This window comes from Epinephelus fuscoguttatus, linkage group LG13 (assembly GCF_011397635.1).
Source record: "Epinephelus fuscoguttatus linkage group LG13, E.fuscoguttatus.final_Chr_v1".
Taxonomy (NCBI): domain Eukaryota; kingdom Metazoa; phylum Chordata; class Actinopteri; order Perciformes; family Serranidae; genus Epinephelus; species Epinephelus fuscoguttatus.
The window spans coordinates 4998341-5070429 of NC_064764.1; the positions used below are offsets into that span (position 1 = coordinate 4998341).

The 72089-nt window shown below is 40.8% G+C and overlaps 3 protein-coding genes across 4 annotated transcripts; all 3 read left to right on the top strand.

Annotated features, from left to right (window-relative positions):
- The first annotated feature begins 11070 nt into the window (after positions 1-11070).
- On the top strand, positions 11071-17686 carry slc10a2 (solute carrier family 10 member 2). The gene is made up of 6 exons (XM_049594866.1): positions 11071-11771; positions 11896-12014; positions 12237-12325; positions 12475-12650; positions 14356-14513; positions 15571-17686. The coding sequence occupies exons 1-6, from the start codon at positions 11206-11208 to the stop codon at positions 15762-15764; spliced, it is 1302 nt and encodes a 433-aa protein (XP_049450823.1). The 5' UTR covers positions 11071-11205; the 3' UTR covers positions 15765-17686.
- A 2230-nt stretch (positions 17687-19916) lies between these two features.
- si:dkey-3d4.3 (host cell factor 2) lies at positions 19917-36657 on the top strand. Of its 2 annotated transcripts, none has more exons than XM_049594864.1 (8): positions 19917-19980; positions 28693-28884; positions 29160-29242; positions 29385-29463; positions 31423-31469; positions 32404-32524; positions 32895-33084; positions 35874-36657. In XM_049594864.1, the coding sequence occupies exons 2-8, from the start codon at positions 28716-28718 to the stop codon at positions 36511-36513; spliced, it is 1329 nt and encodes a 442-aa protein (XP_049450821.1). In that variant the 5' UTR covers positions 19917-19980; positions 28693-28715; the 3' UTR covers positions 36514-36657. The 2 variants fall into 2 exon arrangements, with proteins under 2 accessions (XP_049450821.1, XP_049450822.1); XM_049594865.1 differs by having other exon boundaries at positions 19937-19980; positions 28696-28884.
- A 5700-nt stretch (positions 36658-42357) lies between these two features.
- Positions 42358-54936, top strand: inhbb (inhibin subunit beta B). The gene is made up of 2 exons (XM_049594868.1): positions 42358-43416; positions 52513-54936. Exons 1-2 carry the CDS (start codon positions 43026-43028, stop codon positions 53331-53333), a joined length of 1212 nt encoding a protein of 403 aa, XP_049450825.1. The 5' UTR covers positions 42358-43025; the 3' UTR covers positions 53334-54936.
- The last annotated feature ends 17153 nt before the right edge of the window (positions 54937-72089 follow it).

The window sequence follows — 72089 nt, forward strand, 5'->3', positions numbered from 1 at the left end:
TTAGAGACAGGGTACTGCTGCAAAACATACAAACAAAAATACATAAAAGACAAACATTCAGCATTAAAAAAAACATACTGGTAACCAGATGGGGACCAATGTGCAAAAAGATATTAGCTCATCTGAGCTGTGCAATTTGCCATGCCTACTCGTTGAAATTAAAGTGCTGGTACATATTTAAAGTGCTGTTGACTCAAACACAATGTTGACTTACCTTCGAACAGATGTAGACATCATTGTTAATCTTATTCACACTGAGTTGATGTTGTGGTCTAACGTTACCGCACAACTTTATCCAAAGGAGACACTTTTCTCGGTTGAGATGTGGTTTAAATTCACCCTGTCGCCCAGCCTCTCAGGATACCTTGTGTCGGAGTTGCATGTATCCCATGCACACAGTGTGACCATTTTTAAACTGCAAATCTCCGAAAAAGCTCATTAAACTGAACAAAATTGACTTTCTGTAATGCATTTCAATGGACGTCCAGGCAGGGAATGTCCGAGTGTATGGGAACGGCTATACGCACTGTGACTGGCTCATCTCATTTGAGGGCGGGGCTTAGCCATAGGTCAATTGCTCTCTCCTTCTCCTTCCTGACTGATTCTTCTCTAGTTTTGTGTTCTGCTAGTGTCCTTGTCACTACTGGTAGCATGAGGTGGTACCTGCAGTCCAATCAGGTTGCACAGATAGTCCAGCTCCGTCAGGATGGCACATCCATAAGTGCAGTTGCAAGAAGGTTTGATGTGTCTCCCGGCACAGTATTAAAGAGCATGGAGGAGATACACGCCAGGAGAGCTGGACAGGGCCATAGACGGGCATCAACTCAGCAGCAGGGCCGGTATCTGCTCCTTTGTGAGGAGGAACAGGAGGAGCGCTGCCAGAGCCTCACAAAATGACCTTCAGCAGGCTACTGGTGTGCATTTTTCTGACCAAACTGTCAGAAACAGACTCCATGAGGGTGGCATTAGGGCCCGACATCCTCCAGTGGGATCTGTGCTCATAGCCCAGCACCGTGCAACTCGACTGGCATTCGCCAGAGAACAAACCGGGGGTGTCCACCATCAGCACCCTGTTCTCTTCATAGATGAAAACATTATCTGTGACATCATCTAGCATGACTAGTTTGGAAGTGGGTCAGTGATGGTCTGGGGATATCCTTGGAGGGTCACACAGACCTCCATGTCATAGCCGATAGTACCCTGACTGCTGTTAGGTACCAGGATGAAATCCTCAGAGTGATTGTCAGACCTTACGCTGGTCCAGCTGGCCCTGGGTTCCTCCTTGTGCAGGACAATGCCCGATCATGTAGCCAGAGTGTTGAGGCAGCTCCTGGATGATGAAGACATTGATGCCATTGACTGCCTCTTTTGTTCCCCTCCCCTAACCTAAATCCAATCAAGCACCCATGGGGCATTATGTATTGATCCATTTGACACCGCCAAGTACCTCCACACACTGTCCAGGAGTTCACTGGTGCTCTGATCCAGGTCTGGGAGGGGATTCCCCAGGACATCATCCACTGACTCATCAGGAGCATGCCCAGATGTTGGTAAGAGTGCATACAGGGATGTTGGGACCATACACACTTCTGAGTCACATTATGAGTTGCTGTGATAAAATTCAAACAAGTTGGAACAGCCTGTGATTTCAGTTTTTTACTGTGATTTTCTGTGTGATTTCAAATCCAGCCCTCAGTAGGTTAATAATTTTGGTTTCCACTGGCCATTGTTATGTCACTTTGTGCTCAACAAATTATACAATGTACATCAGGAAAGACTTTCATAATAATTAATAATTTGTTCATCCACATCTGATGTGTGATTAATGTTCCCTTAATTCTTTTGAGCAGTGTATTTACAGAAGGGAAAAAAGGCTCAAACTTTTAGTTGCTCTATTGCTTGTACTTCAAATGTGATGCACAGAGGCAACTTAAAGGCTTCCTTCACTAAAAGTGAGTGTTGCTTATTGTTCCTTCAGTTGGATGTTTGACCTTCACTGTGCAGAGTCTGACAGTTAGGAAGTAAAATATACATGAAATGTGAAACCATACATTAAATGTAATACTTCACCCACAAAATTAGTATGTGTGTATCAGTTACTCAGCACGTGTCACCTTGAATTTGTAGATAAAATTTCTTAAAAGCATTTCTTTCCCGTGCCTCCACAGTGAATGGAGAATCCAAAAAGTCAGTATCCTTTATTGACTGAAGTAAACATGTGACTGCCGTTAACACTGGAATTTCTCAATTGTGGGATCAATAAAGGTGTATCTTATCATATCTTATCTTAAACACAGTCTGCATTTAACAACAGCAAAACTATATTGAAACATTCGTTTGCAAACTCTTACACAGCTCATGGAGTATAATCTAAGTCCATTCAGTACGGCTGGATGCTAATTGCTAGCAGTTCTATGTCCCTGGTGCAGCGCTGCTCTTTAAGACTTCAACAGATTGGTGCGATTTCTTTCAAAAACATGGGGGGGAAAGCAATAAGCAACTTGGTAAGAAATGTCCCACAAATTGCAAAAAATGTAATAGATTTATAATTTATTTTTAAAAAAATAATAATTATTATAATAATTTCTAAGCATTTTTCCCAGGTCAGGATTAACTTTATTTTCTTTTTTCCATTTAAAAAAAATAATTTTCTTGTTTTTAATTTAATTCTTAGTTTTTTTTTAATTATTTTTTTTTTTAAAGTTAGTTTTTAATTTTTTATTTTTTATTTCGATTTCTTGCAAATTTTTTGGGTCATTTCTTTTTCATTGCTTATTGCCTTCTTATGTTTTTGAAAGAAACCAAATCAGTTTGCTGAGGTTTCAAAGGGTTAAACAATACAGCAAATTACAAGTTTCAATATCCACACTGAAGCAAACCTTGTCTGGCACAGTCTGAACAAAAACATTTAAGCCTCATAAAGGCTGTGTATTTTGCAGGGTCTCATGTATGTAACTCTGAAAATGTATTCATAAAATGTAACTGATTGGTGAAATGCTCTTCATTGTTGACTGATTGTCCTTTAACTTTAGAGTTGAGCATTACCCCTTCTAGATGGAGGCAGGCACAAACTCTTCAGTAGGGCCTGGGGAAGGAAATAATTACCCAGTTTTGTATTTTTTTTTTTTTTTTTTTCAGACAGCGGAAAAAGAAAAACCCGGCCCAAAAATGAACTTAATGCAAACACGTGGGGCCTTCCTGCAGCTGGGCCCCTTTCTTGCAGCACAGAGCAGGTACATTTCAATATCTTTCAAAGTGAAGACACTTATCATTTCAAACACACAACAAAATTGTACAGACAGCTTTAGAGCACTGGGCAAAGAGAAACTGCATAGTTTTGTTTTGTTTTTTGTTTTTTTATGTCAGACCCAGTCAGAAAGATTTAGAAGGGAACAGCAGGGTGGATGAGAATGAAACAGGCCTACCTGATTGTAAAGACAGTGATCGACAGAAAAGATACGAACAGATGAGTGAATCCAAGACACACACTGAGCTGATGGGCTCTCCCTCACCTGTTGCTGAAGCTGCAGGACACATGGCGGTCTCTATTTCATCTGATGCTAACACTACTGCAGTGTCTGCCTCATCTGTTCGTTGAGCATTACCCTGGTAAGCCGGTTTTATTTGATGCTAATATTGGTGCTGAAAATGCAAATAATATTTCAATCAGGAGGGACTCATTCTGAAAGAAAAGAATATGTATTTGGATGTGCACTGTATGAGAAATGTGAAAAGTCTTTGGCGATTAGACCCCACTGTGATGTCATCTATTCCAGGAAGGTGGTAAAGACGTAGTAGATTAGGGAAGCCCCCCTATGGAGTCTAGACGCTGGTTGTAATGGTGGTTATGGGCTGAGATGGAGACGGAGCTGAGGATTTAGATTTGAAGATTTGATAAGCTGGTCCTGGGCTCTGATAAGGTGACTTCCTAGGAGAAGGAACGCCCATAGTCAGTTGACTGGAGGAAGTAGTGGGATACAGAAAGAATTGTGTTGGATATAGCATAAAGAAAGTCTTTCTGATTGAACTAATGCTGAGCGTCATGATGTCACCCTATGTAATCTTATTTTAAATTTTTATTTTAAATAATAATAATTGTTTTTTCTTTTTTAATTCTTATCATAATTGTTGTTAACACATGGGGTGGGGCCAGTTTGGGCTGCAAGCCCCCACCTCACGGGGGCTGTTGGGCTATTCTTTCATCTACATTTATGTCACACTCTACCCATAATTCACTGTGGAATGATGCGCCATTGTGTTGAAGGTGCAAACAAACAGGCCAGCAAAGTTGAGATCGCCAAGATCAATTGCTTATCACTCTGGAATATTGCTGTTTTCTTCACTTAATAGTTATGGTGAAGTGGTGACCTACTGAATCCTTGTTTCATGAAAAATGAAGACAGGAGCTCCACATTTGTTCATGAAATCCCTGAGCCATGAAAAAAAAACCTGAACGAAGGACACTGGGGTTATGCAAGAAACAGTGGGGAAAATGAAACCTATTCATTTAGTAGCCATTCATCACCATTTGATTTTATTGTATGTGAGGCGACAATTTTCTATCCATGAGTTATTGTAAATCAACATTGTGATTTGGCCCATAACTTGGCATCAGGAGTGTCTATCAGGTAGGCCAGATATTTCCAAAGTCAACCAGTGAGCTTCACCAGACACTTTGTACTGACAATCTTTTAGTCCACAAAGCTTCAACTTCTGTTTACAGTGTGCCATAGCACCTGGCTCAAACATAGAAATGTAATCGGATAGCATTTACCAAAAAATAGTGATTAAAAAATGCCTATCATATCCGTATCAATCACTTAGTGTTTGCAGTTTATATCTCTGACCCGGGTGTTTGCATCTCCAACAGTATGGCAGCTTGATCGCCACCCTCAAATGTCCGTGTGTGTGTGTGTGTGTGTGTGTGTGTGTGAAAGAATACTTTAAGGGCCAGCATGACTGGTTAAGGCTTAAGCCTGATTTATGGTCCTGCGTTAAATCAATGATGTCGTAGGGTACATGGCTACGCAGAAGGCTCGACGTAGCCCCCGCCGTAGCCTGACGTGCACCTCCCCAAAAATGTAACTACACGTCGAGGCGACGCAGACCCAGCGCAGACCGAGAGGGCTTCTGATTGGTTTGCTTGGTAGCAACACATTTCCGGTTCCGTATTTCCAGATTGCGCCATCCCCGCCATCTTTAAACATCTTCTGTTGCGATGTAGATGTGGCAGTATTAAGGCCCATTTATGCCAGGGCCACACCGCCCGCAGAAGCGCCACGAATAGCCTCTAAGCACAGAGAAGTGAAGGCAGTTTCCTTTCGGCGCCCATGTTAACCAACTGTGTCATCCACACTGGCCGTGCTGTGCCGGGAAGCTCCGCGGCAGGCTCTCGATTTGCAGCGATCAGTCCAGCGTCTGGTCTATTTTCTGCGCGAGCCGCGAGCGAATGTGTCAAGCCAGGCAGTGAAAAACAACAGCTGGGAGCACAATCGCTTGTCGACGGTGTGGAGAAATGCGCGTCTGATGTGAATGGAGGTTCTCCGGCGCGCGCAAGAATTTCGGTGCGCTGCGCTTCGCAGGCAGTGTGGCCCTGGCGTTATGCTCAACGTTCAATACCGATACGGATATGGACAGAACCGTCTGTCCATGCTCCACGTTCATTAATCTGTGACCGGAAAAGCCGGAAGCTAAACAAAGAATCAACTAGAGACGACGATAACCATTCTAGAAAGGAACGCAGCCTCCTACCGCTCTGGCGGTGAATTGCACCACGACAAAATGGAGTGACGGAGAAGTTCGAAGGGTTCACGATGGCGTCACGGCAACGACGTACGTACGTCGTAGGTACGCTGCAGGACCATAAATCAGGCTTTAGAGCTTAGATCGGGCCCAAAAAATTCAGCCCGACCCGGCCCGAGCCCGTGCACGTTATGTCCGGGACTGGCCCGGCCCGTCCAATTAACTGTAATTATGGGCCCAAGCCCGATTTAAACCCGACATTTTTCAATAAGTTGGCTGTTATAATTAACGCTAAGGACACACCGAGCGTGTTAATGCCGCGGAAGTCCTGCGAGTGAAGGCGCTTGACTGTCCACACAGGCAGCACATTTCTCCTGCGCTCTCCGCGCTGGTTAAACATCGACTCCACTCGTCTGTTCCCGTCAGTACTCGTTTTTTCACTTTAACAGGTAATTTTAAACATGGGTAAGTCCATATTTTAATCTTTTTTTATAACATTTTTATAACGTAATAGGTTAATGACAATTTGAGCTAAAGGTTGCTGTTCGCCTTTTAGAAATATAGTCACTAAGAGGGTCTGAAAAGTCGTAATATTTAGAGAGAAAGTTGCGAGTTGGCAACACTGACAGAAAATGAATTATGCGTACAGGACTGTCGGGGCATATTTCTTTGGAAAGAATGTCAACATTTTCGTCATCACTCACCCTGCCCAATGGAGTAATTTCATCACTCACTCACTCACTCACTCACAGACAGACTTTCACATTTTATTTTCCTCATTCTGGCTGTCTGAATACATGTACCTTTATGTTAGCATGTAGCTACATGTATCAGTATAGGCTACGTAATGTAAGTCTATTGTGCCTGGACCAGATGAGATGACCATAAAAAAAATCTGTTGGGAGATGATGTCATCTTGTCTTTAAAGTAAAGACACAAATGGAAACTGATTCAGAATGGTCTGAGGCCTGAGGTTTTTGCTCACAGGGATTACTTTCAAATATGTTTCCCTCATTATGTGAAACTTTAGCCACATTTAATGTTCACATCCAACACTGTGACATTTTATATATGACAGAAAGTAAGGGAAAGCACAGGGAATGGGTGTGAGCTTTAGACCATAATGCACCTGAATTAGGGTGACCAGCCATCCTTAAAAAAATTGGGATAGCCCCAGATTATGAGCAGCTGTAATCTCCAGTCCTGTCTTGTTTGTCCCAAAAATAAACCTTTAAGGTCATAAATATTATGAACAAGTTCGAAATAAGGCTGTCTGTATGCTGTGAGACTCAACGTGAGACTTGAAATCAAAAATGCTGAGGAGACCTGACACAATAATACTGAAAAATGCTGCACTGAATGTATTATGTATTGGGGAATGCTGCCAAATTGTCATGAATCTATGATCTATGCAACAAGCTGCTGCTGTTACCAGACTAAAAGACTAAAGAACCCTCTAATTAAATTTCCAGTTAGCCTACATGAATTAGTAGATCAGTACTTTTTTTGATCCAAGAATTCCTATTATTCCTATTAGTAATGCACCGTCATTTTATTAATATAATATTATAAATATCATAATAATAGTGTTATGGCTGTGTTTTACTTTTCAATTGCACTGGCTAGGCTATCATAAATAATGGATGGTTGATTTCATTCTGTTTTAAACCAGATGACAAAGAGTGCAGCTGCCACTGTGAGGAATTTGTGATAAAAAAGAATATCTAAAAAAAAAAATGCGTTTGGAAGATCCTTCATCGTAATGACATTCTTAGCTGCTGAAAAGATGTTAAAAATAACTGTAACATGTCATCTGTGCATAATACTTAATATGTCTTGTAAACACAGCCAGGTCCTTCTGCTTCATATCATGCTGAATTTTATGTGGTGGAAAATGATTGACACACTGTAATACAACACAGTCATGGTGTTTCCTTTTCCTACTGACAGACAGTTGACCTTCTGAAGAAAAATAATTCATTTTAGTGCAGAGTTTTGACTTTTGTTGACACTTGACCACATATAGGCTACAATTGGTCAGACTTCTCTATTTACCCATAGTCACAAGGACCTGAGCAAAAACTTTTTTATTGTTTCCACACTCTGATGTGTTGTTGTAAAGTGCCTATAAAACATTTTCACTGCAACTTGGATCTTTTAATAATGTGTTAGAGTTTTATAATGTTGAATCAGGGTGGATATATAATTTAAAGATATGAGTTTTTGACACTAAAAAGACTTACAACACAACAACTGATATGAGTTGAGGGTAAAAATGTATAAAGTACAAAACAATAACTGACTGCATAAGTGATTATATTATATCAAAAAATATCATATTATAACAGAATCTATCAGTAATTACAGCTGTGAGGCCATGTGCAGGTCTAGCCCATTTCAGTTTTTGCACACTTGGACAATGTAGTTTTGAGCTTTTTTTTCCCACAACACTGATAACAGCAAATTTTACCACCCATTCTGAACGGAATTGAAGTCTGGACTCGGCCTTGCCCATTCCAGGACATTAGCATTGTTTTTCAGTAAGACTTGTGCAGACTGGTGAATCACCTGTGTGGCATTTGCTATATAGTGTCTTCAATGTTAGGGTTACCACTGAACCCTGTGAGTCAGTCAGGGTCTCTCACACACATGGTGTTTTTGTATATTTCAAACTGTTAAATGATTGACCTTTTTTTATGAGGGACATTTAGTATCTTGGGCATTGTTCTGTATCCTTCCCATAATCAAGGAAAAGATAAGAGGGAAATGTAGTGGTGCAATGACAGCGATCGAGGAGTCAGACTTTGGTGCCAGTTCTACTGGAGTCAATGGGGCGAGCCCAGCAAATCACACCATAGCTCATTCTATCCATGTTGTTTCAGCTTTACTGAAAAATACTTCCACCAGATAAAAAGAAATTATGTTTAAATGTTTAGATTTAGATTAATAATAACTGATGATTTCATTAACATGATTTCACTGACCAGGCTGAAATTATAACCAGGTCAATTCTTAACAGCTCTGATCCTTGTCCTTGCTGGACCCAATGATATGGCCTTTCAGTGTGGTAAATATCTGCAAAACTAGGATATGACTATGCTGATACCTTTCAGTTTGCTACAGTGATTTACATTCAGACTAACGTTAGTCATCTAACATTAATTAGCTAGCACACATATACTGTAAGTCATGACACCGCAGCACTCTGTAAGTTTCTTGTATACCTTCACCAGGATTATTGCATACTAACATTTATGGATCAGATTCACGTGTGGCTAAAGTTAGCTACGCAAAGTGCAAATGCAAACTTTGTTCATTGACAAAGTAGCTAGTACTCTTAAGTGACTGTAAAGGTAACAATTTGACAATCAGCACCACCTCCTGACAATGATAGGAAACATGACGTAATGTTAACCCTCCTGAATATTATTATATATCACTATCAGTTTAAAGTTTGATTAGTTATGGATAATCAATACATGTAGCCTACAATAGCTTTCTTGGACTCAATAGGGACTTGAGTTAATTTACTGTAAAACTTAAAAAAAAAAAAAAAAAAAAAAAAAAAAAAAAAAAGAACTTAATGTAAAAAAAAAAAAAAAAAAAAAAAAAAACCCAGTCCCTTTTATGCCTGGTGTGGCTACACATTTTAACAAATAAATGCCTGTCTTGATTAGAAGCCTGCTCTGGTTGCCAAGCAGATTTTTTAATAAGTTCTTCAGATGTATAAAAGCGAGTTGTTGGCTACCTCAGATTATGTGTCCATTCTTCGATTACCCTGTAAATTATTCATATTCCTTTAGCCCATAGGTGTCTTCAGATCAAAAGAATCAAAAGATATTTTAATAAAAATGAATCTAAATTGGGTGGCACGGTGGTGTGATGGTTAGGACTGTCGCCTCACAGCAAGAGGGTTCCTGGGTGTGGGAGCCCTTCAGTGTGGAGTTTGCATATTCTCCCTGTGTCAGCGTGGGTTTTCTCTGGGTACTCCGGCTTCCTCCCACAGTCCAAAGACATGCATGATTGGGGATAGGTTAATTGGTGACTCTAAATTGTCTGTAGGTGTGAATGTGAGTGTGAATGCCTGTCTGTCTCTACATGTCAGCCCTGCGATAGTCTGGCAACCTGTCCAGGGTGTACCCTGCCTCTCGGCCAATGTCAGCTGGGATAGGCTCCAGCCCCCCCGTGACCCTCAAGAGGATGAAGCGGTTAGAAAATGGATGGATGGATGAATCCAAATTTTGAGTATTGTTTTAACAGGATAAAGTGGTGTTGTGTTGGTATGCCGGGTGCCATAATCCTCGAGTACTGTAACTCCATCAGAGTCTGTCAGAGCTAGAGCAGATGAATGGTTCATAATTGATATATGACCTCAGCCTGATATGCAAATAATATTCATACTGGTGTAAATAAACATTTTGATTGTGTTTTGCATCTTTGCTGAGCAACAGTTTTATGTGAAAGGAATAAAAGGCCTGTCCCAAATATAGGCCTGTTGATTTCACTGATTTAAGCAAATAATGGCCTGGGCTATTAATTGAAGTTTTTTTTTGGTATATGCAGTTGCAGGACAGAGCCATGAATGGTTTGGAGGCCAATAACAAGGAAAATAAATGCACATGTTTATATAAAAAAACATCAGTCAACATCACATAATGTATGTTTTTTAATCAAAAGTTATAAATCAGATTTTTTTCAGTTAGAGCAGAAAAATTAAAGATATGATGAGATATAGTGTGATTTGCTGTGCTCGCTCCATTGACTCCAATCAAACTGACACCAAAGTCTGGCTCCATGAACACTGTCATTAACATCATGACCTTTCCCTTTTCTAGATTTTCCTTGCCCATAATTTCTATTTTTCTATAAACACATTAAAAAATGTTTTGTAATGGTCCTTAAACTTTCAAGAGAAAAATGACAAACCAGCTATTGTGTTTGGGTAAACTTTAACAATCGTTTATTTTGTGCTCCACATTTGACATTAAACATAGATCAATTCTAAAGACTTGGTTTTAGACTTTTTTTTTTTTATAAAACAATGTCAGTTAATCTTTATTACAACCCTGGTGTGATTAAAAGTTAATATATTCCTTATTAAAAAGAGAGGGCAAGGGGGCTCATTTTCATGGGCACTATGCAAAGAATGCCTTGTCGGTACAGGGTGTTCCCTGTTACTGAGAAGAACAAGCATCTTCCCTCTTTACTGGCACTGGCGGATGATGATACTGCATAGCGTAGCTGTCTAATAAAGTTTTAAAAGACCAAAGGGCATTAAAAGTTGGTGCATGATGCAATCACATTTTACATTTCAGGATAATTCTCTTTTTATATGCAGGTGCTTCTGAACACTGACCCCATAAAAACATTAAGTATTGGTTAATTTTTGATTTTTTCCCTACTGATTTCCCCTCCCCATTGTATTCGGCTGTAGCAGGGTAGGCATAAAGAGCAGTGAGCTGGATGGTTCTTGTCACTATCGCCATCATCTTCTTGGATATCGGAGGAGGGAGAAACTGGAGTAGTCTCGTGGAATCTAAGCATTGCAAGCTCTGGGGGAATTCTCATCTAGTCTTCTCTTTTCAGATTGAGAGCCTTTGCTTATCCTCTTCTTCTCCCGTTACATATTCTGCAATGTCTATATCTGAGACGACGACTGCAGTGCCTACTGCCTGCAACTCTCATTCCACAGTGTGTTCAGGCGCAAACTGCTTGTTTCACAGTAACTTCAATCAAACACTGAGCCTGATGATGAGCATAGTGCTTACTGTAATGCTTGCCATGGTCATGTTTGCAATGGGCTGCACTGTGGATGCCAAAAAGCTGTGGGGCCACATCAGGAGACCCTGGGGCATCTTCATCGGCTTCCTCTGCCAGTTTGGCATCATGCCTTTCACAGCCTTTGCCTTGTCACTGGCCTTCAATGTGCTGCCTGTGCAGGCGATTGTCGTCATCATTATGGGCTGCTGTCCTGGAGGCTCCAGCTCTAACATTATCTGCTACTGGCTGGATGGAGACATGGACCTAAGGTAAGAAACCAGCTGGGGTGGACCTGGTATACCCATATATATATATATATATATATGTGTGTGTGTGTGTGTGTGTGTGTGTGTGTGTTTGATAAACACACTGTCCATATTCTCCCTTCCTTAGCATCAGTATGACAACCTGCTCCTCTATCTTGGCCCTGGGGATGATGCCTCTCTGTCTGCTCATTTACACGTCCACCTGGACTTCCAGCGACACCATCAAGATCCCATATGACAGTATTGGTAAGTAGGCAACTCATGGTCGAATACTAACCTATAAAGCTAAAAACATATCCCTACGATTTGTAGACAGGCTTTCTAAGGCATATATGGTTTATTCTAAGGGGTTCCACGCCTACTGTTTTAATATGCTCATCAGTCAGTTTGTAGTTTTGTGCCAAAGCACTGCACAGGTTTATTATAATCCTATAATTAACTAATGAAATAAAATATGTGTATCCACAGGTATTACTCTAGTGTCCATTCTCATCCCAATTGCCCTGGGAATGTATGTTAAAAACAAACGGCCCCTGTGGGCAAAAAAGATCCTCAAGGTAGGAATCCATGTGAATGTTTCATGCAAAGAGTGACATCTAAGCCTTACTCCTATATTTTTTGATATTTGATCAAAGGATTGTTGTGACACTTACATTTTGCATGGCTTAATCTAATGAAAAAAATACTATGTGTCTGCTGTGCACAGGTAGGGTCCATTGCAGGCATTGCTCTCATTATCATCATAGCTGTAGTTGGAGGAGTTCTCTACCAGTCCTCCTGGACCATTTCTCCCGCCCTGTGGATTATTGGAACTGTCTACCCCTTCATTGGCTTCAGCCTCGGGTTCATCTTGGCCCGCATTGCAGGTCAACCCTGGTACAGGTAGGGTGACAGCACTGATGTCAGCATACATAAAGGCTATATCTTGATTGCTTGATCTAAATGTAAACTTGCTTGAGAAATTGTTTACTAGGGCCAGAGCATTTTCAAAAAGTGCCAAGGACCTTTTGTTTTTGCAGAGACTTTGTTTTTTTCTGCTGAGCAATGACATTTTCAAGGGAGATAGGAAGCTTGAAAACTCACAAAAATTGGCATGCATCAATACAAACAAAAATTGCAAACTTTTGTAGTAGTTGGGCTCTGTTGCGCCTCCAAACACAGGTCTTGGATAAAGTTTCTTTGGTCCCAAAATTGAGCGGATTATTGCTCTCATCCTTAAGGGCATATAAACATGTTTTGATTTTTTATTGCTCAATAGTAAATAAGCCATTTTGGATTCTGTGTGTTCATTTTCATTTCATGAACACATATTTGAGGACTCTGGGATGCACAAAAACTCAAACTAGTGATTATTTGGATTAAGTGGTGTAACTGTGCTTGGGTCTGGCACATCAGCTCTATGGTGCCCCCTAATTACTTTTAGCATTAGAAATCATTTTTGATGCCTTTGCTGGAATACTCTCAAAACTTGCCGCACACACTGAACCAGAATGAACACTGCAAGAAAATACAGCTATATGAGTTTGTTTAGCATAGCGTCCCCTAATGCAAGGAAGACCTTATTTGGGACAATTTTGCTGCAATATTAACGGAATTTGGCAGGCACATTGCTTTCATCATATAGAATATGTTCAAAATGATGAAAGCACTGTGTCTGCCAAATTCCGTCAATGGGTTTCATTAGATCTGCCCACCTGTAAGTTGGAAATTTCGAATTTTGTCCATTTTTCCTGTATTTTACGCAATTACTGCTAGCGGGTTTTATTAGATCCATTTTAAATTTGGGTAGTAAAACCCTCCAACTAATGTGACACTTAACTGATGATAGCTTGAATCATGATGTCATAGGTCATGAGAGAGCACACCATTTTAGGCACTTTACAGGTATGGAACTTTATGAAACTCCTCCTAGCAGATTCGACTGATCCATCTCAAAATTGGGCAGCAGAAGACCTTCACAATGCCAAATCATAAAGCTTTTGTGTTTTCGGTAAAGGCACCCCTGGGGCAGCGTGGTGAATTTCATTGTTTCTACGTGACACAGAAAGCTATTGTAACTGCCCAAAATTTCACATGCTGGACAAAAGTCCAGGCTTGCAGGCATCTACTTGCCCCTATAGACTCATGGTCATAGCGCCACCAAATGATCACAAATCAGAAAGACTGATTTACATGAAATTTACGTGGTGTGGTCTACACATCATCTACAGCAACATGATGTGTAATTAGTTATCTTGCGCTGAATAGTAAATACACAGTTGTTATACAAATTGCAGAAAATAGCTTCCAGCACCACACACTCAAAGCCAGGAATTCCATCTAACTTCTGCACGCAGCATCCAATATTCATGAAAATGCACAACAATATCGACTAGCATCCTGCCGGAACCCCTGATGTGTGCAAATGTGCAAGAGCCCTTTCATTGCTGCTTGCAGCGTTAAATCTTTTTTTTTTTTGATGCTGACAAAGGTATATTGCAGTTTAATTCAGTTTTATACATCATTAAACCACTACTGCACCACCAAACACATATACTAATAAATGTACCTACTTATATGGTTGGTAAGCATTTCCTGTTTTGCTCAGGTGTCGAACCATCGCATTGGAGACAGGTTTCCAGAACTCCCAGCTGTGCAGCACCATTGTCCAGCTGTCCTTCGGCCCTGCTGAGCTGGAGATCATGTTTGCATTCCCCCTCATCTACAGCATTTTCCAGCTGTTGATGGCAATGATGTCTGTGGGAGGTGAGTTTAGTAGGCAGATGCATACACAGTTAAGCATAGTAGTTAAGTAGCATTTTGGTGAAAGCTGTCTCACCCCTCCATAAAGCTACAGCTGAACAAAGTCTCTGGGTGTCAGTGGAGCATTTAGGGCAGTGTTATACTAGAAAAGAAGTGGTTCATATGTGTTGTTCAGCCACATTAGATGTGCTACTTTAATCCCCTTGCCTTTTCACTTAGCCCTGCTACTTCATCCCTCAACTTTGACAAGTTCCGTAACTCAAGGATGTTTCAGATTCTGTTTCCTGTACATAAAGTAATGATCCAAGGGTCACAATGAATATGGTGATGTCGCCATTGTGTTACAGAACATACTTAAAATGGACATATGTGGTCAGATTGAAATCTGTCTCCCCCTTTATTTCCGTGAAAAAAGAGAGGGGGCATGTTTTTCTTTGGTTGGAAGTTGTTCCAACTTGTTTCATCTCTGAAAATGTTTGGTCTTTGATACATAAAAGTGCAATCTACCTCAATATAACTGCAAGGAAAAAGGGTACAAGCAGCCGAGAAGGAGGGATGCTACTTGGCTGCATTCAGGTCAAGGACAATGATCAAAGTTAATGACGATACAGTATGTGGTAAGAAGTAAGGTAGAGGTAATTTGTGCCTTGGGGAATGTCGTTGTTAGTCCCTTGCCATAGCTGCTAGTGACCCAGCCCAGGCTATTTCCTGTATTTCCTGCTTTTTGTCACAGCACACACAAGTAAGCAAAGCTGGATCATTTCACAACCGAACAAATTCACACAGCCCTCTTTCTGAAGCAAACTTTGGTCCGTATACATCTTGATGGCTGTATAACCTCAACAAGCGTGGACCAATGCCTTCAACTGTTGTATTATTCACCATCTTTTTAAAGATTTTCTAGTTTTCCCAAACAAATAACTTGTAGAACAAGAGCAGGACAAGTCCTAGATGATAGTTCAGAGAAAAGGCTTATTCACTGAAGCCCAGTGTTTTTCGAAAGATGCATGTCAAGATGACTGATCAGTGTTTGTGAATCCATGTTCTTCTTCCTCCATAGCCTACCAGGGATATAAAAGGTGTTTTCGCCGTGGTTCATCTGATGAAGACAGTGAGGCTCCATCCCTGGAAACTGGTGATGGTGAATCAGAAAAAAAGATGGGACATGCTGTGGAAAATAGCGCCTTTGAGTTTGATCACAGTGGCAGCAGCGAAGAGAAGGGTATAGATGCCAAAAGGAACACCCAGTTGTGAGGTTACAGGCCTGTAAATCACAGACTCTGGACTATCAGTGTGAACATCCAGGGCCACAGCATAACTGAAGCTCAACTCAACACTGTGAATACACATTGCACTCTGCAGGCCGGAGGTGTGCACTGCAGCTCCTGTTGTCATCAGCTTTGGAAAATCTTTTACAAATACAGGGATGCTAAATGTCTTCCCTAGTAAAACCAACAGATAACTTCATGGGGGGGACAGTGACTAACACAGTGCAAAATATTACATTGAATTTTACTGTATAATATATTAGTCCCTCCTTTCTCGTAATTTATTCATATATTATCATTTGAAACAACTTTTTACAGCATTTACTTGTTTTTTCTTTACATGTCTTTTCAATAATTCAGACTGAATATTTAACATTGATTATGAGGATTAACCATATGCAGATAAATGGTAAAATGTATTGTTGAATATAAATATATCATGTTTCTACTGTGTGACATTCATAATTTATCTGATGAGACAAAGTTGTGTCAAATGATGAGAATTATGTGCACTTTTGAGAGCCAGTATTTTACAGTTTTCAAACGCATAGATAGACAGCCGGATCTCATAAAATACACATGAATATTAAGTTTTAGTGCATCACTTGGTGGTTGCCATGAAATGTGTTAAAATTATGTGCTGGCATCATGAAAACAATGGTGATACAAAGTCAATGAGGATTTTTTGTCAAGGTAAACACACAAATTAAGTATAAAGAGTGAGAAAGTCAGCATAGGGTTGATAGGTCAAACAAACACAGAGTTTTAACCAGGAGACTGCTGTTTGTGTCCTGCATGATGCCAACAGGGGGTCGTAAATGTGCACAACAATGTACCACTTAGTTTATGAGTTGTAACTATTTGAAATTTTCACACTTAAATTTCAATACCAGGGAAAGCCAACGACCAAATTTTGTACGGAGGTCAGCCAGGACAAACCAGACACACCCTGCAATGTTTAAGAACGCACCACTTACTTTCAAAAATACTGCAATTTTTTTTTTTAAGACATTTTTTTTTGGCATTTTTAAGCCCTTAATTGATAGGACAGACGAGCGTGAAGGGGGAAGAGAGAGAGAGGGAGTGACACGTGGCAAAGGGCCACAGGCCGGAGCCGAACCCGGGCCGCCGCGGCAACAGCCCTGCACATAGGGCGCCCGCCCCACCACCAAGCCACTGACGCCCCAAAATACTGCAATATTTGTCACTTTTAAAAGTAGTTCTCATCCCCTTAATCCCTAACCCTTAAACCAAGTGTTTTTCTTCTAACCAATCTAACTAACTGTTGTTTCACAGTTCAGCTGGTCATAATAGACTTTGCATTAGCATTGTTTCGTGCCCTCCACCATGTAATGCGTTGTTAAGAGGTTGTGCCCTTTTCATGTATTTCTGTGAAACTTGTGTTGTCACAGAGTAAAAGGTATTTAGTCCTTAGTCTCCATTCATATGTAGCAGATGAAATCAGTGGTTACTACTGACAAGCTTCAGCACATATGCCCTGATGCAAACTTCCGTTCAGGTTCTCTGCTCTTTCAGTTTCTTTCAGTGCTTCTATGCCTTATTCATGCTAGTCAATAAAGAGAAGTCAGGGTTGGATAGTGCACAGCTGATTTTTGACATTTTAAGAAACATGAGCTTGTGGTTTTACATATCTGCCCAAACTGATGAAACAGGGATATACAGTAATCCCAGTATATTTATGAGACATATTCACACATGAGTTATTTCTCAGTCTTCTGTACTGTGCAAATGTGCATAAACAAAATATTTTGCTCTCATATTTACCACTGTGTTTAAGAGATGTGCCTTCTGAAATTATGTTTTACCAAAAAGCTTACTTACATTTTTATTGTCTATTTGTAACAATTGTTGTTTTGATGTGATAATGAGTACTAGTATTCAACTCAATAAACATTAATATTTCTTAAATTTATGTTGTTTGTGTTCATTTAATGTAGAATAGATAATAAGGAAAATAGAAGGATTTTTAGCATGAGAAAATTTTAATTACTCAAATGATAATGACCCTGATGACCATAAAATTTTAACATTTACAGGCTTACAGGCCACACACTCCCAATTTGAAACATGCCGCTTTCCGGTCATAAAATAATAACATTTAGTTCCTAAAGTTGTGCAAAGTCTAAGCTGTGACAGCAAAAGTATGTCCACAGTCACAAAACTATATAAAATTGCTGTCATTGTGATAATAAACGTATTCAGCTGGGGAAAAAAAAAAAAAAAATTGACGGTGTCAGTGACCTACCAGCTGAGCTAAAGATAGAGTGTGCTCCACCAACACCCTTCCCTCCATATACTTGCCCCTCCTCCTCCTCAGTACACTATAGCTGCCTTCACGTACTGATGGAAGTACTGGGAATTCTTACACGTCCATGTGACCACGACAACAAAAGACAAAAAAATAAATATTTCTCCCCATTTCCATACTACAATGACTATGGTGCAAACTGTTTGTACTGAGAAAAAAATAATAAACGCAACACTTTTGTTTTTGCTCCCATTTTTCATCCACCTGACCGTTGTGACATATCAAGATGCTGATTTCAACCAGATTTCAACAGCGTCGTTACATAAAATGGCACCGTGCCAGTCAGCACGCCAATGGTAATCTGTGGCTTTGTGTTGTGTGATCAAACTGCACATTGAAGAGTGGCCTTTTACTGTGACAGTCTCAAGACACACCTATATATATCTGTATAGTAATGATGGTGTTTAATCAGCATCTTGATATGCAACACCTGTCAGGTGGATGGATTATCTTGGAAAAGGTTCACACAAATACAGATTTTAACAAATCTGTGACCAAAATTTGAGAGATATATGTTTTATTTAGTGCATAAAAATGTCTTAGATCTTTAAAGAGGCAACAGATAGGATTCGTTTTTGTTCTTTTTTTTTTTTTTTTTTTTTAGCTTGGCGCCACCTAGCGTCAGTGGTGTTGCGTCGCACTGTCGCAACGACCAAATTGACCGTGGGGATCAGAAATAATCAATAAAATGTAAAAAGATGCTATCTGTTGCCTCTTTAACTAATACATTTGAAAAATGGGAGAAAAAATAAAAGTGTAGCATTTTAAATTTTTGTTCAGTGTATATATTATAATGTCTTAAGAAAATAAAAAAAATTGAGTTTTCAAACTTGTTTCTAATATTGAAGGGCACATGCCCTCTGCATCCCCTGAAATCTACGCCTATGTTGACATCAGCATCTGCCACATTGAATCTGCATTGAAACTGCCAGCCTGTAGCCTATTCATTTTCTTAAATACAACTTCCCTTTGAAGTGACCAAACAACACATTTCTTTAGGAAATCTGAACGTATACAATTTAGCTTAAACACTTCTTTAGTTACTTGAATGAAATGAAATAACTGCTGTTTTAGTCTCTAAAAATTGAATTAATCATTTTATTTTATTTTTTTTATTAGCTTACTGAATAACAGTTTAAACAGCTGACAATTCAGAATAGTGGGATATAGCTCCCATGCTTAATTGTGAGTTACAAAGTAGCAAGTCTTTACAAAAGTACCGTGTAGCCTATTTAATTATAATGCAATCAGGTTATAAGCTAAGCTATTACATTGTAGGTAAATATCACCTTAGGCAAAACTATAACTGTCTTAATTTTATTGACAGGTAGCTTAGCTTTGCAAATTACAGAGGAAACACATCGGCTAATTCTGACACATTGAAAAAATTAATGCGTTTGCAATGTCCCTAACAAACAAACAACTTGGTAAGATAAAGCTGCATTGTCTTTAGTGCCTTTAGTAATGCTAGCTATATCTCACAGTCTCACAGTTATGAGCTTTTAAACCTTTATGGGTGATGTGTTAGCTAACATTCTGTCATTTCTGTACAAAATTAGTAATTTGTAACCTTATCAACAAATATCACCATCTAATCAGAGCACTTTAGCGTGTGAGAAATTGGACTCTGAAATCTTATCTGTAATATAAACTTAATTCTAAGTACTTCTATTCTGAAAACATTTTTAATATCGATATGTTTCTGTATGTCCCTCTTCTGCAATGACCTGTCCAACCAAGCTCTTTAATAAGCAACACGTATTTCTCAGATTTTCCACTTTATTTAGAAATCACAATTTCCGAGGAGACCATGAATGCATCAAAAGCCCGTTCACAGAAAGACAATCGGACGAAGAGGAGCAGTTGGGACTTCGTAAGTAACAGATTTTTGTTTACAACACGTTTTTCTATACATAAAATGCCTGTCACACTATTTCAGAAGGATAAAAAGAATTCGGCACTGAAATATAGGCTGTTGTATGTTTATTGCATCGGATAACGTTACAGTCTGCAAAGAAGCTCTAAAAAAGTTCCCCTCCTCATTTCCTCTTCTTCAGTGTTACCGTTATTACGTTACCCTGTTTGCGCTTTGATTTGTCTGGATCAGACACTGATAGAAGGAACTATAAAATTATAATCGACATTACATTAATCAAGCCACTTTAGACTCCTAAATAAACATAGGTGTTCCCCCGGAAACTGAGACGTAAATTAACGGGTCGCATTCCTCCGTAAGTGGTTGTTACGCTATCGACTAACGCCAGTAACGTTAACGTACCCCAGCTAACGATAACTATGCGTTAGATGCCTTGTGCCGACTTTACCAACTTAAGAAAGATATTATGATATGTGTCTGAGAAATTCAGCTTGTAAATCAAAAATTAAACGCATGTTAAGGGCAGTTAAGTTACTTAATTTAGAAGGGAGAAACATACAACTTAACAGTCACTATTGTAAAATAACTAAAAATAACTATTTTACGGAACGTTTTGTAAACGGCGTAGCAGTTAACATAGTAAGTTAACTAGTGTTCGACGAAGCACAGCTGTAATATTCATGAGAGGAAAGCTCTTCAGTGTCAGAGGGTCACTTTATCTTTAAAGGTGCTCGCTCATCACAACCAACACGAAAACGCGTTGGACACTGCAAACATAAAAGCAATATAGATTTGGAGTGAGCAGAACATGCATGTTTTTGTGCCATGATATTTCTTTGATAGACTTTTCCCCACAGCAGCTAGCTACTTTCTTCTGGTGTGGTGAATTGAGATGAACTGCCACTAAAATCTTCAATGAACTTATGTTGTTGCAACATGAGTTTTCAGTGACTCACGCCACCTGTTACAGTCGCTGACACTTCCAACCGTTCATCATCATTTAGCAACAGCATTCAGAAAACATGTATGGTCATGAACAAGCAGGTAAAATACACATGGAACAACCTCGAATTGAGAAATTTCAGTGAGTACCACAGACAAGTGTAAAGTCCCAAAGGGCTGTGGTGGAGGCAGGGTACATCAGTGTCTTTTTTTTTTTTTTTTAATTTAATGCCACTAATAAAAAAACAAACAAACAAAAAAAGCTTGCTTTTTGCCAGGCAACCACGCCATCAACTCCCCACCCAAGTCTTCCATCAGTCTACCATTTATCTGTTTATATCACAGTAATTGTAGTTCCTAGTTACTAAATGCACAAGCAGTCTAACGTTAGCTCTGGTTGAGGGTGAGAGGCTGTCAGCAAATAGTTTGTTGGGCACAGGGAAACAGAGATCTGTTAGGGTACATGAGACCCTAAAAAAAGAGGGTGGATCATGGGGAGTAACACCAGTCGAGCTTCGCCTCCACGATGGCAGTTTCCAGGCGTATTTTAGGATGACTTGGGCAGTTAGATAACCTGCTGTCCACCATCGGGCTGTATAGCTCTGGTATCCAGCAGCCGCTACCACCAGTTTCTCCTCCATTTTTTACCATTTGTAAACTTGTTGTCATGACCACCATGGAAGGCCACCTCTCAAATCATCCAATAGATAAATGTGAAAAAAGTGGAGATGGCGTGGGACGCTTTGTTTTTACAACTTGAGGAGTTCAGAGCGCTGCAGCAAAAATGCCTGGCGCCTGGAGCACTGAACGTGAGGTGCGTAGCAACAATACAACAGCGAGCAAGAAGCTGGATTTTCATTCAAATCAATTAAAAAAAAACTGCCTCCAGCTGCTAAAACACTTTCTGTGTGATAAGGGCCTCAGCCATGGAAAACCTGGAAAAGTCACGGAATTCCACAATCACATATTCCAGGCCTGGAAAAGTCATTGAATTAGTAAAACCCGTGAAAGTTCTGGAAAAGTCAAGGAATTTGTTGTGTGTCATGAAATGAATTGTTATTTTTTGTGGATAACCTTAAACTTCATGTAGGCCAGATGTTATGGTCAATTTATTTTCTGTAGCTGTTGAAGCAACATAGGTCTGCCCTGCGTAGCTATGCGCCGATCGATGCATGTTTTTTTTTTTTTTCCACCATCATGTACGTTTGTTCATTTTCTCTCCACATTTTGTCTCTCCCTTTGTGTATACCAGCTACCTGGAAATTTGTTTGAATAGAGTTTGGATATTATATGTTTGGATAATGCTGGACAAGTGGGGCAAGAAAAATAATGCTGTGACAGTGTGTTTTAGCATGTAAGGTCATGAATCCTAAAGTTTCCATACCTATGCTAAAAACTTTTAAACTGCATTTTTGAAATTGAGCAATTGGGCACACGGGCAGCCAAGGATTTTCAGTTGTCACTTGGAACACCAATACTCAGGGTTGCCACGGCCATGGAAAACCTGAAAAGTCAAAGAATTTCAGTCACATTTTCCAGGCCTGAAAAAGTGGGGCAAGTAGTAAAAATCATTGAAAGTTTGGGAAAAAAGAAATGGAATTTTGTTGTGAGTAATTAAATTGTTTCAGTGACCTTCTGTGGAAAACCTTCCATTTAATGTAACATAATGGCATTTATTTTCTTAAACTGTTGAAAGTAATGTAGCTCTAATGTTGATGTGTGACAAGGTTTTGTTCCATCATATACGTTTCTTTATTTTCTCCATATGTTCTGTCTCTCCCTTCATATAAGCCAGGTTGCTAATATTATGTTAGAATAGAGTTTGAATCTGACATGCTGAAAAACACTAGGCAAGTAGAGCAAGAAAAAAATATGTATTATGGGTCCTTGAAAAATCATGGAAAAGTTTTAAAGTTTTGTCCATGAAAAATGTGTGGTAACCCCATTAACTGCTCTGAAAGTAGAGCGTGGTAGTTCAAAGTTACGGAACATTCTTGTTTTTTCTTTTATTTCCAACAAAATGACCAATGAGTCAACCAAACTGTTGGTTGTCAATCTCCCAGTCTGGGAGCTCTACTACTCCGTGTTCATAACCCTGTGTAACAATTTTAACATTTGTAGTATAATACTATACGGTTCTGTTTGTGTTATATGTTTGGAATGGTCATGGAAATGTTATTATGGGTCCTTGAAAAGTCATGGAAAGTTTTTGAAATTTTGTCCATGAAAATGTGTGGGAACCCTGTGAATATTGTAATGCTGTAGCTAAACCGAAATGAAAATTCAGAAAGGGTAACATAACCTTATTTACAAAGTAATCTAGCCTCATTTCCCCAAGCATCTACCACTCAGTTATTGTGAGCAAAGTTATATCCAAGCAGCCCTGATATCTCAATGAACCAACGTGTGTCGACATGTGTCAGGTATTCAGTGCTGATAAATTCCTTCATGAATACAAGTTGAAAATACAAACTCAGTTGAAGATATGGAAACTCTTCAGTAACGTGTCAGGGAAAAAAAAAAAAAAAAAAAAAAAAGGTCCTCTACATTTGTAATGTTGCACAATCTTGTTCATCTCGTTTAGTTGATTGACAGGTTTTACATAGAAATACAGCCAGTTACTGGAACATACTACAGATACACTTAAAAAACAAAAGTAATAATTATCCCAAGACTTTAACAAATTGTTCAGTTTTTGTTGACACTTTAATCAGCTCACGTGGAAGAGCAAAACTACTTTAAATGGCTTAATGCATTCCAATGAAACAACACAAACTACATCCTCAAAAATTAATGTAATTCATTGAATTAGTACCACTGACTCCTTGTTGTAAACAGCAAAGTCGTAGTGTCTCAAAGTTTGTTTGTTTTTTGGTATGCAAGGTTTCTTTTTTCAAATATATTTATTTATTTTACTGAATTGGTAAAATTAAACCTTAATTCACCCAGATACACTTAAGATAAGATATCAAGTTAGACAAGCAAATTTAATATTAATGTCATGTCACGTCATGTTAGGGGTCGATCACACAGAAATGAGACGCTAGAGACGCAGACGCTTCAAAGACGCTTGAAACGCTGGAAGCGCTTATTCAATGCGCGCTAGACACAAAAACCCAGCAAGGAGTGCCTGTGGAGCAGGGGTGCGTGCACAACACACACACACACACACACACACACACACAACTCCTGTCATCTCCCTATGTCTCCCCTTGAATATAGTGTTTCCCTCATAGACAGTAGAGACAGTAGCTTACATGAAACTATCATGAGCTATCAAATCAAATACAACTTTGTTTATATAGCATTTTTCATGCATAAAAATGCAGCACAAAAACTGTGAACTACGAAATGTGGTCATCAGCCCTCTCACATATCCCACTGTCTGAAAGTTAACTAGCTGCTACGACGATCGTCATTGTCAATTACATTGTACTCACCAGACAAATTCATTGCGCTGCTCGCACAGCTCCATGCGTGTCTCCTCCTGTGTTTGTTCGAATACTGAGGTGTGCGTGTGTTGTATAATTCTTCAAAATCAAATATTGTCAGGATAAATTTCTCGTCTTCGGATTGCATTGTGTTGTCTGTCGCTCATAACTGCCGTAACTGCCACAATAAAACAGGAAGGAGGATTTGATTGGCTGCCTGGGCCAATGACGACAATGATGAATGGTGCTACTGGCATCTGACACTCAAAAAGTTGAAAATGTTTTAACTTTTCAGCATCTAAAAAGAAGCGTCTACAAAAACACACGTCTAAAAAGACGCCGGAAAAACGCTCGTATAAAAAGACGCTTGAACGCCAGTCAGATGCGCCGTATCTTAGGAAAACAATGGTTTTACTGGTGTCGAGCTTCTAGCGTTTCATCTCTTTGTGGTCGCCCCCTTAGTCTCTCCTCCATGACTGATGTCAATGTATATTTGATATTCTCATAGTGTATTTAATCCTTTTTTACATTATCAGTATTCATTTTATTGGGGTAATAATAAAATCGACTTACGAATAAGTGGTGTTTTCTTTTCCCTTTTTTGCTTTTTATTTGTTCTACTGGCCACATCGTTCTTCATACAAGGTGCATTCAGGTGTCTTAACAAGGCAGGGCTAGGTGTGTTAATGCCATGTCATGACCTCAGAGCTGTTTGCTCATGTGACAGTTTGATAAGATGTAGTGGAGAGGCCACAGTGTTGTCAAGGTGAAGGGAAAGGAGAACTTTGCAGCAGCTTATGGCTCATGAGTCACTGTGTAAAAGTTTAATGTGCTGTTATTGCATTGTGGAAAGTTACTGTGTTGATAACCAAACACACAGAGCAAAAATATTAAACCTTGTCTAACATGTACTGTATCTTTATAGCCTATATGTTGTCAAAGGTTGTTGAAGTAAGTCATCTGTTTTTCAGTGAATGTTTCCATTTGTTTTTTTTTTTTTCTGGCAGCTGAGTCAATCCTTGTATAAATATCACTGTGTTTCAGTTGATTGACAGAAAGCTGAATCAACCATTGTCTGGATAATCAAGGAATCATTAACAGCCTGATTTATGGTTTTGCGCTTGACACATATGAGGAGCAGTGCGACGTTTTCAGTATATGCTTTGATGAAAGGTTTTAGTCATCTCCATGGTAACCGCAGAGCCCCTGTGTTTTTTTAAGGCTTGAGTCTATTTCATTTATTTTGATCCCCCCTATGTTAATCACTTATTGAAGCTGTTTTTGAAGTATGAATAAGTCAATAAGTAATTTATTCCATTGAAATAAGTGCATGACTTGTGCATGACTTGAATGAAAAGTGACGTGTGACACCCTTTTCTGTCTAAAATACCTCATTTCTGTCAAGCAACACACTTAAAAAGTTTTGTGTGCCCATGTATAAATTAGAGTTAATAATTTATAACAAAGTAGTAAACTGAATATCTTTGAATTTTAGACTGTTGGTTGGAGAGAACAAGATATTTGATGAAATCACCAGCATTTTTCACTATTTGGTTCTATAGTCACATTTTATAGATCAAAAAATACAGCTTGCAGATTAAAAAATGATGAAAATCAATAATAAAAAATCAAGCATATGGCCTTACGCGCCCCATCAGTGCAATGGAGCAAATAACACATCTAAAGTCTTGAATTTCTGGGGGTTTTCCAAGAAGTAAACTATCCTCCACAAGATTGAATGAAATTAAAACCAAAAATGTGGGATTTTTTTGTGTAATCTAGTTTGTCATTAATTCCAACTACAAAAAAGTGACAGTGTAAGTCGTGCTGCACAACTAGTGATAAAATGTAACTTTTACATGTAACAATTGTGTCCAAAGCACCAAAGTTATGTCATTGTTTTAATAATTCTAGAATGTCCACTGTGCGTGACATAAGTGTCAATGTTGATCATAGTGATGGCAAAATGTGTTGTAATATAAGTTGTCAAATGACCAAGTTATCAAATAAAACCAAAAAAAGACTATGGCTGTAGTTAGAGGGAGCCAACTGCACAATAACATTGTCCCCAGAGCCATGCTTCACAGTGTGTTTCCCTCCAGACACCAGAGCCTATAGCAGCAGTCAGGTGCTCTGTGAGTCACAGTCCCAGCCCAGGAGCCAAGCTCACTACAACCATAACAACTAACAGTGTACTGCTAACACACAATGGCTTGTCATACCGTATGCCAGCCTTGTCGCTGTAGGAGGCTACATTAGCTGGAGAGAGGGTATCTGGTGTCATCAGCTGAGGAAGGATAATAGAGCATCCATTTTCTTCCAGTACTTAATCTCAGAGCCACAATGTCATAAGGTACATGACTGTCATTTTCTTGTCACCATAAAGGTTTATAGGGTGGTGAAGGAGGGTTTTCCACCGGAAGTAGTTTGGTGGTATACAGTACATGGTGGGTTTCAGCTACAGTATGTAGGAGCAGACACAGAGGCAGAAGGCTGTAGGTCTGTGCTCTTATTTAAAGCAGAGATGGACTGATGTTAAAGTAGGAACTGCAGCTCAGTGTAGACCATATTCAGTCCACATGGTGATTATCAAAGTAGCTTCAGCCTGCTTTCCTGTACTGCTTGTGTGTTTCTGGTTGTGCTGTTTGTATTTTTGATAGAACTGCTGGACACTACATTACTACACTGAGCTGAATCAGGCAGATCCAGTTTTATGTCATCTCATCAGTTTAGGTAACAGTCACCTCAAGTGAAGTGTTAAATGCTATGTATGTATTTATCCTTGTATTTTCCCTTTTTTCCACTTTTGGAATGTGCAGTGTCTCCTGCAGTGTTGTTCTTGTTAATGCGACAGCATCTGCCATGTCTACTGTAATATGGCTTGGTATGGGTACTCAATATCTCTAAGGTATCAGCCAAAATGACCCAGTATCAAGTCGCACTGAAACCTCTCTGGTCAAAGGATACAACTGTCCTTCGATTTACAGTAATGTGACAATGTGCGATTGGCCCACTGCTGCAGCAGCTACAACCCATACAGTCTGTGGTGTGGTGAAGTGTGGTGTGGGTGTCATTTTTCTTAAAAAATTGGATGCCAAAAAAAAAAAAGGCTTGCTGCATCATCTATCCCATCACCTCCTTACCCTAACCTTCCCGTGTAATCAATCAACCATTTATTTTCTTTTTAGATGTAGTAATTAGTAGTTAGTGGCTAGTTACTAAAATGTTCAGGCAAAGGGTACTTGCTGTAGCTCTGTCCAGGAGCTTCACCTCCATGGTGGCCATTTCAAGTACTGCACTTATGTGCTACCACACCTGCTTTTTCTATTGAGATCGTGGTAACCGCAGTTTGTAAAGTCGTATAGCTCTGGGTATGCAGCAGCTGCTAGCACCAGTTTCTCCTCCATTGGCTCGTCTCTCAAATAATCCGACTGGACAGTGGGGAAAAAGTGGAGATGATGTGGGGGCTTTTCCACTCTTGTTGAGTTGAAGATTTTTCAGCTCAAGACATTCAGAGTGCTCCGGCAAACATCAGGGCCTCTGGAAATATTACATCGATATATTTCTTCTAGTCTCAGATCACTATATAATTGTAGCTGTTTTGTTGTTTGCCTTTACCCACTTAGTCATGACATCCATATTACTGATGATTATCTATCAAAAATCTCAAATCTTGTGTATATATTTTGTAAAAACACCAAAAGTCAACCCTATGGTATCAGCACAATATTGATATTAAGGTATTTTGGTAGTGTCTGGTGTCAAATAATGTGTCTTTAAACAGTCAGACAAGGTCAGTGTTACTCCACTCTTGTCTGCAGCCTCACTTGGGGGTGGACTAGCTGCTGAGTCCTCAGATTATTTTAGGTTTGTGAGGCAGCTGCTTTTTACAAAGTCAAACTCTGTTGATCATTTAGCCGTCTGTGGTGTAGAACCCTAACATACTTCCACACTCTGCCTCTCAGACGCTTCAGTGTTGTAATTATCTGACCAGCACAGCTTTGCTCGTTAGCCTTCTTCTTCATTTTTACTGATCACCTGAGTTTGCTGATAGGTCAATAGGGCACACAGTAGGTCAAGCTGATCATGAATTTTAAGAGCTTCCATTTGGACCACAAGGAATACTTCTTCAAGCACTCTGTTGAGCTTAGAGACTAAACATTTTGTTTCAGACAAAAATGTGACAATCCTGAAGCAAAATTTGAGTATTTCCCCTAGTCCTGTAAGACTTAAACCACTGCATGATGAAAGTATTAAAAAAACCTTGGTTGTGAAAGGGCTATGGATACATTTCATATGATATTTAATCTGAACACATACATGTTGCTTCTTTTAGAAGATGTCCAGTGAGAGCAGACTATGCCTGCCATGAGTCAAAGTAGTCCTTGCCTGTGGACTCAGCTCCCTCAGAGCAGTCAGTCCCCATGTGACCGCTACAAGCACGCCTGCTGCAGCTATGATGGAAATGTCTACATCCTGGGAGGAAGGGACAATGGCTGTCTGAGGGACTTCTGGAAGTATAGCGTGGGTAAGGGCTTGATACACAACTATTGTTGAGTTTACTTTAGTGCTAATAAGTAGGATTTTTACCACTGCATGAAAGAAATGATTTGTTGAAATCAATGTGACAACGTGAAGGTCGTATTCGCATTATTATTAAAGTATTTCATATGATGCATGATATACTACAGAGATAACTGCCCTGTATGATATGCTTTTCTAAAAGCCAGAAAAGACAACAAAAGAAAGGGGAGCTGTGTTGCATGATTCCGGCTGAGTGTATAATTGTGTGTAATACTTTAGTTTGTAATGAGTGGACAGAGTTGAACTGCACCAGTGAAGCTGCACCAGAAGAACTAGAAGAACATTCTATGGTGGCTCATGAGGTACACACTCATCAAGATGAGTTGATGAAAAATTTCTTTTGAAATGGTATAAAAAAAAGTTGCATGTTGCTTCTGTCTCTGCTAATATCACACTGCTTGGTGTGTCAGTCTGTCAAGAATCTAACTGCTCTGATCTTTCCAGGGCTTCCTCTACGTGTTTGGAGGCATGCTGGATTCTGCATACACAAAGTGGAGACATCCCCTCTGGATATTTGACATTGGTGAGTTTTACTGTAGAGGTGCATGCATGATACAACTTGCATTGACTATTGCCTGCAAATGTTAAGGCTTGAGAGACAAACTTGTTGTTGCATGTCAGTTCCAGTTCCACGTCTCCAAGGCCCAGGGAAAACAGTCAGTACTATAGATAAACTAGTGTATCCCCAGTATGCATTTAATAATCAGAAGTGTTGCTGCTATATAAAAATCCCCCTGGATAAGCAGCCAGAGTCAGGGACAAGCAAGGATTAAATAAAGATTAGATCAATTGAACACCCACAGACAATGGCGCTCCGATCAATCATCCACCAATTATAAATGGCAGATATTCATTTGAAATAGTTTTAGAGCTGATCCGAAGAGCTGATCAGATAATACAAAACAATATACACTGTTAAAAAGCTTCACTCGTCTGACAGTTCTTACAAACTGTAACTCATACTGAACGTTCACTGTTATATTCATAGTTTACCGATAACCTTACTTCCAGCTCACCTGCCTGTCCCGAGTGCAGACACACTGGATGTGTCTGAAATCATTCACTCACTTACTACTTCCCACTCACTATATAGGGAGTTCTATGTAGAGGACCTTTGTTGTGTTGAAGTTTGTTTTACCAGTCAGTCATGTAACTACTTGTGAATTTAATGTATAACGTTATGCATTACGCCTTTACGGCACAAATCAGAGCTAGAAGCGACCTAGCTTGCGACCATAGCTAGCATTATTTGCTCTACTCTGTACAGTAACTTTTAAGCACTAAAGAAGATCAGTTGCCGATTTATTTTTATGTCCTGGGGAACCAGACTACTCATTAAATTGACAGTTTATTACATGGCAAAGAAACTGGTAAAACAAACTTAAACATGTACATGTACAAACATGTTCAGCAGGTTGTAATTGAGTTGCTCTCTCTAAGTCTGTCCCATACAGTCCATCCGTCCCTTTGGCACAATGCATGATGGGATATATTGCTTGACCATTGGTTGTACAGTACTTTTCACGGTGCATTGTTGGATACTTTGAGTCCACTAAGGTTATAATAATTCCCACTATATGTTCAGACAGCATTAAATAAGGGCAAACTTACTATATGTTAGACTACATAGTGAGTAGTGAGTGATTTCGGACACAGTCACCATCTTTCTCTCTTCACTTGCCACACACACACCACACTGAATGCCACTGCAGGTGCTGGGGCACACTGTGGTTTTTTTTTTTTACATTTAGCTTGATTTTGTCCTGTATTTTGCCCACACAACATGACATCTTTATGTACACCAGCTCTTCCTCTTCTGCATTTTTTTCAGGATTTATGTCAGGGTTAATTTTTTCTGTGACTGGAAACACAGGGTTGATTAGGGGAGGCCGTATATGTGTGTGTGTGTGTGTGTGTGTGTGTGTGTGTGTGTGTGTGTGTGTGTGGTAGACTGTAGATAAAGGTTTGTCTTTAAAACAATCTTGCTTACCGCCACATTTATACATTTCTAATCACCTGTACTTACTGCCTGTCCAGCTCAGCATTTATAGCAAGATATTTTAGCCATATTTCAATTTTGGTGCAGAACAGTGCCACCGGAGGGCAGTACCAATATATGGTAGATAATGATTCAATATTATGGTTACAAAATCATGGACCTTGTATATGTAGCAGTTGTGTACAGCAGTTTAAATGGGAATGCTCACATCTGTGAGTTCATAGTGTAGTCATCTATTGTTCTGTATATTGAAGGGACAGAGGTACGTCAAAGATTTTTTTTTTCACACCAAGTATGATTTTAAATAAAGTAATGCAAACCATTTGTTCCTTTAGTAACTTAGGACATTAAGGTTACCTTCCTTCATCTCAGTCAGCTGTCTGTATGAGATTAACTTACCATCAATTTTTGGTATGTTATTTAGCTTCTTTTTTTACTTAAACTCTGCTTTATTTTCATTTTCCTTTGTTGTGTGTCTTTCAGCAAAGCAGAAATGGGTGCACTGGCAGGGAAAGATGAGCTCCCCTCAGGTACATAGCATCTTTCATAACATGATGATCTGAAGAAGTAACAGATAATATGAGACCACTCTGGTCTCCTCTTGCCAAGTGTCCTCGTCAGTGTTCTTACTGACAGCAACTGTAAAGAATTAGACTCTGTTTAAATTGATAATACACAACAGTTAATAATAATGACATGTTTGAGCTTGTAGTCATAAGACTCTACAACACATTACAGAATGTACTGCACTGAATTTAAGGGTTAACAAAAGAAACGCTTGCTATCAGGTGCAGTAAGTCTTACTGAGTGTTAGCCTGTATTACATTTTAGCAGCACTTTTTTTATGAGTAGCAGAGCAACTGCCTTGTTGTCATCAGAAATGACAAGTAAAACTCAAATCAGAAAAAAAGGCATCACAGCACTGTACAAAAATCAAGCACTCATTTCACCAAATAATACTTTCATTTTTATCTTCACAAACTTAGGAGAGATGTTTGTTTGACAAAGACCTTAAATATTCTCAGTACATGATGTAAAATATCAGTGATGTATATTTTTACAAAGATATAAACCCTTCAGGGCAAGTTTGTTCAGATTAAAATAGATTTTTCACAGTGATAGATGCTGCATTTATGAACATGCACTTAAGTCATATCATTTGACTGAAAGAGAAACTTGAGCTCTGAGGACGTCCAAAGTTTCTGAAAAGGAGAATTTTGGAGGCAATTCTAGTGGGTTGTCTTGAACACAGCATGATCTGATTAGGTGTATGCTGACAGCCTCCAAATTAAGACTCTCGTCCCACCTGGAACCTTGAAAGCTCCTTGGAACCTACACAAGAGAAATAGAGATTTATTAAAAGAATACAATATGAAAATCAACAGCGATGGTGTTTTAAGTTGCTAGGGATTATAGACACCTTTGGTTTGCAAGTAAATATCCTGCCTGTGTTTATATGTTTAGACCCAAATGCCAACCAACAGAAAAGGACACAGTGCTGTGGTGGTTGGCTCTGCCATGTTGGTGTATGGGGGTTTCATAGACATGAAAGGATCCTCACAGGACTTTTGGAGTTTGGATTTTGGTGAGATAAATTTGTTTTTATTCCCATATAAAAAAAAGCACACATTATATTGTTATTATATGCATTTATTGTATTATTCATGTTATTAGCCATCTGAGCAGCGTAATGTTAACTTCAGAATAAAATTCGCCTTTGACAAAGCAGCATCATTTGTACAAATCATGAGTGGGTATTATGTAACATCATTTCTGCGAAAACTGCCCAGCAGTTGTCAGCACACAGCAGGTGAGAGATACAGAAGGCTGGATGTTTATTATTATCATGATAGTTACGTGTTGCAACTAACGTTTTTATTGCCTGTGAACACACAGTGTGAGCTCCACCATGTGCATTAATTGTAGATACTTGTGTGTTTTAATATGCATGACAGATACTATGGCTTGGACCCTGCTAAATGGTTCTCAGCAGGGCTCATCGGGCCCAGGTCCGAGACACAGTCACTCAGCCATTGCCAACCACAGCTGCATGTACCTGTTTGGAGGCTTGAAAGGTTTGCGGGAGCAGAGAGACTTCTGGAAGTGGAATTCCATCAGCCACATGTGGAGCTCTCTCAGAAACAAGTGAGAAGTGCCTTCATCTGTCAGCTTGTCCTTTTGTCTTCAGATGTTATCTTGTGTCCACAACTAAATACAGTATTAATATTGCAAAAGAAACCTAAAATGCTGGCTAGATCATGGTCCAAGATTATTCCTCGACCTTTACCGTGTTGAATATAATGGAAAAACCCCACCTTGCTCTATCACATGACAAAGTCAAAGTCCTTTGTTTACAGGAAGTTAGGAGCTATAACATTCCTCTTTCAGTCTGATAATGTGAATGCTTAAAGAGGACAGACAGACCACCATGCTCATCTATCACATATAAACTTTTGAGTCCTGTCAGTCTGAAGAGTGAACAGTCCTGACAGGACTTTAAAGTTATATCTAATCTAAGATGCAGAGTACTAAGGAGCAGTGTGAAGGGTAGGGTGTGAACAGCTGCAGCATCCTAACATATGTCACTGTGGGTCAGCACATTATAACTTGTCAGTGTTGATGCATCAGATCCAGGGTTGGAAATTAACTTTTTGTCCACCTGCCACTGTGGCTGGTGGAATCCAGCCTACTAACCAATTACCATGTTTTTTTTTGGCTTTTGTCAAATTTTATTCCGGTGTATATACAAGATTGGCTCCGCCTGCCAGAACGGCTTGGGGGCCTGCGACTGCCTGTGACGTCACACATCTGCCTCACTACGGCAAATCCAACCGGACAAAATACATTGCGCCCAATTTGCACGATAGATAGATAGATAGTAGCCCCTTTTACACTGCCAGATTTTCAGCGAATGTTGGGCCCTTTTGCCAGCAAGCTGCGAGCGTTTAGACACACACAGCTGGATTGGCGAGTTGATCCGAGGTGCCCAATTTACTGCCTCGTAGGGTAGTCATATTGGTGGAACCTTTTTGGTTTAAACAGAACAAGGCAGCCTGGGATAAACAGGAAACAGCTGATATCAGGAATGAGCAGCTAGTAGCAAGAGGGAAACCCAAACCTGACAGACGCTGTAAAGATGAACAACTTAGGCGAGAATCGCCGAAGGACTGACTAGCCGCGGCTTCCCTCCCATATCACTGTTGACGTCACACGCTGAGCTACACGTTTTGTTACTTGATCATGCCCTTGCTCATTGTGTGACGTCACAGGCAGTCGTAGGACCCCAAGCCATTCTGGCAGGCCGAACCGATCTTGTACCTACACCGGCATTGTCTCCTTTCTATGTGATGCTGCTGATGTGCATTGCACCTTCACATAATAGTTTGTAATGCTTTCCTGTAACTACATTATTTTTATGCCTCTACACCGGTGATAGCCATGGCCCGAGGCATTATGTTTTCAGGTTGTCCGTCCCTTTGCCTGTCTGTCTGCTTGTCCCATTCTTGTGAAAGTGATATCCTAAGAACACCATGAAGGGACTTCTTCAAATTTAGCATATTTAACTGAGTAGATTTTGGTGGTCATAGGTCAAAGGTCAAGGTCACTGTTACCTCTTGTCTCTCATTCTTGTGAATGCAATACCTCAAGAAGGCCTAGAGGGAGTTTCCTCAAAGGTGGTGTCCACTTGGATTCAAGAATGAACTAATTATAATTTGGTGGTCAAAGGTCAAGGTCACAGTGACCTTGCAAAATACATTTTTGGCCATAACTCAAAAATGTATACAGAAATTATGACAAAATATCACAAAAATGTCTAACAGGATAAAATGATGAAGTGATGACATTTTATATCCAAAAGGTCAAAGGTCAGCTTCATTGTGACATCATAATGTTCTGCAAAAACTCTTTTCTGGCCATCACTCAAGATCATACCTGAAGAACAGAAGGGGAGACATTTGGTCAAATACTGAATTGGTCACACTAATCTTGAAACTATGCTGACTGTATAGATCCTTGGGTTGAAGACGTTTATGAAGCATCCATGTTGTCACACACATGGATGTAGACTGCAGTTGCAACTTGACTGGTCCATAGAGGCATAAAACTGCATGGCATAAATTCTAGTTATCCCATAAACATTTACACTGGTATCATCATAAATAATATGGCAAGTCACTAAAGTTAATTTGATTTATGCTCAGAATCAACTGTCCATGCCAGCTAATTTCACAAGCAGTTTGTTGAAGTGTTTGATCAGGCCACGCCAACATCTAACTGCTGGCAGAAGAACTTGATCCTGTTAGGATAATAATGAGAATGTCTCAACACCTGCTGAACAGCCAAGGATCAGTTTTCAACTGGCTGTGCCACTCTTCATAGGTTGACATGAAGAGACTGCATAGTAGAGGAAATGCTTATTGTGATACGGTATGTGTATAGTAGAAAATAAAGCAGAACCAAGGTATTTAGTAATGGGATTCACTTCCTTGTCTTTCCAATTAAGAAAGAATAATGACAGTAGTTTATAATAAGGATGCAAATTATATACTTAAGTAAAACTTAATTGATGTATTACAAATTCCTGTTGCTCCCTATTAGCAAGTGATCAAGTCACATTAATTAAGGAATGCCAATTCACTGTAACTTATACATTAATTAATATGTGACTAATATAACTGGATTCCAGTTACATAAAAGTTCATTTCAGACCCATGCATTTGCTCCATCTCCCTGAAAGCAGAACAGTAGCTGTTCTCATAAAAATGTGAAGCTGTTTTTCACAGCATTCGCTGTATGTGTTTAGTACAATTTGAGGATTTCCACCCCATAACTGTCACAGCTGGAGGTTGCATACACAAAAAGACCTATGCACACAATAGACATTGTTTCGTGTGTTCCTTTCTGCTAAAACCACCTGTGGTTGTTTTCCTCAGGTCCGGCCCATCCAGACTGGTGGGCCACTCAGCTGTGGCCTACAAGGACAGTATGCTTCTTTTTGGGGGAGGTGAGAGCCAGAATTCTCCAAAGAACTGTCTGTGGAGGTACAACTTCACCACTCAGACCTGGGTGCAGGTCGCCACACTCCCAGGCTCAAACCCCCCAGACAAGATTTACCACTGCTGCGCCGGGCTGGGCCCCAGCTACAACTCCAACACCAGCAGCCCCTGCTCCAGTTCAGGACTCGAACCCAGGCTGCTGGATGGTAAACTAAGGCCCTTCAAGAACAAGTGCTTCCCTGCCCCGCTCATGTTTCTGGGATCAGAGGGAGCTATAGAGCTGGAGACGTTCAGCCCGGACAAATGCTACGGGAGCAAAACACTCAAACAGTCTTCAGAACTGGACAACAGCACAGAGGGCTTGATGGGGAAAGATGCAAGGCGGATCGGAAACTGTCTGACCTTTGAAAACAAGGCTTTCAAGAAACAGTGGAGCTGCACAGAAGAGGACCTTCTAGATGAGGAGGATGAAGATGTAGCCCAGCATCTGCCTGATCTGCTGCTGTTACTAGGGGGGAGACCTTTCACCACACACAGTCCTATCTCCATATGGCAGATGACTCTGACTGACTCCTAACAGCCTGTGGAGAACACATTTTGTAAACCTTTTTTTCTGTGTGAGAAATGTGAACAAAAACAGTGTTATATTATCATTTGACCTTTATGAAATCGTATATGTTTAAAGGGATGACTGAGGTTCTGTGAATAAGAAAATAACTTACATGTTTTTATTATGCTGTTACTTTTTTAGTTTTAATGTTGTGTATGAATTTATATTATTTTCCTTTTTTCAGCACTCAAATATATTACAGGAAAATGACATTAGGGAAACTCTAAAATTATAACAGGTAAATGTATCTAATCAATACTGTAACTGTGAAAATGATGGAGCATGCACATGAACAAAATCAGGAATACCAATTCAAACTCCAGACCTCCCTACAACACACTATAATCCCTTATATTAACTGTCCTGCTGTGACAGTTTGGTCTGAGTTTGTACTACAGTATCAGTCTGTGACATAATTCAGCCCCACAGGCTGTGCACGACACATTGCACAGTTGCCTTCACTTACTGCCGACATGGAGCTGATAGTAATGCCTGTCATACAGTCTGAATAACACACGATGGCGCCAGAGCTCAATGTTGTATTGATGCCTGCGCTATAACTGAAGGAATAAGTCTCAGATATCAGTGGTTCCCAACCTTTTCTCTGAAGAAACTCCTCTTTTTTTTCACTGAATAAACTGATGATTCCTGAATATTATTTTATGGATATTTCATATTATATTTAATGCATGGCAATAACAGTACAGAACAACTGGTAAACTGCAAAGTGAACGCAACAACTGCAGGAAGTTTGTGTAAAACAAGTGATTTGGATACATTTTGAGCAGATTATTCCCTGTGAATATTGCATCAGAGTTGAGTTTTCCTGATATTCTTAGGAGTTTTTTTGGTATGATTCTCTGTCTGTATCATGTTTTTTTTTTTTTTTAAATAATCATACACACAAATTCATACAAATTCAGTGTTTTTATGTCTCTGGCTTGTGATAGCCGTGGCCAGAGGCATTATGTTTTTGGGTTGTCCATCAGTCCATCCGTCCCATCCTTGTGAACACAATATCTCAAGAATGCCTCAGGGGAATTTCTTCTAATTTAGCACAAATATCCACTTGGACTAACAATGAACTCCTTATTGGTGGTCAAGGGTGGTCAAAGGTCAAGGTCGCTGTGACCTTGCATCCACCGCATTCTTGTGAACGCAATATCTCAAGATCACCTTGAGGGAATTTCTTCAAATTTGGCACATTCACTTGGACTCTACAGTGAACTGATTGGATTTTGGTGGTCAAAGGTCAAGGTCAGTGTGACCTTGCAAAGTGTCTCCTTCTTGTAAATATGATAACTCAGGAAAACTCTAAGGGAATTTCATTAAATATGACACAAACGTCCACCTGGACTGAAGAATAAACTGATAAGAATTTTGTGGTTGAAGGTCAAAGGTCAAGGTCACTGTGACCTCACAAAATGTGTTTTTGGCCATAACTTAAGAATTCATATGCTAATTATTAATATCTAATAGCATAAAATGATAAAGCAAGGACATTTTACATCCTAAAGGTCAAAGACATTTCACAGACATGGATGTGAACTGCAAGAGAAACTCTACTGGTGAGCAGTCATACAACCACGGGGCAGTAATTCTAGTCTTCTTCCTGATGTTTTTCCATTGCTCTCTTAGCTCTTTTGTTGTTAGGCTGTTAAGCAGCTCTACCCTTATCTTGTGAGATTTTTTAAAACTTTATATCTTGAAAAATAATCTAAACTTTAAAATAATTTCATGTAATTTTCTCTACAGAGATGAATGAAATACAGAGATATAGGCCCACTAAATAATTTAAAAGAAAACAAATTCTTGCACCCCTTAAAATCAAAAAGGCCCCGTAACCCTCTGTCAGATTTTGGTGACCCCCAGGTTGGAACCCAATGGTCTAATAATAAATAGTCAATTTACAGATAATCTCTGGTTTTTCTATGTGCTTCTGAATAGAAATCAGATTTCTTTAAACTGGGAGTGTCTGCTGACACACTTGTGATTTCATTTCAAGTTTTTATTTTTTCATGAAAAATTATAAATTCTTTCATGTTGGGGAGAGCAGAGTGTCCTTATTTACTCTCATTTCCCACCTCCTCTTCTTTTCTGCTGCTGCTCCAAATTCTTTTTCCTCATTTTTCCCCTCTTGTGTTCAGCCATTACTGCACATAGAATATAACCAGACAGGGTGCGTATCGTAGTGCACTGAGCATGCTTGACATGTAGTAGTGTACACAACACAACATGAGCAGTGAAGAAGCAAATAGGATGCTCTAGATGTGTTGACAACAACAGAATGTTTTTTACATAGACAGTCTTATTCTTGAAATATAAATGGGTACAACAATGTAACTGGTATATGGTATCTTCAAAATGATCTTTAAAATGAAAACATAGTATCAATATTTTGGTATTGATCCACCCACCTTTACGCAGCAGGGCCCAGTCCCCACTCCATGCTGGGTCCATACAGACACTGCTGTTCCAAAGAGTAAGAACTTTGGTATGAACCAGTGTGCTAAGTGCTACAGGCAGGGTATTGAAGTGAGAAAGTATTGAAAGACAGACTAACAGGTTGACAATTGACAATATAAATAAATAACATTTGTGTCAACTTTATCATTTAAGGTTATTACAGTAAAAATGTATTATTCCATACTTTCTGACATCATTTTATGTCTATTGTTTATTAAAGTAATACAGTGGCATGCAAAAGCTTGGGCACCCCTGGTCAGTTTATAATGTAATGAAGAAATGGCAGTTAACAGGAACTGTGAATGTCAAGTTGAAAACTTTCCTAGAGAGCTGCTCGTACGATTGCTAGAAAGGCAACTCAAAACCCCTGTTTGACTGCAAAAGACCTGCAGGAACATTTATCAGACTCTGGAGGGGTGGTGCACTGTACTACTGTCTAGTCATACCAATATGACCTTCATGGAAGAGTCATCAGGAGAAAACCTTTCCTGTGTCCTGATGGAATTAAAATAGAACTTTTTGGACGCAATACATGAAGGTATGTTTGGAGAAAAAAGGGTGCAGAATACCTGTCTAACAATTGATTATGGATGTGGATAGATCATGCTTTGGGCTTGTGTCACAGCCAGTGGCACAGGGAACATTTCACAGGTAGAGGGAAGACTGGATTCAGTGAAATTCCAGCAAATTCTGGAACCAAACATCCCACCACCTGTAAAAGAAAAAAAAGCTGAAGATGAAGAGAAGATGGCTTCTACAACAGAACAGTGATCCTAATCACACCTCAAATTCAATGATGGACTAGTTCAAGAAGTGCAAGCTGAAGGTTTCGCCATGGCCCTCACAGTCCCCTGACCTAAACATCATTGAAGATCTGTGGATAGACCTCAAAAGAGCAGTGCATGCAAGACAGCCCAAGAATCTCACAGAGCTAGAAGCCTTTTGCAGGAAGAATGGGGGAAAATCCCCCAAACATGAACTGACAGATTCTTCGCTTGTTACAAAAAGCATTTAGAAGTTGTGATACTTGACAAAGGGGATGTTACTAAGTACTGACCATGCCAGGTGCCCAAACTTTTGCCTCAGGCCCTTTTCCTTTTTTGTTATTTTGAAACTTTAAAAGAATGAAAAAATAAAAGTAATCTTTCTTAAAATATTGAAGATATTTATCATCTTTAACTTAATGCCTTTTGGAAATCAGTTCATCTTCTGCTTTCCTCTTCACAGCGACCGAAATTTTGACCATGAGTGCCAAAACTTTTGCATGTCACTGTATCTACACTGAATGTAATATTCAAACCCAGGATTTATTTATTGCTGAAATGTTTCACCAAATATTCTAGATATCTTTTGCATACCCAAATACAGACTTGTCTGTACCCAAATACAGAAGGGCATATTTGAAATATTTGGAAACGCTGTTATCTCTGCTAGAATTTAAAATAAACTGCTGTGGGTTTAAACAATGTTTTTGCTGCACAGCACAAAGTTTGCCAGACTTCTGCTTGTTAAGGGGAAAAGGTCCCCTCACATATTTGCAGTTTGTGACTATAATTCCACTGGGGGAAAATACTAAGTCATAAATAACTGAGTCATTTCTAAATAAACTCTAACCCCATGCGCTCATGGCTAAACATTGTTTTTATTTGACTTTTATTTTCCATCTGATGACAATAGGTCATGTAAATCTAATCTAAGAGTCCATGTACTCTGTGAGTGGACCTGTAGGAAAGTGAACTAATCAGCTCTTATGCAGCAGGCCAGGCTGCTCTAATCCATCGCTGCTGCTGCTGCTGCTGCACCTCATTTCGTTTGGCCTATTGACCTACATTACTGCTCCCACTCATGACACAAACCTGCTCCTGCAAACTACTCCTACCAGGACTTAGACAACATATGATGTGACTGTGGTACATGATGTTCACATTATGTATGTGTGACCTTATCATGTGGTAATCAGAGGTCAGTGATTCCCAACCTTTTTCCAGTCCTTAAAATATCTTCTTATGGCCTCTTGTCTTGTGAGGTTATGGATCGAGTGTTATATGATTTGCAACCAATTCAATTCACAAGTGATTTTCCTTCTCACATAATTTGATTTGAGGGCTTTTAATAGACTGGTACTGTAACTGTTCCTGCATTACATTTGTAAGTATTCTCAAGTGCTATTGCTATATTATCACAATGACCTCTGTATCTATTATGCTGGCTCGTAATGCTATATTATTACATAACATACATGTACCCCTGTACAGTACATATAGTCCATTTGAATAACAGCAGCGGTTGAATGTAACTAAGTACATTTACTAAAGTAAAATTTTGAGGTAGGCCTACTTGTACTTCAGTATTTCATACTACTTTGCTTTTTATTGCAATACATGTTTTTATTTTCTTTATACATCTTTATACTTGTTTTTGCACCTAATGGTTCACTTATAGCATATATTAACATACTTTTTTGGCTTTTCTTTGTAGTAATCTCATTTTGTGCTAGATATTACTTGTTTCAGAGCGTACATTTTTGGCAGTATTTTTGTTCTGTGTTGTCTGTCTGTAATCTCTTTTTTTTGGTACTAGTACTTTTACTCAAGTAAAAGATCAGAATACTTTGTCCACCATTCTATCTATCTATCTATCTATCTATCTATCTATCTATCTATCTATCTATCTATCTATCTATCTATCTATCCATCTATCCCATCCATGTAATGAGAGATTACTGTCGGTAGATGGCGCTTTATATTAGTAAATCAGCATTATAACCGGTCATGAACTCGCTTAACTTCCAACTTTTTATTATTTGATCACCCACTTTTTTTTTTTTTTGAATGATCAATAGATATTTTCAAAATGAAATATTATATGTATACACTAAGTTCAAATAGGCTAGTTATGTTGATAATTTAAAAAAATTGAATAACTGGAATGCATGAATGGTGTTAAGGGACTCGTGTACAAGCTTGTTTGTCTAGCTCATGTTTTATATGGTGATATAAATATATATATATATTTTTTTACATCAGTCTGTAAACTGTGACCCAACATGAATAAACGTGACACAGCCCGCTCCTAACAGCCTGGACACCGCATCCGATCGAAACCTGTGTTTTCAACACAGTGATCTTGAGGTCTGATGATCACATCATGTTTCACTATAAATCAAAAACGCAACCCTTGGGGAAAACAATTATGCAACCTCTCCGGTGCCGGCGTGTTACCGTAATAAAACCTTGTTCCATCAGTAGAGTGAGTCGTGGCTCTGGAGTAGTCTAATAATCCCTTGCGTCCAGTTGGTGGAAATCCCCACGTGGTTTCGACTCCTGTATAAAAACTTTGGGTGTGTGGAGCCCCTGTTGTCGTGATTGCAAAGAGAGAAAAGGGTCTCAGCAAGCAGCATCTTGCAGGACGCACAGAGCTGGCCATCCACAGCCTCGCGCACCGGACACGGTACCCAGGCGCATACACGAAAGACACGGGACTCGGTGATTATTGTGTTTGGGACTGCAGCTGTAGAAGTGGACTTTCTGCATATTGTTTGAATGGGAAAGAGCGGGCACCGCTTTTTGTTTAAATTTAGACTTATCGGCGAGGCAGTGTAGACTGCTTGTGCTCGTTTGTTTTGGTAGATTACACGTCTGAAGTGAACGTGGTATGACAGAAGCGCGTCAGCAATCACAACTCCTGAGTGCGCCTGGCAGTCAGAGAGATGAACTTTTATTGTTTGCAGAGAAAAAGACGCATTACTGGATAACAAGCTGAACGCATAATGACTGGAGTTAATTAGCCTCACAATTTCAGCAGCTCTCTTATATTTGGGAATACAAATATTTCACTGGCTTCTCTGGATACTTTGTGGCGTCTCACTTTTGGAGGATAAGTGGATGTTTTGGCGGAACTTGCAAGTTTGTAAATTAATTTTAGCTTTAACATCAGAGTGTGTGTTATATAGCCTATATCATATCCACCCTTCTCTTTCATAGCGTCTGGACTGTAATCTTACATTTAGAAAAATGAGCATCTACAGCCTGGCTTTGTCTTGTTTAGTGGCGTGCGTCCTCTCCGTGCGCTGCAGCTCGGTGGCTACCGGGACAGAGACTCAGAGCTCGCCACAGGAGTCGTGCGCGTCCTGCGGCCTCAGGGCGCCGGATCTGTCGGAGCGGGTGAACATTGACTTTTTGGAAGCGGTGAAGAGGCACATACTGAACCGGCTGCAGATGAGAGACAGACCCAACATCACCCATCCCATCCCGAAGGCTGCGATGGTGACGGCGCTGAGGAGGCTGCACGCCGGGAAAGTGAGAGAGGACGGCCGTGTGGAGATCCCCAGCTTTGACGGACAGGCTGCATATAACAACGAGGTTCAAGCGGAGAACTCTGAGATTATCAGCTTCGCCGAATCAGGTAATTATCAATTATTCATTGCACACATCTAAATCGACCGCTCGATGAACCCGTCCATCTTCTGACTTTATGTAACAGGTAGCCGAGGGAACCAGGTGAGTTAATAACTTAAAAACACTCCCAATCAGATGAAATTTCATTCTTTAAAACTTATCATGTCGATATGACTAAGATAGAACTGATGTGATAGACACATCGGTTGTTTAAAAAAAAAAACACAATCTAATTGGATTTGCAGTCATCATTTCCATCATCTTATTGCATTGCAATTCACTCCTGCCTGAAGCCAGTGGTTGGTGTTAAATCCTCCTGTTTTAGCCCGATGAAATTTCAAAAAGAAATGAAACTAAAGAAGAGTCCTTAAATTACCCCCATGTGTTGTCTAGGGGATAAAAAGAACCTCTGAATCCAATTTCATCACTAAAGCTGTGCTCACACTCAATACTCCAATGTATAAAGCCCTCTTTTAAATACGGACAAAGTCCCTCAATTGGCCATTTATCCCTTGTGTATCTAACTAATTCTCAGAAGTCCAAAGAGAACACCCTTTCCTCTCTCTCTCTCTTTCTCTCTCTTTTTTACACACACACCCCCTTTTCTACACAGGCTTACACACACACAAACACCTAAAATCATCTGCACTCACAGAATCCAATAATTGTCAGTTAGCAGTGTGAGAACCAGGTCTTTGACACAAACTGTTAGTTTAACAAAAAGAAAACATACAATTAAAGACACCAAAATAGGATATCTTAAACACACATACGCACGCACCATCCTGTCTTTTTCAATTGGCCCTGCTGGTACAATTAGCCTGAATGGGCTGCTATAGGTCCCGCCTTCCAACGGGAATGATCTGAGCACCCTCATGACAAGGGAACAAAAGCCAGGCAATTATTATAAGAGCACTATGTGTTCTTGCTGAACCCAACATGTCAACGTTGAGCAGAGAGAGAGAAAAAAAGCAGGGAAAACAAAGGAAATTGCTTAGAATAATGCATGAGACATTTGAGTTTGTGGGGTTGGATTGGGGGAGTGTGGGTGGAGGGGTATGGCATTGGTGATGGGGGGGGGGGGGGGGGTGATATTGTGTGTGTGTGCCCATATTGCAGTGCTGTAAAGAATGCTTTTGTCGTTCTAAAGGTTCGCTGGGCTCCTTTGCTTCTTCTTATTCTACTTCTGTTTTTTTCTACTTCTATTCTTCCTCACACCTTTGAGCCTTTGTGTGGCATTGTACCATGGAGCTGGCTTGGGTCCCTGCTCCCTAGACCCCGTCTGCCTCCTGGCCAGCTGGCTCACGCCCCCTAGATCGGATGCTGCCAGCCAGGGCATGGCTCAGAGGCAAGGTCTCTAGCAAGCTCCGAAGCCAGGGGAGCTTGTCCCCCAAGCATGAGGGAGCCTGAATTGTTGTTGTCACAGCTCAGGACAAGGCGGGTTGGGGGTTGAGGTTGGCATATGTTTAGCCAACAGTAGCCAGCAAATAGATGTGGATAGCTTTGTTTATGTGTGGAACGGTGAGGTCAGCTTGCGTCCTGTGCCTCCCCTTCAGCACTGGGTTAGCTGGGTGCTTGTTAGCGAAGGAGCCGGCTTCTTATCTCCAGTTGCGGTAGCGCAGAGGTAAGAGGTCTGCCAAGCGGCCCCAGGCAGGTGAGGGAGACGATGCCAATCTCCTTTCTCTCCTGACATGGTCCTGTGGGTCCTTGCTGAGGGATTCGGTGTCCCGTATCCACAGGAGCGGAGCGGGGAACACAAGCAGGAGAGGAGGGAGGGCGAAAGAGAGAGGGGTCGATGGAGAAGTTTAGATCGGCGCTTCTTGATTGCTCACTATAGCCGTTCGGACCCAGTGAACTCACAGCGAGTGGTCCAAGACACGGAATTAAGACTTCATTATGGGAGGTCATTAACTCCAGCCCGGTTCCTCCACAGGATTGGGTTGGCAGGTTTATTTCAGGACACAACTCTTTCATGAGGAGCTGTCAGTCATGGCCCTCCTGGACCTGGTCCAGACATTTTCCACATTCACCCACAAGTGTGTGTTTCAGTCCTCAATGGGCCTGGCTGTCCCTGTGTAGTTTGTGATATTATCAATGATTTATGCAACAATATTAAAAATTCCCCTGTAGTAAAGCTTTAACAACAACAGAGCCAGCACCGTAGCGGCTTTGACCTCTCGCCAAAGTCCAGCAACCCCATCTCTCCATCCTCCCCATCTCCCTGCTTCACCTCCTCACCCTGTGTGGAATTCCTGGAGTGCTGAGACTGGGGCCTGAGGGATGGCTGCTACATGTATGCATGCCTCCGCTCATGTTAGAGCCACGAATGCTCTGCACCTCGCCCTTGTCCTTCCGCCGCGTGTGGTCTTGTCGACAGCAGCTTTGAGTAATGAGTTCTGGAGCTGCTTGCTTCCATGGCCTCTTCCCTGACTTGGTGGCGCAGGTGGGGACACGCTGGAGCTGCTCTTTATCCACACAAGCCCACCCAGGTGTCCTGCATGCTGATACTCACTAGTAACTTCTCCACTGCGGGGTCAGGCGAGGCGTGTCAGGGCCAGCTCCAAAATGTTTTTTAACACTGACTGGAAAGAACACTTTGTTGCTCAAAAGGATCTCAGTGGAAATAAGTCATGTGGTATGTTGGTATATGCTTTAAATACTGAGGAAGCCAAAAGATCAAACTTGTATGTAATGCTGAAGGAGGCTGGAACATATTTAGGAGTGATCATTAGTGCCCTGCTCAGTGACTGCTTCATATGTGTTATGGTTTTATCATGTCTTTAGCTATTCAAATAAACTCTAGACTAAGATGACGATTCAGTTTTGACCTTGGAAACAGTGGTTGACACCTCAACGTCCATTTAGCAGCTTTCGACCATATCACATGATCTTTATCAGCATATGGCCAGTTGTCATGGGATTAAAGATTTTTTAATTTAGCCACTTTCTACTGTTGTGTGCCAGCAAACTACGTCTCCTGATTAGAATCATGTGATGTGACTGAAAGCACCAGGGCAGCTAGTGATGTGACATTGAGATGGTTTGTTATCAGGAGATTACAGAGTTGATATAGCTGTTTGTGTAGTCCAGGTATAGGCAACCTGCAGCTCTGGAGCTCCCTGTCTCTTTGACAAAAAAAAGAAAAAAAAAAAAAAATCAAATGGAAATGACTAACAAGTATTTTTATTATTATTATTATTATTGTTGTTGTTGTCATTGTTATTATATTCATTTTAATTTTCATTTATCCTTGTTGAAGGCCTTAAGGAATTCTGCAGCCTGTATTCTGTAGCCTATACACCAAATAAAAACCAAAATGTTTTAACATTTTGCCAACTAATATGTGTATCATGTGTCTACAGCCTGGTGCCTTTTCCTCTGGATTTTGGTGTTTTAGCTAGAGAGTTTTTAGTCTCCCTAGCTAGCTTCAAAATCCAAAAAAGTAAAATTCTTGGAGGAAAATAGAAACTTTAATAGTACAGATTTGTTAAAAAAATTGTTAATAAATTACCCACTGCAGAGTTGTGGTTAACATACTGAAGAATGCCCATTCAGACGTATTTGTGGTATTGATAGGCAAATTTAGACTTAATCGTCTTATCATCTTCTTCGACTTATCGTCCTAAATGTCAGCACTACACTACACATTTTGATGATGTAGCAGTAATGCTTTTACAAATGTTTTCAGTTTCATACATTTGTTACAAAGTAATAAGACTGCATCTTGTAATTCTTTTAATCACTGTGTGGTTCATCAAAAAAGCTGTCAAATGGAGCTGTGAGGTAAAGCTAGAAAACAACTGATGGATTCATTATTTTAATAACTGTGTTATTTTTCCAGCTGGAGTGCTAATTATTTAGTCATTCCAACTTCCCAGATGTGAAGATTTTCTGATTTCCTTAGTCTTATATGACGTCTTAAGGTTTTAAGGTTTTGGAGTATTGGTTAGGCACAACAATCAATTTGATGATCCTGGCCTTGAGGAAACTGATGGCATTAATGACTTTATTGTGTCAATGAATCAGAAAAACAGCAGATTAAGTGACAGTGAAATTAAAATTTAGCTGATGTCCTACTACAAATGGAGAGCAGCTATGAGATCATCTTGGAGTCTGTTGCTGCCTGGTATTAATATGTGTAGTGGCTGATCTGATCACAAGTGGACAGCTCTATGTCTGTCTGTTCACACCTGGCATTAGAATGCGTCTCCACTTGTCTCAAGTGACCACTTGCGATATGATCTCACTTTCCCTAAACATGTAAGTAATTTCTGATGGAAAGACCAAATGTGTTGTTTTTAACCAGTGCCGTGCTGTTAACTCAGTGGTGAGAGTCCAAGTGCACACACACAGTGACAGGCTTACTGTAGGCATCACATGATTGAAGTTAATTAATGGGTTTAACATTAGAGTCCAGTCGTTTCAGCATTGGTGCAAGTTTTTTGGGGCCATTTAACAGCTGCTGCTGTGTTAGGGCTCATTTATGCCCAGTGTTAGATATGGTGACAGACAGAGCCTCCTGTCCGTATTCTGTGTTTATTTTATCTGTATTTGTGTACATTTTCTGAAAGCATGTGAATACGGACAAAACGAAACAGTACCACAAGGGATGGAGGCAGTGCAGTGTAGTTCAAGTGAGATACGAATGTAGGAGACTATGAAGAAATTAAATAATGGTGGAATGGAACTGATGGGTAATATTGTGAAAAGAATAATCAATCCACATGTCATGATGTATGACCGCCATCTACAACATTGCCTCAGTTTAAAGGTACATTATTACAACCTCCTCCACCATCACCTCGTTTATTGTCATGTTAAACCTTTGACGCTGCCTTCTAGCACCATCTATTGGCTGTATCTATGCCAACATAATGGATGCATGGAGGACCGCAATCAGTGACATTTACAATGGTTGAAACATACGATTTTCATATGTAAAGTCAGTATAAATTAGCCTTTAGCTGGTGCTATCTGACCATTCACTGGGAGGAGAGTGGCTCTAGGGATGGTCCTTTAGCACTGCGTGTACTGGCAGGGAGTCGATAACCAAGGACTTCAACTGAGTAGGCTGTCCTTCTTGCCTAGGACACATTAGCGTACACGCTGCTGAAAGAATGTGGTCATATGTGGCCCAAACCACCTCAGATTCAGATTCAGATTACTTTATTAAATACCCGTAGGTAGATCTGTTTTGCACTCAGATTCACCTCTGAATGTGGTCTGAGTGATTGGATCTCAAGATGCAGTGAGGACACATTTGGTGCATTCACACCTGTACTTAGAGCTGTCCACTTGTGATCCAATCACCCATGTTAATACCAGGAGTACATAGGGCCTCTGGTGTCACTGAGACATTAACGAAATGCCAAAAGTGTCAACCCTGCGTCCGTTTTATCTATATCATATATATATATATATATATATATACAGTACAGGCCAAAAGTTTGGACACACCTTCTCATTCAATGTGTTTTCTTTATTTTCATGACTATTTACATTGTAGATTCTCACTGAAGGCATCAAAACTATGAATGAACACATGTGGAGTTATGTACTTAACAAAAAAAGGTGAAATAACTGAAAACATGTTTTATATTCTAGTTTCTTCAAAATAGCCACCCTTTGCTCTGATTACTGCTTTGCACACTCATGGCATTCTCTCCATGAGCTTCAAGAGGTAGTCACCTGAAATGGTTTCCACTTCACAGGTGTGCCTTATCAGGGTTAATTAGTGGAATTTCTTGCTTTATCAATGGGGTTGGGACCATCAGTTGTGTTGTGCAGAAGTCAGGTTAATACACAGCCGACAGCCCTATTGGACAACTGTTAAAATTCATATTATGGCAAGAACCAATCAGCTAACTAAAGAAAAACGAGTGGCCATCATTACTTTAAGAAATGAAAGTCAGTCAGTCCGGAAAGTTGCAAAAACTTTAAATGTGTCCCCAAGTGGAGTCGCAAAAACCATCAAGCGCTACAACGAAACTGGCACACATGAGGACCGACCCAGGAAAGGAAGACCAAGAGTCACCTCTGCTTCTGAGGATAAGTTCATCCGAGTCACCAGCCTCAGAAATCGCAAGTTAACAGCAGCTCAGATCAGAGACCAGATGAATGCCACACAGAGTTCTAGCAGCAGACCCATCTCTAGAACAACTGTTAAGAGGAGACTGCGCAAATCAGGCCTTCATGGTCAAATAGCTGCTAGGAAACCACTGCTAAGGAGAGGCAACAAGCAGAAGAGATTTGTTTGGGCCAAGAAACACAAGGAATGGACATTAGACCAGTGGAAATCTGTGCTTTGGTCTGATGAGTCCAAATTTGAGATCTTTGGTTCCAACCGCCGTGTCTTTGTGAGACGCAGAAAAGGTGAACGGATGGATTCCACATGCCTGGTTCCCACTGTGAAGCATGGAGGAGGAGGTGTGATGGTGTGGGTTGTTTTGCTGGTGACACTGTTGGGGATTTATTCAAAATTGAAGGCACACTGAACCAGCATGGCTACCACAGCATCCTGCAGCGACATGCCATCCCATCCGGTTTGCGTTTAGTTGGACGATCATTTATTTTTCAACAGGACAATGACCCCAAACACACCTCCAGGCTGTGTAAGGGCTATTTGACCAAGAAGGAGAGTGATGGAGTGCTGCGGCAGATGACCTGGCCTCCACAGTCACCGGACCTGAACCCAATCCAGATGGTTTGGGGTGAGCTGGACCGCAGAGTGAAGGCAAAGGGGCCAACAAGTGCTAAACACCTCTGGGAACTCCTTCAAGACTGTTGGAAAACCATTTCAGGTGACTACCTCTTGAAGCTCATGGAGAGAATGCCAAGAGTGTGCAAAGCAGTAATCAGAGCAAAGGGTGGCTATTTTGAAGAAACTAGAATATAAAACATGTTTTCAGTTATTTCACCTTTTTTGTTAAGTACATAACTCCACATGTGTTCATTCATAGTTTTGATGCCTTCAGTGAGAATCTACAATGTAAATAGTCATGAAAATAAAGAAAACGCATTGAATGAGAAGGTGTGTCCAAACTTTTGGCCTGTACTGTATATATATATATATATATATATATATATATATATATATATATCCTAGGGTCCAAGGGTAATGCAGATATCTTTAGTGGGAAGTCACCTTATCAACAAACAAATTCTTAACCAAGTTGTTTGAACAAACAATAGCTGAGCGGTCAGGTCCATGATCAGTTTTAGTGTTGGGCTTCATTCCCTGTCTGTTTATCACGCTGTCACTGTGTGCTCATTGCTGTGTGATCCCCCTTTTTCTGAGCTTGGAGCTGTCGGGGCAAGTAAGAACGCATGGTGCTGAATGAGGTGAGGTTAGTTACTTGTAGCCCTGAGGGGCCTTTATAGCAGTCACAGGCAAAAAGCTGCTCTTCAGCTGATTCCTTTATGTCGTTCACTTCAGATGGATTTCAGTATGTTCTTCTCACTGCGCACTTGATACTTTACCCACAGGCTTTGGTATTGAGAAGGCTGATAGTTGATGTATTGCTTACCATGGGGTTGGGTGTGTGTGTGTGTGTGTGTGTGTGTGTGTGTGCATGGATGGGTGCAAATGTGTGTGTGAAGTGCTTGAGCTCCCAGCTGACATGCTACAGAGTGGAGAGCTGGTCTGAACAGGTCCCTGTGTGAATGTAAAGCCATGGTTTACAGGAGGAAGAGGCGTGAGGCGCCTTAAAGAGGGGGTCCGTCTTTGGTGGCCACCTGTTGACACTGACACACACTAATCAGTCGGCAAACAAAGTAATTTAGCCGCTTTCAAAGGCACTGCTCTGCTTAAGCACATTGTACCAAATCTCCTGAAATAGAAACCTTTCAAGTTACCTCAGGGTAATTTGGAAGACATCATTAGGCTTAGAAAAAAAAATAGTGCCAGGGAGAGCCCATCGCCACCTTTAGACTCCCGGGATCTCTTCATTGTGCTGCTGTAGAAAGTTGGCCAGTGTCATGTAAATGGCTTTTATTTTTGCCTCATCATGCTTTTTGCTGGAAAGCCATGCGTTTCAATGCCGGGCTGCAGCACGGCTGTCTCCCAGTGCCTCACAGGGGGCTTTGTGCTGTCACTCTCAGGGTACTCACACTGGAAGGAGGGGGGGAAGGGGTGGGGTAGGGTGGGGGTGGGGTTCAGAAGGGGAAGGGGGGCACCAACAGCGAACCCAATGAACCCCCTGGGGGCCTTGGCCGTGTCCTCCACCCTCCCACCTTTTCCACTTGCATCCTTCCTCCTTTCCTTCATCTTCCTCTTCTCTGTTTTCCTCCCTGTCCCTCCCTCTCCCTCCCTCTTCTTGGCCCTGTCACCTACAAAGCTGGACCTGAGGCCAACTGGGCCTGATCCCAGAACTGGCCTGTCACAGCTGGCCTATCAGGAGCTACCACAGAGGTCACCTGACACAGTGATTGAGGGTGAACAGAGAAAACAAGGGGAAAACAGCCCTTAAAATACAGAGCTGTGCCCTTTTTGGGAAGCTTTCTGCTCTCTATGTGTGTGTGTGTGTGTGTGTGTGTGTGTGTCTGTACATATATATATATATATATATATAGATATAGATATACACATATGTGTGTGTGTTTATATGTTTAAAGAATGGTCTTTAGCCCTTTCCTTTGAAAAAACACAAATGTATTTGTGTATAGGTGTACTTTCTGGAGCTTTCAGCCATTAGCTGATAAAGTTTGCTCTGTTGTCATGGAGATGGTTTGGTTGTCATCACGTGACCTAAGTATGGAATTTCAGATCAGTAATATGATGCCAGATATCATCCTCGACTGCCATGAGATCACCTGTTATCACATGACCATACTGAGGTCATGTTATAACCGAACCATTCTTTGAATAACAATTCTTTGTCAAACTGCTTTTTCCAAAGTCATTAATAAACCATGCAGATCAACGTAAACATGAAATGACTGTTTATACATTATTTTTATCTCTATTATAAAAAATACATTTGAAACATGCTACATATTTAAGTGATCACTGTGTGTCAGGTTTTCTGCATCTACATTGAAGGTTTATTGTTGTACGGATGGCAGATTGAGAATAAACCCTTCCTGTTGTTACTGTCTCCAACAGATGACCACACATCCTCCAAGTCTGGCCTGTACTTCCTCATCTCCAACGAGGGCAACCAGAACCTGTATGTGTCCCAGGCAAACCTCTGGCTCTACTTCCGTGTGCTGCCAGCCGGTCCTGAGAAGGGCCTCCGGAGGAAGGTGACGGTCAAGATCCATTACCAGGAGCCTGGGGCTGCCAGCGGTGCAGAGGGAGGCCCAGGAGGTGGTGGAGGGGGAACAGGCCGATGGGCCCTGGTGGAGAAGCGGGTGGATCTGAAACGCAGCGGCTGGCATACTTTCCCCCTCTCAGAGGCGGTGCGGGCTGTGTTCGGGAAGGCCAGCCGGCGGCAGGACCTGGAGGTCCACTGCGAGGGCTGTGAGACAGCTGGCGTGGCTCCAGTGCTAGTGGACCCAGGCGACCCGTCCCATCGGCCCTTCCTGGTGGTGCGTGCGCGGCAGGTGGATGGAAAGCACCGCATTCGTAAGCGAGGGCTCGAGTGTGACGGCACCAGCGGGGGCCTTTGCTGCCGGCAGCAGTTTTACATAGACTTCCGCCTTATTGGCTGGAACGACTGGATCATTGCACCAGCTGGTTATTACGGCAACTACTGTGAGGGCAGCTGCCCGGCCTACATGGCGGGTGTGCCGGGCTCGGCTTCATCCTTCCACACTGCAGTAGTTAACCAGTATCGCATGAGAGGGATGAGCCCGGGCTCAGTCAACTCCTGCTGTATCCCCACCAAGCTCAGTACTATGTCCATGCTCTACTTTGACGATGAATACAACATCGTAAAGAGGGATGTGCCCAACATGATCGTGGAGGAGTGTGGCTGCGCTTGAATCCACACGGACCCTTCATTATCTTTGAACTTGGAACAGTCAGAAAGGCCTTTTGTACAAACAGGACGTTATTGTACGGTACACATATACAATATATCTATACCTACTGTATGTGCAAGCAACACACACACACTGGTACATCTGGTACATCTAGCAAATGCAAGTATCAGTACTGTGTCGGTGTGTGTTTGTACGTGTTCGCGCGAGTGTGTGTATTTATCAGACTGAGTGACGTGCTCGCTGTCCGAGTTTAGTCCGTTCAGCGACCACTGGTCAGCGATGGGACTAGAAGGGAATGATTATCACCAAATGATACTTTGCTCTAGTTTGCCATTTCTAGTCAAAAAATAATGGCTCATCATCTCCTCTTGAATGAAGATAACAAGCGCTTAAGGAAAGTGACAGGATCAGCTGATAACATTATTGGCTTCACCCCAACACTCCCACCCCTGCTCCTCCAACCCTCTTAAGTACTTTAAGCACATGGCAGACTTTGTTTTTATAAAGCACTGACAATTCATCAGCTTATACAATTCAGAACACCAGCACTTCCCTACTCTGCCGACAGACACAGTCTGACTGTCCTCTCTGGTGGAATTAGACCAGCAGCGCTTAATGCCTTGCAGGATTATACCCTCCACAGAAAGGCAAAAGAAAGTCCTCCACAGAGCCACTGCTGCTGCTGTTGTCGTTCTTGCTGTTGACTACAGGCCTCACCCTCAACTTCCTGCGTGACAAGAGAGCTGCAGGCCCTGCTACCATGACAACCAAGTGAAGATAGATCTCATAAGTGCACTTCACTTGTGCACTGGGAGCGACAGAGAGAGAGAACTGCTTCCTCCCGCCAGTAAGGCTCAGTAGAAGTGGGCCTACGGACGTGGAGACTCTAGTTTCGGCCCAGTGGGTCGCCACAGTGCAGTGCAGCACTTGCAGAAACTGAAATGCACACCCTGAATAGCACTTGTATAAAGAAATGCCTTCCAAGGGGTACTGAGTGTCCTGTCCTATCGCTAAATAAGTGCCACATGAGCTATGCAATGTATAGTAACCTATACCCATACTCAACATGCTCTATTAGACTGAATTCTCTTTCCATCTTTCTCTTTCTCTTTCTCTCTCCCTCCCTCTCTCTCTCTCTCTCTCTCCTCTTTTCTCGCTTCAGTCCTCAACTCTTTATCAATACTTGAAATGTAATCTTTCGCTTCCTTTCCAAAGCGAATGATTGTTGTGACATTTGCACTGAAAAGTTGCGGGATTAGTGAAACAAAAACTGCCATTGAAAAGTTATTTTTATAGAAGTAAATTGAATTTTGTTTCAAATGTATTTTACCTAATTAATGGAACCAAAGAGGCCAAGATTTTAGCTATTGTACTAAGATGGCAAGGCCATTGATTTACTGTGTACAATACTGTTTTTTTGGATCATTTGCAATAGGCCTACCACTGTATCAGGGTACGATATATGATTTCATTTCTTAGCTCATTTTCATTCTCTGTTTTGTACAATAAGCAACACTTCATTTTTCATCTTTAATTCTATTTTTGTTTCAGTTTTCTATTTAATAAGAAAGTTATTTTTAGTTCCTGTCTAAGAATCATTTAGTCAAATAAATGTCATCTGTACAGTTTATGTAAAATAAAATGTTTTCTTAAATATTTTGTAACTTTAAATTCTTTTCTGTGTCATGTTGTTGTTGAGTCTTTGTGTGTCCTTTTCTCCTAAAGTAAAATGGGTTGGGCCTCTATTGTTGTTTTTCTGAGCGTTGGGCTGGCACCTCCCTAAACAAAAAGGTGAGGCTGAAATAGCTGGGTACGCACACTTGAGTCTTCGTCCATACTGGTTGAAACATAAAACATCTGTCGCTTGCTGTCAGTCAGGACTGAGTGTCTCTCATAGGCTGAAGTTGCAGAACAGTAATTACAACTATGATTAACTGCTGCAATGGCATCCATAGACACTGCCAGCATACATACCTGCTTGATTTTATTTTTGGCTGCAACATCTTAGTGTGTGTTTGTGTGTGCATGCAAATGACTGTGTATTAGTCCAATGTGTAACCCCACGTCACATGACTTGACTCAAGTCAGACTCCAGTCAAAGATTTGATGGCTTTAGCTCAACTTGACAAAATTTAAAAAGACTTGCAACTCGACTTGTACTTTAACACCAATGACTTGTGACCTCACTTGGACTTGAGCCTTGTGACTTTAAAATGCATGCCTTCCCCCTGCCCAAATAAAAAGTGCTGTCTAAAAATTGTGCCACAAATCAATAATGTCCTTTTATTTCCTGAATCTACTCAAATTAATGTTATTCATTCCAAGTCAACGCGTAATACCACAGATCCACTTTGTTTGAATCAATCCAACAGCACTGATCAACGAAGAACTAACAAAACATTGCTGAGTGCCAGTTGATACCAAACATAATTTTGTTCAAATCTACAGAGGCACAACAACTTCCAACAAACTTGTCCTTACAAATAAATACAGATTTTTAAAAAGCATTCATGATCACTCTAAATGAATATATTATTACTCTGTTGTTAAAATGGCATTTCATGAGGTAAGGAGCGCATTATGATCTGTTGAGAACTCACAACTCAAGGTTTAGGAACTTGACTTGGGGCTTGTCAGTCTTGACTTAAAACTTGTTAGTTTTGACTTGGGACTTGACTTTAGATTTGTCGGTCATGATTTGGAACTTGACTTGAGACTTGTTAGTCTTGATGTGGAACTTGGAACTCCTGGGTTCTATGTTCCCCACTTAACCAAACAGGAAACATAGAACCCTTTTTGTGTAAGCGGGGAACATAGAACCTTTTTTGCAGGGTTAAGTGGGGAACATAGATCCTGGGAAACATAGAACCCGGGAAACATAGGGATGACCCCAGCTTGACTTGGGGCTTGTCAGTTTTAACTTAGGACTTGACTTAAAACTTGTTAGTTTTGACTCGGGACTTGACTTTAGATTTGTCGGTCATGATTGGGAACTTGACTTGGGACTTGTCAGTCTTGACTTGGGACTTGACTTGAGACTTGTCAGTCTTGACTTGAGACTTGCCTTTAGATTTGTCAAATGTGACTTGGAACTTGACTTGGGGCTTGTTAGACTTGACTTAAAACTTGTTAGTTTTGGCTTGGGACTTGACTTTAGATTTGTTGGTCCTGACTTGGGACTTAACTTGAAACTTGTCAGTCTTGACTGGGAAATTGACATTAGATTTGTTGGTCCTGACTTGGGACTTAACTTGAGACTTGTCAGTCTTGACTGGGAAATTGACTTTAGATTTGTTGGTCCTGATTTGGAACTTGACTTGGGACTTGTAGTCTTGGCTTGGGACTTGACTTGAGACTCATCAGTTTCGATTTCAGACTTGATTTCTACACTTGTCAGTCTTGACTTGGGACTTGACTTGAGACTTGTCAGTCTTGACTTGGGACTTGACTTCTACACCTGTCAGTCTTGACTCTGGACTTGTTTTGGGCATCATCAGTCCTTACTTTTAGAATTGACTTGGGACTTGTCAGTCATGACTTTTGACTTGAGTGCAAAGTTTTGAGACTTATTTGTGACTTGTAAAACAATGACTTAATCCCACCTTTGTATCTGTATTTGTGAAACAGGTAGTGTTCCTGAGGCCCAGGAGTGCAGCCACGCTGTCTGTTACATCAGAGCCCCCCCCCCCCCCACCCCCCCTCCCCCCCCACCCCACCCCACCCCCGCAACACCTCTCACAATGTTTCTGTTTCTCAAGCTAGCTTTACAGTTGCTATAATGTCAGGAGCAGTGTGTCAACACTTTGTGCAACAGCACAAGGCTTGCCCGCCTGAATGTCTGCCTGTGCCAACACCTACCAACAGCTAGAATTAGTGTAATGTTTCTGCAAGGCTCCATCAAAACACATCACATGTCTCTGTAAAATATCAGCCAGATAATTGCTCTAAATGATGTATCTATTAGGCTCTGCCAAGAAGTGCAATGAGATTTGATTGCCTACGGGGTAAATAGCACGATGGGGAGGGATTCGTGTAAATAACTCTTTACCTGTAGCTAGATGGGTGAGTCAGCAGAAGCAGGAGCAGCAGCAGAGCGTCCCTCTAAGAAAAAAAACAACAACGGAGAAAACAAATCAATATTATGGTACGTGTGAGTGACAAGCAGGCAGACAAGGAGAGAAATGATCTATCAGAGATGATCTGCAGGTTGTTTTTAATCTCCTCAGTGGAGCCTGCACCTCTCGAGACAAATGACAGTCTGTGCTGAGAGAAGGGAAAGAGATGTGTAGCTGTCTTGTCATGCTTCCCAATGCATGCCAAAATCCCCACAGCTGGAATGTTAATGACACTGAGCGAGAGCTGTAGGCCATTAAGCATGCTGCTGTTCATGGCTGCACTCAGGGCCACACACTTGCATCTACACTCTTTGTAACAATGATCATTCGCGCATAGATACAGATCCATCGCTTTGCATGCTCTCCTGCAGTCTCATATCCACAATCATGCACTCGCACATGTGCTCTTTCCCAAAGTCACACTCATACATGTGCACCATAAACAAGACACTAAAAACAAATATGTATGCACACACACACACACAAACACACACACAACCTCCGCAACCTCTAGTTATCAGCTTAAGCAAATATTGTCCTTCTGCCCTCACTCATCTAATACCTCCACAGGTTGAGGTCATGACAGCTGCCAAGTTGATAGGGTCAACTGGTTTATCACCGCAATAGCATTCATTCTTCCTGATCAGCCCGGTCTGCATTCACTAATGAATTTATGACTATTCATCGCCTGGGGCCAGGCATTCCTCTGCTTCACCTCGCTTGTGTTTGGCTCTGTGACCTGGAGAAACACACTGCATGAGCAGATGATGATTTTTCTGATCACTCACGTATCCTACACAAATTGAATTCTAGACATTTGTTTTTTATTTTCTCCACACCTCATTAAAGTTTTTTTTCTGTAACTTATGATCGCAGCCCGTTGCTAATAACTGTGAACTAACACAACAGGATCTCTATTACGGGCGATTAAAGCTCAATCCTTTGTTTCAGTTTCTACAGACCATGTAGAGGCATTCTTATTCTAAGGATTTATGGTGTGGGCCCCCTAAGACAGGAGGCTTATTCCACTCCTGTTTACTTCTCCCCACAACCCAAAGTGACATTTTGACCTTTGGAGCAACGTGGACTGAGGTCCCTGCAAGCTCTCTCTCACGGGTGGATTATTGGAGGAGTAAAAAGGCTTTGCAACATGAAAGCATATTTGTGAGCACTAATGAGCAAAATACTTCATTAATCCAATCATTCTTAATGGCTGCATTCAGTACGGCTGCATTTTTCTCACTCTTTTTCATTTTGTTTAAAAAGATGGCAAGAACAGAAAAAAGTTGGATTTACCTGCAACACAAGATAATATTGTACAAGTGGCTTTCTTACTGACTTCTACACGAGAGTAATCAGTGTCAGTATGCAAATTTCCACACAAAACACGAGGGACATGTTTTACAAATCATTGCTGGCAGTTGACTGACACCAGACTTTTGGTTTTACAAATATGAGAAAATGTCATTAACAGTGTCTTTAAATGCTGTTACCAGATCAGTAATTCTATTTTCTCTCTCCTTAATGGTTTAGCTGAGGAGGTGACGGGGTCAACATGCCACACTACATGGTGTGTGCATGTGTATTTTGGGGAGTCCACAATGTCATAATGTCAGGGTTGTTCCTCCCCGTTTTAGCAAAACAACTGAAGCCTTGTCACCACACTCAGCCCCCTCCCAAACTATGTCTCCCCATCAGCCCCTACAGCTTCCCACCTCCTCACCCCACCCTCCACCATTCTGACCTCCTGGCTCCTAAAGTACTGAAGGCACACTGAGGGGCCACAAAGCCCTCGTTTGTGTTGTCTACAGTGGCTGGATCAGGCTTACGGATCACCTCCGCTCACCTCCAGTCAGTGAGTGGAGCAGTGTAATCCTGGGAATGGACTGAGGCAGTGAAGGTGGTGGCATAGTTGGAGAGTGTCTCAAGTCTTTGCACTCAAGTCTTGCATCCCGAATTGTTGTAACAGTGCTGTGGTTAACATGTAGTATGGTTTAGGCACAAACACTTGGTTATGGTTCGGAAAGGCTTAAAATAGCCTACATGATATTGGGAGCAGGATCACTGCAGGAAACACAGCGATGTCTTGGTGAAAAACAAACGCTTCTCATACCACAATCCCAGCTGGAAAAAAAAAGTGTCAGGTACCCAAAAAAACAACCACTTTTGGGGGTTAAAATGCCAATGGAAAAGCAGCAATGACTCACTTAAAGAACAAACGGTTTTGTTTGTTGGTCTGCAGATTGGCAGGCATCTCGCCTAGAAGAAACACCATCCACCATGCCCTCCATATATGACATCACTTTAGAAACACTGATATGATATATTTGCAATGTAAACATGCGACGTATTTGTGCTTTGCAGAAGTGTACAATGCCAACATTTGCTTCTGGCAACTGTGATGAAATTGTACTAAACATCTTTACTTTCACCACTGAACCAATATCTCTTATAACTCTTATTATTTATCTGACAGATAATTAATTGATTAATCATAAGGTCAGACAATACTGAAAAATGTCCATAACAACTTCACAGAGCACAGAGATATGAAAATCAAAATGATGTAAACAGAAAAAAGCACCACCTTCGTCCATTTGAGAAGCTTGAATCAGAGAATGTTTGGTATTTTTGCTTGATCAATAACTGATTATAGTTATTGACTGATCCACCAATGAAATGACTCTAACTATAATAAAACAGTTTAATCACATTGGTTCATTGTGATTATTCAGCCAGGAATGAAAATGTTTTCATCTGCCCAAATGAACTTTAGCAAAGGGTCCAAGAAACTGCTCCACACTTGCTTGGTGTGAACACACCATGTGGCTCTATAATCAGTCACCCCTCACGCAACCCAACACTACTCCACATTTTTCATGCCATGAACATCTTGCTGTTGTTTGACCCCCCCCCCCCCCCCCCCGGACCTGTTGACCAGCTAAATTTAGCTCACTGATGGTATTTTGGACTGATGAGGGAATTTTTTTACAACCTTTAAAAGGGAAAGGAATCCTGATGACTAATGTCCCATGTGCTGCTGAGAGTTAAATGTAGAAACAGTATGTAAACAGTCTGGCTTTTGTTTCCGAGGAGCATAGTTTCTGTCCACATTCAAGTGACGTAGTGTATGCGATAGTCAGTTAACTGATAGGCTTGCAGTGATGGTGGCAGCGTGTGTGAATGAACCTACTCACACACTCAGGAGGAAAGACAAACACTGATGCTTCTTTATGGCAAACACAGAACAAGGAAGAAAATATTTCTCTCTCATGAGTGTGTTCACCTTGTGTTTGTGTGTGTGTGTGTGTGTGTGTGTGTGTGCTTGTATGTGAGCATGACTTGCTTTGTGTATGTGTGTGTCAGAGGGGAAATTCCAGCCAGGGGGATATAAGGTGTGGCTAAGGATCATCTCTGACCACTTTAAAGTGGGGCCATCATCAGTGTTCCTGTATGACTCTCGGCCCCAGCTGCATTTCTCTCTGAGGGCTCATTATTCTGGCAGGTGCCCTATTGTCCCGTCTTTGCGGGCCTTTTCATGAGCATACCAAAAACACAACACCAAAATATGCAGGGAGGAGCAGGGGAGGGAGGAGGAGGGAGGGTGGCCTGAGTCAAAGTGAGGAAGACTCAGAAAAACTGTGGCATCAAAAGAAGAGAGGAAGCTTTGTTCAGATAGACAGCATGTGTGAGGAAGAATAGGAGCCGCTTAGATGTGTGGTGGTTACAGCGGTGGGATGTGGTGATAGTGACCACTATAAAGGAGACATATTCAGAGAAACTGATGTGTGGATGACTGTTTTTGTGAGCGAAAACATGATGGGACAAACTACAGTGGTTCATGGAGCAGAAGCCTCCCCCCAGCTGGCCTTCACTTGACTTTTTTGTTCTCTTTCTGGCTCATTTCGGATGAATCTCACCTTGTATTGTGGTTGCAGAAATGACTATGTTGTCAGGGCACTAACATCCCCTGCTGTGTGAGAGAATGTGCGTGTCTTTGTATGACCTCATGGGAAAGTCCTTTTGGTCTGGAATAAATACAACAAAAGAGCTGTTGACAGATGTTTCAATTATAAAGGAACAACTGATGCTGTGTTTTAATCTGGCAATGCATGTCACTGTATGCAAAGCTACGATCTTAAGGATATACACACAGCATGTGTGGCACACATTGGAGCTCATTTTATGTGCCAGTGGAGGTGATCCCATTGGTTGGTTTCCTCTAAAGGCCATTGTTAAAATCTGAGATTTCAAGACAAAAGTTGTAATGTTGAAGTAATTCTGTATACTGTATGAGATAAAATACATAATGCTATGAGAATAGAGTTGGATTTAAAAAAAAAAAAAGTGGTACTATTTTTATAAAAAAGTCCTAATGTTGAAAGCAGTGCCATAATCCTCGAGTACTGTAACTCTCTCTCTCTGATGCTGAGCAACACTTTTGTGTGATAGGAATCAAAGGCCTGTCCCATATAGATGCCTGTCCCAAATATAGGCCTGCTGAGTTCAGTGATTTAAGTAAATAATAGCCCGAGCCACTGATTGAACTTGCAAATGTGTTCAGTAAGACCTCTGAAACTATAACATGTCGAAAAAATATGCCTACCTTTGAAAATCCCACCACTCAGAGCTCTCATGTCTGGTCTGAGTTTTTTGTCACTAACTTCCTGTTGAGGCAAACAGAAAAGGCAAACTATTTAAATACACAGTTACATCTAATGGACTTTTTAGCATAACTTACCCAAACCGAATGGTAGAGATAGCTCAGTCAAGTTAAGTTCAGCACATTTTCATTAAGACATAGTGACTCAAAATGTGCTCTCCCAAATGGTTGAGCAGAGCGTTAAATGCTGCAAAGTGAGAAAACACAACTAAATACATAAGTATATATCAATGTATATGAGAAAAAAAGTCTTGTTTTTGAAAAATAAGTTGCACTGTATGAGAATAAGGTTGTAACTTTGAGAAAAAAGTTGCACAAGAAAAAGTCATAATATTTTATATTATCATATTTTATATCTATATTATTAGGGGGAAAAGTTGGAAATTTTTATGAATTATGCTTTAAGATTTTTAAAGTACTTTTTTTGTAAAATAGCAGCACTGATCTCAAAATATAACAATCCTATTTCCAAAAATGTTTCTTTTTTCTTCTTAAATTATGTTTTTCCTAACAGTATGATTTTCTTAGCATATTTCAATTTTATTCTCAAAATCTCACAAGGTAGGTCTATAAGGATATGACTGAGTCTCCAAAGTTCTCTGAATCTGTGAGTGTGTGTGTGTGTGTGTGTGTGTGTGTGTGTGCGCGCGCATGCACACGACTTCAGGTTTAAACAGTCTCCCTGACAGTGTGACAGAAAACAATGCTCCACTCTTCTAAACACATGCCTGGCGCCAGCTGCCAGGAGAGATAAAAACGAGAGAGGTGAGGAAGAAACAAAAAGAAAACAACAGATCCCTCGTATCTCTGGCTGATGAACAGTGACTGAGAAACGTTTACTTTTGCTCACTATCAGATGGGACAAGCTCACATAGCTTCACAGGGACAGAGCATTAGAGGGAGAAGTTGATATATTGACATTCCTGTAGATTTAACCAATCTTATGTGTGAGCCACTGCAGAGGGCACAAAGTCAAAAACATCAAGGGACTTGGATGGCTCAGGGTGTGGGGTCCTCCTTGGGCGTGGACGAATGGCTTGAGCTTGTGGATATCGCTCAGATCAAAATTAATTTTGCAGCGCCTTGGCTCAGGATCAGGGTGAGTGAGTGTGCCACACACAGTCTTTGATTGTGTCTGATGGCTCAGATGATGCAGAAGAGGAGATACCATCTGAAGTTACCCACCCTCTAAAGTCTTTTTTCCCCTGCACTTTTTTTTCTCTTTCCTTTAGCTCAGATTACAGCAGTGGAATAGGATCCCTGCCCGTGCTGTACCTCTGTGGTGAGCTGAGAGTACACACAACAAAGGCATCTGTTGTACCAGGCAGTCATTGTGTGCAATTTAATGTCTCCTAAATACTTTTATTGTTGACTTTTTCAGGTGCATTCTGAACATTCCTTGCAGCTGTGCCAGGAAGCAGCATAAGTTACTGTTACAGACAAAAAAGATTTTTGCTTTTGAGGACACTTCAAGATGAGACAACTGCTTAACCTGTGTGCTACACATCTCCCAGAACAAATCTGCTACTTATTTCAGCTTCTAGGAAAACTACGTGTGAAGTCACTTAACAAATTGACACACTCTATGCTTGAACAAGAGCAGGCATGGCCTTTAATTACATGCAAACCCAGCCAGCCTCACAATGTGAGATAATGAGTCACGGTGTTTTCTCCTACCACAGCAGACGATCATAATGACGATGAACCAGGGCCCGGGCCCCAAAATAGGTACCACCTCCAGGGTGTGTTTTTTTCATTTCTTTTTTTTTTTCTTCTAGACACCACAACCACAGTTTGTAGGCCTGCAGACTGAGGTAATGCCCTGTGAGAGATTCCTGATGCCTTACCTCATGCCTGTCTGACTGAGAAACGCCTCAGTTATCTCAGCCACTTCCTACTCTTGACCACATGCATATCAGCTGAGGTAAGGATGGAGTGGCCTGGTCCTGGAGCAGCAAGCTGGCTGTAGTGACCTGATTAGATTGGGCCTCTAGAGTCAGGTGGCACAGGGGGGTAAAGTTGCTCACATGTACAGTCAACATTCTATTTTAATAGGAATATGCTCATTTGCTCCTTATCTCAGAGTCCTTATATAAGATGGGAAAGGTTAGCGGTGCAATCGTGTCATATCTCTCGCTGTGTTTTGTGTGTGAAGAACAGGTTGGTTGCTTTTGGCTGGTATTGCAAGTCTGTGTCTAATCTTTCAGTCTGACAACATGTATCTCCTCCTTACCTCTTCATAATTTGTTCATCACACAGTTAAAATAATGCAGAGTAAACTTTGCTCAAGTGTTGACTCAGAAATCACAGAACCAAAACAAAGAGAGGGCCAAGCACTTCTGGCCTTCCCTTTCCGTTGCCCTCCTTATGTCCTTCCCTGTCCCCTCTTTTCCTCTTGTTTCCTCCCTTCCGTTTTCTGGGTGTGTTGCATCTGAACGTTCCTTATAGGATCAGCGGGATTATCGACCATGAGTAATAGGGTTTTTGCCAGGACAGACCCAGATGCTTTGCATGCTTTCCCAACACCAGCAGGATCAGTGGTAACTGTAGCTCTATCTGGATCGGCTTCATTGAGAATCCCTTGCAATAACAGGGAAGGGCTGTGTTTAAGTCTAACCAAGCGGTAGTAAATCCATGGGGATTTAACAGAAAATCCACACAAGGGGTATCATCAACATATTAAGGAGCAGCAGTAAGTTAACACCCTCTCCCTTTGCAAATCACATAGTGGATCTGTTTAGAATGTTCTGTCTTGGTATTGAGAGTTTCCTGTCAGTCCCAGCAGGGTGACAGTATCCTGTCCACTGTTCTCTGTACACCCAAGCATTTTAGCACCATTTGAGAAATAATCTAAAGCCACACTAACAGGCCTGAAACCCCTATATCACATGACCATTGACGTAAACTGGGCATTCACATGAGTATAAGGCGGTCAAGGTGGGGGAAAAAAAGGATTGGGAGTCATTGCAAAGCAAATACAAAGATTGTGGCATCATCCAGTTTTGGAGGAAGCCAAGGCAATAGGAAAGGAATGCCCACGCAAGAAGGATGAAATCACATAAGATATGTTTTGGCTTGACATGTCATGACTGATAAGACCCAGCTGCGAAGCATTCTTGGGTGTCTGCTTTGTCATTCTCAGTAGTTTCCATTTCCGCCTGTTCAGGCTAAAAAATGCAACCCCTGAGTTTTCAAACTAAAACAGGGTTCTCGTGTTTTTTTTACGTCTCAGTTTCAGGGGTTCTAAAACACTGGAGGCTAGACATAACCTAGCAATAGTTAGGTGTTTAAAAACAAAAATGGGGATCAAATGGAAATATAACCATCAAAGTTTTGGTGTGTCTCATTCTAACTGATGGGAAGTAAGGCTTTTTGTGCTATTTATTGGGTATGATGCTTTAGTGCAGTGGTTCCCAATTAGTCCAGCCACAGGGTCCAGATTTAGTCATAGGTTCAAAGTCCATGCAATTTAATATACTCAGTGTCATAATTGTGATTAGCCAAGTTATTGAGCTAGTTTGCTGTCTTTGTGAAGTAGCTGTCTGTTCTGTCGCTCTCTCTACAGCAGGAAAAATAAAAGCTCTGAGCCAAAAATTCACTGTACTTTTTTTTTTTTTTTTTTTTCAAACTTGACACTTTCATGAGTCACCTGCGGTCCATTCAGAATGGATTGTGACCACTTGTGGACCGTGACCCACCAGTTGGGAACCACAGCTTTTGTGAACTATCCCAACATTTTCTCATCCCAACTCATCAGATACTGCTGCTTTGTCAGTGGACATGCACGTCAAAATGTAAAGCCTTGCTAGCATCGTGCATCTGTTTTGGATGTTCACAGATGGTGGGTTAATCTATGATTGTTACATGCACTATGTATTTTCAAACTGCACTTCCGTTTTCACAGGAAATACAATTTCTGCTTGCTACATACATAGTCTTTTTCAAAATAAACTCAACGATGGTACGACTAAACGATGGTAAAACACTATATTTAGGTTGATTTCCTTAGGTTTGAGCAACAAAATGACACATGGTTAGTATTAGAAAAATACATCATGGTTTGGCTTAAAATACTCAAGGGAACCAAACAGTGGGCTCCGGGTGATGCCAGAGGCATTACAAATGGCCACAAAAGTGCCTCTGTGCATCGGTCTCTGACCCCTAGATCACTGACAAAGTGACAGTATTTGACGAGTGAGAATGGGCCGATTATCCCTATTCTATTGGTGTTGACCCTCGACCCCAAGAATTCAAATCTTAATGACAGGGTTTGATTTGATTTGTCTGAGTAAAAGTTACTTTGCAGAAAACTCTGTTGTTTGACCTAATTTTGCCTTTTTTATTTACTAGTCCATACCCATTGAGTGCACAGTTGCCCACATACAGTTTCACATGGTATGTGTTTGGGATACAGTTCATAGGAAATTGCAGATTAAATAGTCAACTGAACCCATTAAGAAGAGCAATGTATTCAGACAGAGTTTTTGAAAAACAGACAGACAGAATGACTGATTGACAGAATGACACACTGACAGTTTATGTGATAATGTACAGCATACCATACCATGACTTAGTCATACCAAAAATTAGAAAAAAAACACCAGCGCCACCCAGTTGCCAATTAGAGTTAAATTTCTCCAGTCACCTTGAGGTGTCCTGTTCTACATATCTACCAAGTTTAGTAAAAATCGATATGGCGGTTAGGCCTAGATAAGAAATTAGCTCTCTAGCACTCCCATTTTGTTTGATCAGGTCAATAATGGAGGGGTCCCCTCAGATTATGTGTGGTCATAATGCCTACAAAGTTGCGTGGTGATCGGTGAAACCCTTGAGATGTTATACACCTTTATGTAATGAGCCACGCCCTCCGCAATATTCATTGCCTTATAGAAGCTCAGTTTTATTACGTTTTCCAACTTTTGCCAAGAGAGAACTTTAGATATTGGTCCCTACATTATGTTCACCGAGTTTCATGCAGATCGGTCAAACTTCCTAGGAAGAGATTGTTTTTAAGTGTTTTTCAAAAAATTCAAAATGGTGGAAAATCTATACAACCGGAAGTTATGGGCAAATTTGTTCCTCATGAGGAGAGTTTCATGTCTCTATGACATACAGGGCATGAGATATGCCCATTCAAAGTTTGCAATTTCAATCAGTTGCTATAGCGCCCCCCTTTGGCCAATTGATGTAATATTGCTTCATTTGCATCCTCCCATGACCCCTGATTGACCAAGTCAGTCAGGAGAAAAACGTGGAACAGAGACACAGACAGACACACCCACAGAGTTTTCGTCATTATATAGTGAGATTGTTCATGAGTATGCTGTAAACCCATAGTTTCTGTAAATTTCACCAAAAACCTCATAGCTTACACTCACTGGTAGTGCTACTGTCTGTCGTGTTCAACAGAATTCTGATAAAGTGTATTTTGTAACATTTTTTGGTGAACCTAAATACAGCATTATTATTTAATCCATAGTATTTTAATGCAACTCTAAAATTAAATCTTAAGTCACTGAGGGCAAATCCAGTTCAAGTCCTGAATCACATGGGCTTGAAGTCATTCAAGTCAAGCCAAGCCTCAGATTAACTGACTCATATGTTATTCAAGTCATGTCTGAAATTACTTGAGGCGAGTCAGATCTCCAGTCTATCAGACCTCAGTCTCAGGTCAGAGCTAAAGTCTTCGGGGGGCATGTCCATGTCAACTCAAGTCCCAAGTCATTCAAGCTTTAAGTCAGCCAGGTGAAGTCTCAAGTCAGTTGAGAGAAGTTCAAGTCAACCCCCAAGTAATTAGAGTTTCAAGCTCTCCAGGTCAAGTCTCTAGTCACTTGAGTCATAAGTCATCCTAGTCAAGTCAAGTCTCTAGTTATTCTAGAGTCTAAAATCTTTTAGACCAGGTCTTAATAAAGTCTTAAGTTTTTTAAGGTAAGGCCAAGACAATTCATATCAGAAGTTATATGAGCTGCGATTCATCCAAGTCAAGTCTCGCAGCATTAAGGTCACCCCAAGTCACCAAGGGCAAGTCTCCGGTCATCTGAGTTACAAGTCATCCAAGTCAAGTCTCAAATAGTGAGAGACAAATTCCAGTCAAGTGTCAGGTCTGCCAGCACAAATCTCGAGTCATTTGAACTTCAAGCCATCCAAGTTCATTCAAGTATTTGGTGTTTGAGGCCATGTCCAAATTAAGTCCCATTTCATCATAAACAAACTGCAAATCAAGAAGCAACTCTTCCAGGTCTCTGAGTGCTGACCATTAATATGTCATGAGACATTTTCCTTTTGAAGCTGGCCTAATAGTGTTTTTTACACAGCTGAGGCAAAGTCATTTTGAAGGAAAGGCCAGATATATTCAAGGCCAGCCTATTACTGTCTTGTTGATTTTCTATTGTTCCTCAATTTTACCAGGTTGAATTCACAAGGGACAGCGGGGTTAATAATGCAGCCTGACAGAGAGTGGATATACAGTATGAGGTTGTCTCCAACAGAATGTAAAAGTGATTTCATTATTTTGACGATCGTCTCGAACACACAGTGTGACTCAGATGATCTGAAGAAGACAGCCAGCTGTAATCCAAAGGCTAGACGATCTGAAATGTGTGTATATATATGCATAATTCCTTGTGTGTGTAAATGAGTAAGTCAGTGTGCACTGCAGGTGCTCCACCTCATCACTGGGAGCAGCCTCAGACATTTGTCTGGCTACACACTCACACTCACCCACACAGTGCGTATGAGGTTGTAATATGGAAATGACTTACTTGAGCAAAAAGTAAGCAGAGGCGAACAGGGAGGGGTATGAAACAATTAAACCCAAGCTGACAACTCACAGACAGTCATTTCATAACTCATGCATGCAGGAGGTCGGCTGGAACGTGTGTCTCATAAAGGCAAGGGAAGCAGCCCATATAAGGTTATACTATGAAACACACATAGGACTGACACACGCCTGGCACAAGACACAGAAGACACAGGTGTGCCCCATTTGATATTAGCTGGATGTTCTGAACCTAGACAGCTGTGGCTTAATCATACTGGTAATAGCTTCATCACTGTCTTTTTATTGCAGTGACTGTATACTGTCTCTGCATGTGAGCTGATTTCACTCACTATATTCCACTGATGTAATTTTCCAACCTCACTATTTGTTCTGAGGTGTATTTAAAAAAAAGTTGTGAAATAACTGCCTAAAAATAACTTTACTTTTGTGCAGTAAAAATATTATACACAGATCACCAACTTACTCATGTAATTGACACACACAGTTTGAGACACATCTCTACAATTCAAATCCAAAATGATGCCAACTCAAACACAAAAATGAAATAGAGCAGGTGTAAATAACTTCAAAGATTCTTTTGAAACACTTTGTCAGGAGAGACAAGTGACAGTAAAAGGGATAGGCAGTGAATACAGAGGGTGAAAGAGGTCATGACTGTCACGATGATCATGATTAGATTTCAGTAGTGTCTATAGTGTTCTCTTTAAATATTAATCAGTTACTTTTCCAAATATTCATCAGTTACTTTCCACATGCACCACTTTTCACTTTAGCATGATCAGATCCACTGCAATCCACTGATTTAAAAAGAAAATACATCAACTTTAAAGGTCCCATATTTAAAAAAGTCAGATTTTCATGTCTTTTTAAATATAAAGCTGGTTAAGGTGCCGTATAAATACTGTGAAATCCACAGAAAAATGCACACAGTCAGGACATCCATAAATTTGTGATGTCACAACCCAAGCTGTTGCCTAGCAATTCAATTCCAGTGAAATGGACAACAGTGCCATTATGGTCATTCCACAGCTGCAATTACAGTGCTGAAACACCAAGAGCGCAGATGTGGAAGACCCGGAAACACTGACCAATCAGAGCAGACTGAGCTTTTTAAGGAGGGGGGCTTATAGAGACAGACCCTAAAATGGAGCATTTCAGACAGAGGGTGAATACAGATATATTCAGCCAGACAGTATGAGAAAAATAATGTGTTTCTTTGACCATTATAGTATGTAAACATGTTCTTGTTAAAAACTAAATGACAAGTATGACCCTGAAAATGACTATAATATGGAACCTTTAAAGCTGGTTCACTTGTTACTCCTGTTATTTCCTTTGTTGAAAACAGTGGCAAAGAACACCAGGAGCGAATACCTGGAGTTGAGCTTTCATTGAAACAAAACTTTGATTGGTGTGTTACCTGCATGCCAAATTAGTCAGAGCACACAAGGCTGAATTAACTCCCAAGGCAAAACAGCATCACTGATCTGTTTTAACGGAATATTCTCTGGTCTAGCTCAGCTTACAACACAGACACATCCAATCCATCAGCATGTTAGCGTGTCATTCATCACTGAGCCTGTTTGTAACCCGTAACTTACCAACAACGTTATCTTTACATGTTTTCCTGACTTTACTCATTTAGATGACACTCAACTGTCCTGCTGTTATTACAGACATGAGAACTAACTACAGACTCTTGCCTCATTCATGGACTCACAACAGTGCTCCACTGCAGAATGAATACAGGAGAAACACTGGAATGGATATTCTGAGTTATTTTTGGTATTTAAAAAAAAGATCTTTAAGGCCTGGTGGGCGCTCCTGTTGGGTGCAGGCTGGGTACAGGTCCCATTGTAAAATTATAGGGGAAAAACTAAACATACTTAAACTCTTATTCCGATAAAATAATATCCTTACCCTAGAAATAAAAGATGAACAGTTGATAAGCAGGGAGTGTCTTGCAGCTATAGTGGACCAAACCTTAACTGCAGGACTAGGATTCAAGCCACCCTGTCAGCCACACACGGGCCTTCCTACGGTGTCCTTGACCCAGGCAGCGAGGTCCACTGTTTCCTGGGAGCTGCTGGGGAGTTGTAACGATGCTTCAATCTGTGGGAGGACAGGATAGAGAAAAATGTTCACTTTGGATCACAGAAGACTTTTTATTAAGAGCTGCATGAGACCACTTCTCATTTACACAGGACACTCAGCAACCCATCTGCTGATATTATTGCATACCAAGAGGTGAGAGGCTAAAGGCTAACTTTAAAGGGGAACTTTTCTATACTTTGTGTCTTATATTTAGTGTCACAATAAAGGATTTTCATTTTAAACATGGCCAAAGTTTCAAATAATGTGGTGAAGGTATGTAGAAATAATCCGTCAGCAAAAATTTCAGGATTCCTACCGTTCTGAGCGCTCAACAGTCAACAGTTTTGTTTTTACTCTGGTTACGGTATGATGTCATAGTGTGACAGATTTCTTTATATTGTTTTCTGCTCAAGGCACGATACCTCAAGTGTTTTCATTACATAGCCTACACTGTAAAATAATGCTACATGCTAACACAGGGGTGAAAGTAAGCTGGTATAGTCTGGTACTGTGTACCACTAAAAGATTCAGTGCTGGAACACAGGACCAGGAAGAGGAGAGAGCGGCTGCCTGCTAAAGCCACATTCAGAACCAGTCACGGCCACACTTTAGGCCAGAAAATAGATCTGCTAGCAATATGCAGTTTTAAACACCACTTTGTCTGTTTATTAATTGCTTTTAATTCATTCCGAATTGCTTCTGAACCGTCCATGCTGTGTTTTGGTCCATGCTGGACGGAGCCTTGCGGACATCTCCCTCTCTCCCCAGCCCCTCCCCTGGGAGAGAGAGCCCAGCCTTCGAGATGTGCAACACTCCGTTAAATGTCATTCAGTTCATCCAAAAATATCCCAACTAAAATCAGTAGCATAATAAGCAGATATGTTCCATGTTATTTTGTTTAATTTCAACAACACAGAGAACAGCTTGAACAAGCTGCATGTGAGCTAACAATCAGGGATTTCACTCCCAGTAGTACGTGACTGCGCATGCACGTCTACCTCCAAAAAACAACGGTTGGGGTGCGTTTGATTTATTGTACTGGGACGTCTGATTTTTCCACAACTGGACCACGGATTTCAAAAAACGTTGTTTGCACCTGGACA

Excerpts from the sequence above, each read along its gene's own strand:
- slc10a2 (XM_049594866.1), top strand. The coding sequence starts at position 11,206 with ATGGTTCTTGTCACTATCGCCATCATCTTCTTGGATATCGGAGGAGGG. Across the intron at positions 12,015-12,236 it reads GATCCCATATGACAGTATTG|GTATTACTCTAGTGTCCATT; the intron begins GTAAGTAGGCAA and ends GTGTATCCACAG. Across the intron at positions 12,651-14,355 it reads GCAGGTCAACCCTGGTACAG|GTGTCGAACCATCGCATTGG; the intron begins GTAGGGTGACAG and ends TGTTTTGCTCAG.
- si:dkey-3d4.3 (XM_049594864.1), top strand. The coding sequence starts at position 28,716 with ATGCCTGCCATGAGTCAAAGTAGTCCTTGCCTGTGGACTCAGCTCCCT. Across the intron at positions 28,885-29,159 it reads CTTCTGGAAGTATAGCGTGG|TTTGTAATGAGTGGACAGAG; the intron begins GTAAGGGCTTGA and ends GTAATACTTTAG. Across the intron at positions 33,085-35,873 it reads TGGAGCTCTCTCAGAAACAA|GTCCGGCCCATCCAGACTGG; the intron begins GTGAGAAGTGCC and ends TGTTTTCCTCAG.
- inhbb (XM_049594868.1), top strand. The coding sequence starts at position 43,026 with ATGAGCATCTACAGCCTGGCTTTGTCTTGTTTAGTGGCGTGCGTCCTC. Across the intron at positions 43,417-52,512 it reads TATCAGCTTCGCCGAATCAG|ATGACCACACATCCTCCAAG; the intron begins GTAATTATCAAT and ends TGTCTCCAACAG.